Source organism: Coregonus clupeaformis, chromosome 6 (assembly GCF_020615455.1).
Source record: "Coregonus clupeaformis isolate EN_2021a chromosome 6, ASM2061545v1, whole genome shotgun sequence".
NCBI lineage: Eukaryota > Metazoa > Chordata > Actinopteri > Salmoniformes > Salmonidae > Coregonus > Coregonus clupeaformis.
In genome coordinates, this window is record NC_059197.1 from 49648226 (window position 1) to 49720314 (window position 72089).

Consider the following 72089-nt stretch of genomic DNA (forward strand, 5'->3'; position numbering starts at 1 on the left):
CGCAAAGAGGGTATTGCGAATGGCCCAGTACATCACTGGGGCCGAGCTCCCTGCCATCCAGGATCTCTATACCAGGTGGTGTCAGAGGAAGGCCCTAAGAATTGTCTGACCCCAGCCACCCAAGTCATATACTGTTCTCTCTGCTACTGCACAGTAAGCAGTTTGGAACCAACAGGACCCTGAACAGCTTCTACCCCCAAGCCATAAGACTGCTAAATAGTTAATCCGGGTAACTATTTGTTAACTATTTAACTCTTTTGACTCATCACATACGCTGCTGTTACTGTTTATTATCTATCCTGTTGCCTAGTCACTTTATCCCTACCTATACACTGAGTGTACAAAACATTAGGAACACCTTCCTAATATTGAGTTGCACCCCCTTTTGCCCTCAGAATAGCCTCAGTTCGTCGGGCCATGGACTCTACAAGGTGTCACAAGGGGGTGCAACTCAATATTAGGAAGGTGTTCCTAATGTTTTATACACTCATTGTATAGGTAGGGATAAAGTGACTAGGCAGAATTCCATGCTGTCACAGTCACTAGCCCATTCAAGCTTAACATCCTTGTCATTTATCACCCTCCAGGTTCCCTTGGAGAGTTCATCAATGAGCTTGACGCCTTGATAAGTTCCTTTCCTGAGGATGGCTCACCCCTCACAGTTCTGGGTGACTTCAACCTCCCTACGTCTACCTTTGACTAATTTCTCTCTGCCTCCTTCTTTCCACTCCTCTCCTCTTTTGACCTCACCCTCTCACCATCCCCCCCTACTCACAAGGCAGGCAATATGCTTGACCTCATCTTTACTAGATGCTGTTCTTCTACTAATCTCACTGCAACTCCCCTCCATGTCTCCGACCACTACTTTGTATCCTTTTCTCTCTCGCTCTCCTCCAACACTACTCACTCTGCCCCTACTCAGATGGTAATGCGCTGTCGCAACCTTCGCTCTCTCTCTCCCGCTACTCTCTCCTCTTCCATCCTATCATCTCTTCCCTCTGCTCAACCCTTCTCCCTCCAATCTCCTGATTCTGCCTCCTCAACCCTCCTCTCCTCCCTTTCTGCATCCTTTGACTCTCTATGTCCCCTATCCTCCCGGCCGGCTCGGTCCTCCCCTCCTGCTCCGTGGCTTGATGACTCATTGCGAGCTCACAGAACAGGCAGCCGAGCGGAAATGGAGGAAAACTAGACTCCCTGCGGACCTGGCATCTTTTCACTCCCTCCTCTCTACATTTTCTTCATCTGTTTCTGCTGCTAAAGCCACTTTCTACCACTCTAAATTCCAAGCATCTGCCTCTAACCCTAGGAAGCTCTTTGCCACCTTCTCCTCCCTGCTGAATCCTCCTCCCCCTTCCCCCCTCCTCCCTCTCTGTGGATGACTTCATCAACCATTTTGAAAAGAAGGTTGACGACATCCGATCCTCGTTTGTTAAGTCAAATGACACTGCTGGTCCTGCTCACACTGCCCTACCCTATGCTTTGACTTCTTTCTCCCCTCTCTCTCCAGATAAAATCTTGCGACTTGTAACGGCCGGCCGCCCAACAACCTGCCCGCTTGACCCTATCCCCTCCTCTCTTCTCCAGACCATCTCCGGTGACCTTCTCCCTTACCTCACCTCGCTCATCAACTCATCCTTGACCGCTGGCTATGTCCCTTCCGTCTTCAAGAGAGCAAGAGTTGCACCCCTTCTCAAAAAACCAACACTCGATCCCTCTGACGTCAACAACTACAGACCAGTATCCCTTCTTACTTTTCTCTCCAAAACTCTTGAGCGTGCCGTCTTTAGCCAACTCTCTTGCTATCTCTCTCAGAATTACCTTCTTGATCCAAACCAGTCAGGTTTCAAGACTGGTCATTCAACTGAGACTGCTCTTCTCTGTGTCACGGAGGCTCTCCGCACTGCTAAAGCTAACTCTCTCTCCTCTGCTCTTGTCCTTCTAGACCTGTCTGCTGCCTTTGATACTGTGAACCATCAGATCCTCCTCTCCACCCTCTCCGAGCTGGGCATCTCCGGCGCTCCTCACTCTTGGATTGCGTCCTACCTGACCGGTCGCTCCTACCAAGTGGCGTGGCGAGAATCTGTCTCCGCACCACGTGCTCTCACCACTGGTGTCCCCCAGGGCTCAGTTCTAGGCCCTCTCCTATTCTCGCTATACACCAAGTCACTTGGCTCTGTCATATCCTCACATGGCCTCTCCTATCATTGCTACGCAGACGACACACAACTAAACTTCTCCTTTCCCCTTCTGATAACCAGGTGGCGAATCGCATCTCTGCATGTCTGGCAGACATATCAGTGTGGATGACGGATCACCACCTCAAGCTGAACCTCGGCAAGACGGAGCTGCTCTTCCTCCCGGGGAAGGACTGCCCGTTCCATGATCTCGCCATCACGGTTGACAACTCCGTTGTGTCTTCCTCCCAGAGTGCGAAGAGCCTTGGCGTGACCCTGGACAACACCCTGTCGTTCTCCGCTAACATCAAGGCGGTGACCCGATCCTGTAGGTTCATGCTCTACAACATTCGGAAAGTACGACCCTGCCTTACACAGGAAGCGGCACAGGTCCTAATCCAGGCACTTGTCATCTCCCGTCTGGATTACTGCAACTCGCTGTTGGCTGGGCTCCCTGCCTGTGCCATTAAACCCCTACAACTCATCCAGAATGCCGCAGCCCGTCTGGTGCACACTCCACTGGCTTCCAGTTGAAGCTCGCATCTGCTACAAGACCATGGTGCTTGCCTACGGAGCTGTGAGGGGAACGGCACCTCCATACCTTCAGGCTCTGATAAGTCCCTACACCCAAACGAGGGCATTGCGTTCATCCACCTCTGGCCTGCTGCCCCCCCTACCTCTGCGGAAGCACAGTTCCCGCTCAGCCCAGTCAAAACTGTTCGCTGCTCTGGCACCCCAATGGTGGAACAAGCTCCCTCACGACGCCAGGACAGCGGAGTCACTCACCACCTTCCGGAGACACTTGAAACCCCACCTCTTTAAGGAATACCTGGGATAGGATAAAGTAATCATTCTACCCCCCCTTACCCCACCCCACCCCCAAAAAAAAAAAAAAAGGAAAACATATTGTAAAGTGGTTATCCCACTGGCTATAAGGTGAATGCACCATTTTGTAAGTCGCTCTGGATAAGAGCGTCTGCTAAATGACGTAAATGTAAAATGTAATGTAAATGAAAGTGTTCCACAGGGATGCTGGCCCATGTTGACTCCAATGCTTCCCATAGTTGTGTCAAAATGGCTGGATGTCCTTTAGGTGGTGGACAATTCTTGATACACACGGGAAACTGTCGAGCTTGAAAAACCCAGCAGCGTTGCAGTTCTTGACACACTCAAACTGGTGTGCCTGGCACCTACTACCATACCTTGTTCAAAGGCACTTAAATATTTTGTCTTGCCAGTTCGCCCACTGAACGGCACACATACACAATCCATGTCTCAAATGTTTCTCTTTCTTTCTCTCTGCATTGTTGGTAAGGGCCCATAAGTAAGCTTTTCTACACCTGTGACAAATACAATTTGATTTGATTTGAAAAGTGTTTTCCCGCAAATTGCATTTTGGCAAATTATGTTTTATTGGCTGCTTCATTACAGCAGTTGCATGTTCTGTTAAGATGAATTACCATAATCTAAATGTGATTTTTGTCATTCTGAGGACCGTGGCTGGACGCCCTAATGAGTTATGCACCCAATGCATATGTATCCGGTAAATTTCTCAAATGGCCGGTAAATTGTCCAGTGCCACATTTTCCGAACGGAAACCCTGACATGCACACAAGCACACACACAGAAGCGCACACACCCCCTCACAAACATTTGTTCCTGTTTGGACCACAGGAAGAGTAGCGGCTGTCTTGCCAACAGCTAATGGGGATCCTAATAAAACACTAAATACAGAGCAATGTTTTCTGTCCAGTGCGATGACCACGATTCCGTCATTTTGAAAAAATAGACTGGGCATTGTCCTCCTCATCAGCAGTGTCCCGCTCTGGCGGTCCTTACCCAGAGGGAGATCACCTCTGACAGGCACAGTGCACCGGAACAGTGCCCCTCTCTCCAGCACCACCACACCATACCGACACCAGGGACCACTCTACTGATAACTGACTCGTAATGTGTCACACTACATACATGTCCAATGTACCTAAAGTGTGTAGGCCTGGCTTGGGGTCTCAGGGCTAGTCCTGGTATGGACAACACCTACTGTAATACTCCCAGGACTAATGCAGGGCAGCAGTTCTCCCTCACACCATTAACCCACAGTACTCCATACCTTTAATGAGGATTTAGTTTAGCATTATGGGGCAATCAAGTCTGAGTTGAATTGTATTGAGACAGATAGTTAACCTGTCTAACACACATAATAGAAGGCAATTCATCAAACTCAACAGATTCCAAACAACAACAGCATGGGGAGAGACCTTGGGATTGTGCAAAAAGAGCAGGCAGGGAATTTCTGACAGGCTGGTTGGTTGATGCCTCATTTGCTGTGACACCATGTAAACCCTATAGGTGGCTGAATGACTCACCTACTGGTGGCTAAACAGAAGAGCTAGCCCACAGGGACAGCAACACAGGGAGGACTCACCTACTGGTGGCTAAACAGAAGAGCTAGCCCACAGGGACAGCAACACAGGGAGGACTCACCTACTGGTGGCTGAACAGAAGAGCTAGTCCACAGGGACAGCAACACAGGGAGGACTCACCTACTGGTGGCTGAACAGAAGAGCTAGCCCACAGGGACAGCAACACAGGGAGGACTCACCTACTGGTGGCTAAACAGAAGAGCTAGCCCACAGGGACAGCAACACAGGGAGGACTCACCTACTGGTGGCTAAACAGAAGAGCTAGTCCACAGGGACAGCAACACAGGGAGGACTCACCTACTGGTGGCTAAACAGAAGAGCTAGCCCACAGGGACAGCAACACAGGGAGGACTCACCTACTGGTGGCTGAACAGAAGAGCTAGCCCACAGGGACAGCAACACAGGGAGGACTCTTAACTCAGGCAAAAGCCAAATTATTCCCACCATTGATTAGTCAGTTCAGTCTGCTTATAGCAATGGGAAAGTAATAGATTACAACGTACTCTAGGAATTTCAGTACTGGAAAGTGTAAAGTATTCTAAGAGTATACCATTTGAGTCCTGAGAAAAAAACCATAAACACTGCTAAATGTTTAGATGGAGTACATGAGTAGGATAGTTGAATCCAGAGCCATGAAGGTGCTGTGTGCTATTGTGAGGTCCAGACCAGGCTGGTTGAAGTGGGGGGACAATAGACACCAGTGTCCAGCATGCCTGCTATGGTATGGAAGGTTACTATAGGCAACACCTTTTCAGTGCAGGCCTGCAAAAGCCCTAGTGTGGTGGGGTTTTCTCTCAGGAGTGATGTTGTCTTGGCACAAGCTTTCTTTTGATATATCACCAGTGGCTTATGATGGGTTATTCCCAGTGGTACTCTCACCCGGACCCCACTCCCTCCCTATCCCAGTGGCCCTCTCTGCTGGACCCCACTCCCTCCCTATCCCAGTGGCCCTCTCTGCTGGATCCCACTCTCTCCCTATCCCAGTGGCCCTCTCATCCGGACCCGACTCGTTCCGTCACGACCCACCCTCTCTAAACTTGATTCATGGCTCCTTCCATCTCACTGGTGCTTACCAAAATGCCTAGTTAACATTACAGCTCCTTTATGTTGGAGGGTCTTAGAATAGAGATTCACTCCTCTTCTCAACACATGCGCACACTCCTGCACACACACACACACACACAAACAAACAGAAACAGAGAGAGACACACACACACAAATAGACCTACATAATTTATGATTACATATTGGGGATTATTTTTAATTTCTTTATTGATGCATAGTTTGGCTGTATCCCTTAGTCATCATAGCACCAGCTGGGGAACTCCTCCCTCCAAGGCTCTGCCAGATAGGGCCCCTCTTTTTGGAGCTGCCTGACACAGTAACCCCTGGGTGGCCTTTCAGCTGTGAAACGCAGCTCATTTAAACTGTGCTTGAACTTCATGTTGTGTGTTTGGAAATGTCTCGTCAGAGGACAGAGTTCCAGCCATGTCCATGCAGAGCTCTGCTTGTAAATACTGTCACTTCCAGGCCCAGTCAGGCCCTGCCTGAGAAACCTGCATGAATGAAATATTGCTCTAATGCACCACATCTATTAACATACAGTACAGAGCTACTGTAACAGGGACAGAAGGAATGGGGAAAACCAACTCCAGACCTGGGATATTGTTACTGTTGATATTATTAAGGGGTATTATTATAGTCACTTTACCCCTACCTAAATGTACAAAATACCTCAACTAACCTGTACCCCTGCAAATTGACTTAGTACCGGTACCCCCTGTAAATAGCCTCGGTATTGTTACTTTATTGTGTTACATTCTATTTAATTTTTTACTTTAATTTATTTAGTCAATATTTTCTTAACTCTATTTCTTGAACTGCATTGTTGGTTAAGGGCTTGTAAGTAAGCATTTCACGGTAAGGTCTACACCTGTTGTATTCAGCGCATGTGACAAATAAATACAATTTGATTTGATTATTTGGATAGCCTGTCAACATACCTGACTTATTTGATGCTATTATGTCATAATAGTGACAAATTATCTAAGAGATTGGGTTGCAATGAGATGATTACAGTAGCTAATAACCGTATTGATGAACACGCTGGCCCACTGGTCCTGAAGCTATCTGTCCTGTTACCATCCTGTCATCTGTCTCGTGGCTGTCAGACTACTCCAGCAGATCCAATACAAGGTGGATGTCTATTGTGCGGCTGGGCTCCACACTCTTCTTTAAACCTGCTAAATATTAGCTTTTTCTCATTTTACGGCTAATTAAGCCAGTGCTGACGTCTCCAGGCTAGATCTACACGTAGAGGGGATAGCCAATCAGAGGATCTGTTCTGCACAAGGCTGTGCATGTTCTCTACTAACAGGAACAAGAACATTTAAGCACAGAGAAATATTTATCGACAATTTCTGGCAAGAAAAATATAGCTGAGTGGCCTGAGAATATTTTTAGTTTTTAGTGTATCACAAATCCTAACAAATCCTAAAAATTGTAGATGAGATCAGAACATTCCAGTGTTTTGTTTTTGGTTTAAAGAAAATGATTTACAAAAAATATCAATGCTTTTTCTAACCTGATAGAAGGATAAAGCTGCTAATTATACTAAAATAATTAAATAATGAGAGACGTTGTTTGTAGCGTTATTATATGGCGTGAATCTATACTAATAAATGACTAGTAGAGATGAATAAAAGGGAATGGGTAGATGAGCAGGGGAGTGTTCACCTCTCAGAGACAGTAGCTTGTTATAAACGTGGGGCTGCAGGTTTTTCAAGACAGTGTATGTAATGTGAAGGCAGCACTTACATGTATTTTCCCCTTACACGCTGTGCTGTCTTCATTCCTCCCCCCAGCCCCTCGGCGAGTGCTCGCTATTATCAAATATTGAACACTCACTGTCCTGTCGGGCCCAGCTCACCTCGCACACCCTCAGGTCTATACCAGGCCTACATCCCAACCTACAGACAATAGACTGGACTAGGCAGACTACCAGCTAAGTAGAACGTATAGACCTTTAAACAGTATATGGATTTACTTCTTTGGACTTGCATGGAATAAATGTTGTTGTTTTTTTTACATTTTTTACAGGAAAAACATTTATGTGAAAATAAAACACAAAATACTTAAGATTTACCCATTGCTTTTTGGTTAATCAAATCATCATCAAATCTCTCTCTTGTGTGCTATAGTTTTTTTAATTAGAAGGAAAAGTGGAAAAGCCCTTGAATAGCCCCAGAACAACACCTTGTAATTCTATATGTGTGACCGACTGTAGAGTTCCGTTTCATCTCAAGATGATTTAAGAACCAGACGTCTTTGAGTAGACAGTAGGGTAGAATTGCTGTGAAACAAGTTTTGATGGCAATCTTACCCCCGGCTTACAGTGAGGTAGGTGTTAGGGGTTTAGGTTCAGGCTAATGTTAGGGTAGGAGTTGCATCTTTCGACTGGAGCCAAAGAGGTTCGGTTTGCACCTAGGGCTTGGATTAATTAAGTTCCAGTTTAGTTGTCTAAGCCCCCTTAGTACCAGCTTTGCTTTTATATCAAACATTACTTACACGAACAAGTATTTGATACACTGCCGATTTTGCAGGGTTTCCTACTTACAAAGCATGTAGAGGTCTGTAATTTTTATCATAGCTACACTTCAACTGTGAGAGACGGAATCTAAAACAAAAATCCAGAAAATCACATTGTATGAGTTTTAAGTAATTAATTTGCATTTTATTGCATGACATAAGTATTTGATACATCAGAAAAGCAGAACTTAATATTTGGTACAGAAACCTTTGTTTGCAATTACAGAGATCATACGTTTCCTGTAGGTCTTAAACAGGTTTGCACACACTGCAGCAGGGATTTCGGCCCACTCCTCCATACAGACCTTCTCCAGATCCTTCAGGTTTCGGGGCTGTCGCTGGGCAATACGGACTTTCAGCTCCCTCCAAAGATTTTCTATTGGGTTCAGGTCTGGAGACTGGCTAGGCCACTCCAGGACCTTGAGATGCTTCTTACGGAGCCACTTCTTAGTTGCCCTGGCTGTGTGTTTCGGGTCGTTGTCATGCTGGAAGACCCAGCCACGACCCATCTTCAATGCTCTTACTGAGGGAAGGAGGTTGTTGGCCAAGATCTCGAGATACATGTCCCCATCCATCCTCCCCTCAATACGGTGCAGTCGTCCTGTCCCCTTTGCAGAAAAGCATCCCCAAAGAATGATGTTTTCACCTCCATGCTTCATGGTTGGGATGGTGTTCTTGGGGTTGTACTCATCCTTCTTCTTCCTCCAAACACGGCGAGTGGAGTTTAGACTAAAAAGCTCTATTTTTGTCTCATCAGACCACATGACCTTCTCCCATTCCTCCTCTGGATCATCCAGATGGTCATTGGCAAACTTCAGACGGGCCTGGACATGCGCTGGCTTGAGCAGGGGGACCTTGCGTGCGCTGCAGGATTTTAATCCATGACGGCGTAGTGTGTTACTAATGGTTTTCTTTGAGACTGTGGTCCCAGCTCTCTTCAGGTCATTGACCAGGTCCTGCCGTGTAGTTCTGAGCTGATCCCTCACCTTCCTCATGATCATTGACGCCACACGAGGTGAGATCTTGCATGGAGCCCCAGACCGAGGGTGATTGACCGTCATCTTGAACTTCTTCCATTTTCTAACAATTGCGCCAACAGTTGTTGCCTTCTCACCAAGCTGCTTGCCTATTGTCCTGTAGCCCATCCCAGCCTTGTGCAGGTCTACAATTTTATCCCTAATGTCCTTACACAGCTCTCTGGTCTTGGCCATTGTGGAGAGGTTGGAGTCTGTTTGATTGAGTGTGTGGAGGGCTTCTTAAAGAAAACTAACAGGTCTGTGAGAGCCGGAATTCTTACTGGTTGGTAGGTGATCAAATACTTATGTCATGCAATAAAAGGCAAATTAATTACTTAAAAATCATACAATGTGATTTTCTGGATTTTTGTTTTAGATTCCGTCTCTCACAGTTGAAGTGTAGCTATGATAAAAATTACAGACCTCTACATGCTTTGTAAGTAGGAAAACCTGCAAAATTGTCAGCGTATCAAATACTTGTTCTCCCCACTGTATATATATATATATATATATATATATATATATATATATATATATATATATATATATATATAATATTTTTTTGCCTCTTCAAACATTTCTAGTATGTTTTTAGAATTGGAGATAAAACTCCCAGGAAAATATTACGTGTTGAATTAGCACCTAATACTTCAGTTATTAGCCTTAAACCCCCAGCCAATGGAATTCATTTGATGCTATAGTGAGGTCATTTTCCTAATCTCAGTTTATTAGGGAAATTACAGTATTTAGGTCACAAATGATTCACTGGCATAAGTGATATAAACACAGTTAAACCTCACTTGGGGCTTTATTCATTCAGATCCGCTTTAGCCGCCATCCGCATAGCGGTTGTTTTGGCGGTGTCAGAGGTGGAACTGTGTTAGAGCTCCTGGCATTATACCTACAGCGGACATTGCCATTGGCTGCACGAAGTCGTATTAAGAGAAATCCCATGCAGCCTTTTTCCAAAGACTGGAATGTGAGTTGTAATCTACACCTCCATTAGGATGATAGAAATCCTCATTATTTAGTTGAATGATTTTCCAATTTGAGCGCCATTATTTCTATATAGCCTACACTTTCTCGTTCTGAACTTCTAACGAAGGTGGGGCGGGTCTGGCTTAGTGACAATGATCACAAGAGAAACTGCTCACCGATTTGACGGCTCCAATGCAGTTTCACCTCCAACCGCTATGTGGTTGTCTGCTATCGGCGGTTAACGCTTGATCTAATTTAATCTAGGCCAAAATCTTTATATTGGATCCCTCCTGATCCTGGCTTCACTTACACGCAATCCACATCGCTTACACTCACACTTGTATGTGGATGGGGATTTTCTTCTTACATTTTACATTTACATTTTAGTCATTTAGCAGACGCTCTTATCCAGAGCGACTTACATGAGCAATTAGGGTTAAGTGCCTTGCTTAAGGGCACATCGACAGATTTTTCACCTAGTCGGCTCGGGGATTAGATCCAGCGACTCTTACCCACTAAGCTACCTGCCGCCCTGACAGAGAACACATGCTCTAATACTTTACATTAACCACAGGGCATGTTTGTAAACCAGCAGTGGCAGTACAATGTGGTAAAGTCCCCTGTAGCTCAGTTGGTAGAGCATGGCGCTTGCAACACCAGGGTTGTGGGTTCGTTTCCCACGGGGGGCCAGTATGAAAATGTATGCACTCACTAACTGTAAGTTGCTCTGGATAAGAGCGTCTGCTAAAATGGCTAAAATGTTGTTGTTTTTTTATGAAAATGAATGCCACGCAGATGTGAAATGGGTTTATATGGTTGAACAGAAAGCTCCATTTATTTGCCTTAAGTATTTAATTAAGTTTTACTTGGTTAGACTTGTTTTTCATATCAATTTAGAACTGGTTAAGGTGCACATCTGTTTATGAAGTATTGTATCTGTAGCAGGTTTCTGCCTCCTCCTCCTCCTCCTCCTCCATCCACAGGTTGGAAGAACGGAACAAAGGAGGGCAACTGCAATCCCGCCACCTCCCAGAGGCCCTTTGGCTGTGACGGCTGTGACAGTGGGGCTCTTCCCTCACTCCCCCCTGCCCACCGCTGCCAGTATCTGCCAGGCCCGGCCAAGCTCCAGAGAGATGCCCTGCTCTCTGTTTGTCTCTCTGTGCCCCGAGTCAAAAGGCTCATGAATCAGGAGTAGGCGAAGAGTGGAGACCTCAAGACATTCATCCCCCCACGTCCCCTCCCCCTGCTCCATCTGCTACAAATGTGTCTGTCCCCCCTCTCTCTCCATCCATCCATCCCTCCTCTGGTCTGGTCCTGACCTTGCTCCCCAGCCGGCTGCCATCATCTGATGTCACCTCACTGTTACACCACTGTCACTTCCCTAGCTGGACTGATACACAGCATAGACCACTACTCCACTCAAATGAACCCTTGATGTACAGTACACAAATTCCAGTAAGTTAAGCGTTACAGAAGTGGTTTGTCATCCAATTTCACAGATCTCCATTTGTTCTTGTGTGAACAAAACCCTGTGAATCAGACCCACCATTCAACCAGACAGTGTGGTGTGTGGAGTAGTCTCTGAGAAGAAAAGGATACGGGACTGAAGAGTCACTTCAGATCCACTCTAGTGGCTGGGGTTCTATTCGGAGCTCCACTCTTCACTTGTCTCCCTGTAAACACCCACAAAGGAAAGGGTCATCAGGCACTTTCATTAGCCAGGAGATAAGCATGCTTGTGTGGACAGGACAGGAGCTGTCCTTTATCTGCACGGCTGGAGGGCTGAGGTGGTGTTGGGTAAGGGGGCGGATGAAGTGGCTCTTACTGCAAATTACAAGTCCCCTTATGAAAACCCCTCAGTAGGGAGAAAAGCACCCTCCTTGTCCCCTCCTCATCCCTCAGCATTGTTCATCAAGTGCCACTCTTAACCCCTTTTAACACGTTCTACATTACCTTATGTGGATTTACACACAGAGCAGTGCTTAAACGGCCCTTTGTTAGGACTGTTGGCACACTGGCCTGCTCGGGGGAGGATTAGAGCTGCTGGTGTGGAGTTAGCATGGAACACCACCTCTTCACTCCGATGACTCTCAGTCTGAGTGTGGTTCCATTTGGGATTATCAATGTAAGCGTTTGGCTAATGGCTGTATGTCCACACACACATACAGCCCATGCAACCGAATGTGTACCAAGCTTAATCACTTGTGTTGGCATCTTATTCTGATGTGTTTTGTTGAGCTATGCTTAGTACAATACTTTTTCAGACTATTGAAATTAGCTTAAATGTATACTTTGAGAGACTAGTTCCATTGCTGTATTCAACAGAAAGGCCTCTGTCACATTAAAATGTTATTCCAACCTGTATATGTAAACACTGAAAGCTGCAGCATTTATAAGATGGGTAACCTACGTGTGTTTCCCTCCTCTTGCCAATTCCAGGGATTGGGTTGCTTTCCTCTTGGTCTTTTAAGTAGAAACCTGGTTGGAAAATGACCTGCTTAGCATAAACACAGTAGCGTAATGAAACACTGGAACGCTCCTTGCCTGCCTTCACCGGATGTTAGTGGCAGTAAAATCAGGCATTTTGCTCTCTGTATTTGTGCTGAATTCCAAATGATCTTATTTTTGTTTATTATGTTAGACACAGCTGCATAAACATGACGGAACGGGTTGACATTTGTTTCTCTGATGAGTTAGCTCGCACGCCTCACGAGAGCCTCGCTGAAAGGAACAGTGTGGAATTATTTCAGTGAGCACATCTGCAGCGGATGACATCGCCAAGCATAATTGTGTCCTGTCATATTTAAATACTCCTTAAAAGCTAAATCTGTGACAAAGTGTCTCTCTCTATCCTTCGCTCTCTTCCTCTACAGATGTAGGATCTTAATTTGAGCAGAGAACTCAATTTGGCAGAATCCAACAGGCTGCAGTCAGAGCAGAGGCCTATAGGCATCATATACCCACAGGTAGAAGGCACCTGCATTACCTCTGCCTTCTCTCTTTAACCCCTTACTAGACCACCAAACTACCATTCCATGCTCTCACAATCAATATGGCTCTATGCAAGAGTACAGCAATGGATCTACACAAACACCTATAACACATCGTCCAGGTCTTAGGGAAGTTCTATGAGGGTTTGACCTGCACAAAAACAAGCCCATTCAGGGCATTAAGAAAAGGCCTTATTTCAGGTGACTTGCTTCAGGTTTTATCAGAGATGTTCGCCAACAACAGCAAAACACTTCTGTGACGGCACGAGAACGAATCAGATCAAACTCTGGCAGACGTGTACAGCAGTGCAGCATCTCCTGCTTAATTTCAATGTTTTGCGATGGGAGTGCTAGCGGCTCAACATGAATATTATCAGAGAGTTCTTACAGCTCTGTGTTCCATTGAACAGAAACATTGGTCCTGTCCTGACACAGCCATATCTGATTGAATTGCACGCACAGCTAGGTGATACGCGGCACATTGTGTGCTCTACAAATGCAAAAGTCTACCAATGTAAGTCTGGTGGGTGTGAAACTATCATGTTCAACATTGCCCCTTGTTTCACACCTTTGACTCATTCTAACTGGTTGCCACTTGTCCATGGCTTATGATTGGCTGACTGGCTCCACTGTTGATTACATACTGTGATGTCACGAGAGGCTACACAGCTTTCAGCGGGATTGCTCAAGTAGTGCAAGGAGACCAGGTTCAATCAAAACAAGGATTTTATTAAAGGTCTTGGGAAACTAACGAAAGTATAACACAATTCTGTTCTCTTGTGGCTCTTTAAGGGTTAACAGTTCAGGGATGTCTCTTCCACATCCAAAATCATAACTCTCACTCGCTCAAATAACTTTTCCCCAGTCTTACTGTATTCCACGTTGCAGCTAGTGGCCAACCCAGCAAAACGTCCTTCCAAATGTCCCACACGTATTTCCACAGGTGCATATATCCAAAGGTGAGTATTTCCCAAAGGTAAGTATCTCCAAATCCTTATATTCCTCATGGAAGTGGACGTGCAGCACTCTTGTCCTCCAGAGAGCCCAGGTTGGAGACTGTGTCTCTTCACTTCCCCAAACCTTCAGCTCATCAGCTCCTCATTTGTTTCAGCTGCGTGGGAAGATTGGCCATAGAGGGGGTGGAGTTCCCGACCATACCAGCAGATGGAGCCATAGCTGTCTGGGTTTGCAGCCATCTCAGGGGATGTAACGTCCCTCCAGGACACAGCCTCTCGTGACATCACACATCCCCCTCCCTCGGGACCGACGTCCTCGTCGGGGTAAAGGCAGCGAAGAAGGCATCACGCCGGGAGAGGGCGTCCGCATTGCCGTGGTGCTTGCCAGACTGCTCTCTCTTCAACTCCTCCAACTCTAGGACCAGGGACTCAGCCTCCTGTTGTCTCTCCTTGAGTTTCTTACTGAACGCATCAGCCTTGGTTTTAGCAGAGTTTAGCTTCTGTTGAGCAGCTTTCAGTTCCTTCTCTCTCTCTGCCTCCGCATTCTTCATCTTGTTCTCCAACACCTTGTACTTCTCCTCTGCCTTCTTCTGGACCTCCTTACTACTGCGCAGGGTCTCCTCACACTCCTCGATGGTCCTGCGCAGCCTCTCCAGCTCCTCCTGTTGCTTAGGGAAGGAGCTCTGTTGGAGTTTAGCCTGGAGGATATCTAACTCTTCTGTCTTCATGTCTAACTGTTGCTTTAACAAACGATACCTCTCAGCGGTCCCCTTCAGACCAGACAGTTCTTTGTCCAGATTCTGTAGCTCCGTCTCTGTGTCGGTCTGGGCACCTGCCATCCCTATCAGAGCCCGGGCGGGAGTGAGTAACTCGGAGGATTGCACCGGAGCCTTCCCAGGATGAGTCTTGCCTCTCCGTTTCCGAGGTACTCGGGTTATCCTCTCCTGAGACTCTCTCCAGAGTGGGTAAAAGGCTGGGCAGTCTCGTCCAATTAGGACAGGGACGGGGAGGGAATCAACCACCCCCGCCGTCGTGTGTATGGTTCCCCGTGTGCTGGTCATTGTAAGTTCAGTAATGGGGTATTCTCTGGTGTCCCCATGGACACAGGAAACTGGGAGGACTTTCCCCGGGGTCAGACACGTTGGGCCCACCAAATCCTTACGCACCAGGGTGGCCCGGCTACCAGAATCCAGTAAGGCCTCCACATCATGGTGATTCACAGTTACCGGGCAGGTGGGGGTCGATCTGGGCCGCCATCTACGACTCCCAAGAGCGAGGCAAAACGGTGTGTGGGTGCTGAGCTGGAGGACTCCGCAGTGGGCATAGGTTCATCGGCTGGTTTCCCACACTGCCAGGAGATATGTCCCATCTCCCCACACCGGTAACACTGTCGAAGTTTTCCCCCTCCTGGTGTACTCTTCTTGGACCCGCCTGGTTTCTGGCTCCCCCTGGAGCCGGGATAAGTCCTGACGTGGCTGGGTTCGAGACCTTGGGGTCCTTTGGACGGGTTCTTCCCATTTGTGGTGGGGCCGCACTCCTGGGGTCTTTTCGGGAAGCATTCAGCATCTCCGCTGTGGCCTGGTACTTTTCCACAGCTTCCACGGTCAGATCAGCCGTGGTCAAGGCCTGTTGACTGATGAACCGTTTTGCCTCATAAGGCAGGGCGCGTAGGTAACGATCCACCACAACGGCCTCCACCACCGCCGCTGCTGTATTCCTCTGCGGATCCAGCCATTTCCTTGCGATTCGGACAAGTTCATGCATCTGCGCCCGAGGAGGTTGGTCTGGTTGGAAGGTCCAGCTGTGAAAGCGCTGGGCCATACCAAACTTTGTGAGTCCATATCTGCTGAGGATCTCAGACTTCAGGGCATCATAGTCAGTAACCTGGTCAGGGCCCAGGTCCCGGACAGCATTCAGCGATTCCCCGGTTAGAAAGGGGGGCTAACAGACCAACCCACTGTTGCTTGGGCCAGGCTTCCCTAGTGGCCGTGGCCTCAAATGCATGCAGGTATGCCTCAATGTCATCGGTAGCTCCCATCTTAGATATAAAGTCACTTGCCTTTATTGGGCGGGTATTTTGGACCACCCTCTGTCTCTGCAACTGCAATTCCTCTGCCTTCAGAAGGTTGGCTTTCTTTTGCTCCTCCAAGAGAGCCACGTTTGCTTGCATCTGGGCTTGCTGGCCAGCAACAAGGGCTTTCAATATGTCCTCCATTTCAGTCGGCGGGGAGCCTACGGCCAACTTGGAAAACTGGGTGATCAAACCTTCGGTATCCTCCTCTGACATGCACTATTAACGCTTGAGCGTGCCTGTATTCTCCACCATCTGTGACGTCACAGATGCTACACAGCTTTCAGCGGGATTGCTCAAGTAGTGCAAGGAGACCAGGTTCAATCAAAACAAGGATTTTATTAAAGGTCTTGGGAAACTAACGAAAGTATAACACAATTCTGTTCTCTTGTGGCTCTTTAAGGGTTAACAGTTCAGGGATGTCTCTTCCACATCCAAAATCATAACTCTCACTCGCTCAAATAACTTTTCCCCAGTCTTACTGTATTCCACGTTGCAGCTAGTGGCCAACCCAGCAAAACGTCCTTCCAAATGTCCCACACGTATTTCCACAGGTGCATATATCCAAAGGTGAGTATTTCCCAAAGGTAAGTATCTCCAAATCCTTATATTCCTCATGGAAGTGGACGTGCAGCACTCTTGTCCTCCAGAGAGCCCAGGTTGGAGACTGTGTCTCTTCACTTCCCCAAACCTTCAGCTCATCAGCTCCTCATTTGTTTCAGCTGCGTGGGAAGATTGGCCATAGAGGGGTGGAGTTCCCGACCATACCAGCAGATGGAGCCATAGCTGTCTGGGTTTGCAGCCATCTCAGGGGGATGTAACGTCCCTCCAGGACACAGCCTCTCGTGACATCACAATACTAATAAATGGCATTATGATATTTACGCCAGTGCTGTCAATCAGATAATTTAAGCATCGTTGGACAGCTACCACCAACAGTGCCTTAGGAAATGTGATTTCTTCTGTTTATGAAAAAGAGGTAAAGAACATGTTCATTGAACATTAAATGTTCCCAGCATTGTTGTTTTGTAATAATGATTGTCGGTGTGTGTTGATGCCTCAGTGGTTCCAGCCTAGTGTCGTCAATGTCATTTACATCTTGCTATGTAAAGAAATAAACATCAGTTGACATTGTGCTTCCGAGCATTACCTGTGTCTCTTTGGGGTCTCCTCTCCCCTCTACTCTGTCTCATATATCAGACAGCTCAAAGGAACAGTCTCTCTCCTTCCTGACCACAAACTGGCTCACTTTTATAAATGTCACCTATAAAAGTATGAAAGAGATACATTCTCATTTCTGTCGATGCCCAGTAGCACCTAGTTGTCTGCTGAACAGCAGCTACGATTGGTGACACATCAGCCCCTCTCTGTGTCCACAGATCTGCTCTACCTAGAACACTACAGAATATATTCTTAAGCAGAGACTCAACTAACTCAACCATTCAAATGGTTGCATTGTTTCTGATATGTTAGAGAGCCCAATGGCTGACAATCCTTCTGTAGAGCATCAGAACTGAGGTTGAGGCCAGGCACCAATGCTGACATGGCCTGAATCCTTACACAAGAATAATGGTTGCTATGTACCCATGGATAACTGGCAAAAGAGACCACAGAGAAGGAGCCCTAGACAGTCCCTGGTTATTTGGTGCTGATTGCATGCTAATGGTGAAGCCAGTCCCCCTTTCCCCCATTAGGAAAGAAGAAGCCTCTCCCAGTCCACTGTCTGTTTCTGGCCTGCTCCCTGAAGACTGCTCTCCAAACAGCCCTGTCCCCCTGCCAGCCCCCTGTCTGTTTACCCTCCCTCTTTATCATCTTTGTCCTGTTACAAGAGTGGGTCACAGTTCCGGAGCGACCCACTAGGTGTCATCCTCCGACAACCATAGGCACCTCCTCACTCACAGTCGGGAATAATTATCTGCCTATTGGTGTCACCTGTGGCTATCTGATTCACCTGTGTATTTATGCCCTCACTTCCCTGTGTTCCCTTGCTCAGTTTTCTCTGCTAGTTCCTTGATGTCAAGCAGTACGTATCAGTGTCGGATCACGTGACGGAGTTACAGGTACTCGAGAAGTGTTCTCCCTGTGTCATTGTGTTTTTCCAGTCAGCTAGTATTTCGTATTGTTTGTTGTCAGCCTGTTTTTTGGAGACCTATGTGCACATCATTGTTCAGCGAGCTGCCTGAGCAACTGGGCGGCCTTGTTGACCTATCGGTGCGGGTGGACAATTGGCGTTGTGAGAGGGCGTACGAGAGAGGGATGACGCAAGGCTTGCCGCCGCGTCTCCCTATCAGCCCGGAGGCTTTCCGCCATTTCAGGGAGGAGACGCCTCAGGAGGAGGCTATGCATCTGGGTGCGACGCGCTTGTCCCGGATGGAGAGGCAGAGGCGTCTGCCACAGGGACGTTGCCGGTACTGAGGCCACGCAGGTCACCATGGTGACTCATGCCCGGAGAAGCCGGGAAAACAGGAGGGCTTGCTGGTATTGGGAGGGGTGCTAGCGAGCCGGAACCTAAACCCCAACTCCAGAGACGGCCAGACTTTTCTCCCCGTCATGGTTCAGTGGGCCCGCGTTGCACGTTGGGCACATGCACTGGTGGATTCTGGGGCTGCGGGAAACCTGATGGACGAGGGGCTGGCCCAAGGGTGGAGCGTTCCGTTACTCTCTCTCTCCGAGCCGGTTCCAATCACGGGCCTGGACAGCCGGCCGTTGGGGTCGGGCTGCATCACCCGGCGCACTGTCCCCGTGTGAGTCCGGGTGGCGGTGGGGCTATGGGAGTATATATCCAGTTTTTCATTGTGGACTCTCTGGAGTGTCCCCTCATCCTCTGGCACCCCTGGCTGGCCGCCCACAACCCCCGGATAGACTGGTCCACAGGGCGGCTCATCCTGGAGGGAGGCTCCGCCCCCGTCCTGTTCCGGTCACCACTGACCACTCATCAGCCTAAACCACCATACCAGACCACCTACCAGTCCTCACCTCTTCCCCAGGAGTATTGGGATTTGGGGGAGGGGTTTAGTAAGAGGCGTGCCAAGGGCCTACCTCCTCACAGGCCTTATGACTGCGCTATCGATCTCCTGCCGGGCACAATGCCCACACGAGGGCGATGGCTTTCCTTGTCCCGGCCGGAGACGCTGGCCATGAGGGCCGACCCCATTGTCCCCAACGCCCTGATGGCTGCCCCAGTTTCGTGGGGAATTGATATCAGCGTCGGATCACGTGACGGAGTTACAGGTACTCGAGAAGTGTACCCAAGGCTGCACGCTCGCGACTGCTTCAGTGGGCGCACGCGTCCGACCTCACCAGCCATCCGGGGGGCGCCAGGATGTTGGAGTTCCTGCGTAGGAGGTTCTGGTGGCCATCTGCTGAGGGGGATATGCGCGCCTTCATGGCTGCTTGCCCGGTGTGCGCACGCACGAAGAGCTCACGTCAGTCCGCGGCAGGGCTGCTCCGACCCCTGCCTATCCCCAAGCGCCCCTATTCCCAAGCAAGAGAAGGAGGCGGCAGTCCCGTCGGGCCATTCAGAGTGGTCCGGCGAGTCAACCCAGTGACTTACCGCCTGCAACTTCCTCCACCATTCCATGTGTCCCTCCTCTAGCCCGTCGCCACCTGTCCCCTGGCTCCCCCTCCTCGTCCTGTTCCCCCGCTGCGCCTCGTCGGAGGGCAGCCGGCTTTTACGGTGGTCCAGATCCTGGACTGCCGGCAGGTGGGGAGGGGTCTCCTATTTCTGGTGGACTGGGAGGGTTATGGGCCGGTGGAGCGGTCCGGGGTGCCCAGGAGGGACATTCTGGACCCACGGCTGATACAGCATTCCGTCGCCTGCACCCGGAGGCGCCGAGGTGAACGGCTGGGGCCGTTCGTCGGTTAGTATTTCGTATTATTTGTTGTCAGCCTGTTTTTTGGAGACTTATGTGCTCCTCATTTGTTTTCGTGTATAGTCCGTTGTTTTGTATCCTGGCTTTTGGACCACCAGTAAATATCCTTGTTTCACCATCCTTGCCTACTACCTACTGTCTATCCTGCACCGCACCTGGGTCACACCTCACACCAACCCTTACATTGTCCCACTCTAAACCTCACCTCCTCATACATGTGTAGGATCTTAGTTTAATCACCCGGTTGCAACAGAACTTTCCTGCATAAAATGTGTAGTGTATTTGAGATTTTAAAAGGCCTCTGAAGTTTGTCATTTCCACTTTGAAATTTCAGACTTGATTTTCCCTCACAAAAATGTTTTATCAACCCCTACAAAATAATTAATGATTTATAATCGACATTATCGTTCACATTTCCTGTTGCTGCAGGATTCTTTTCCTGTTGTAGCAAACTGGCTCAAATTAAGATCTTACATCTGTAACCTCCTCAACTCCTACACTAGCTAGAGGGGAACACTGCCCAATCGCAAATGTATCGATGCTCTTTCGAACAGACAGAAGGTAAATCCATAGGAAAAGAGGTGTGTTTCAGGGTTAGAGTCAAATGGCGCTGTGTGATGTACTTGAGGAAAGTCCATGGTCCAGGAACTCAGCCTCATTACTGAGAGTTTGGCATCCTTGTATGGATTCTCAATTGCAGCTATCTTAAATAGAGTAATCTAGATAATAAAGCTAGGCCTGAAGGTTATGCTGGAGAGAACCCTGGAGAGAACCCTCATAATTGTTTGAAATTGTGTCTATTCTGAAAGATGATAGCTGTTATAAGTGTCTATTCTGAAAGATGATAGCTGTTATAAGTGTCTATTCTGAAAGATGTTAGCTGTTATAAGTATCTATTCTGAAAGATGATAGCTGTTATAAGTGTCTATTCTGAAAGATGTTAGCTGTTATAAGTATCTATTCTGAAAGATGATATGTGTGCACAAAATCATAGTTTGAGTAAACGTACTAGTTATATCAATACCTACATAATGAGCAGATCATGCCTGGAAACATAGAATTGTAATGATATTGTAATGTACATATGATGGCGTGGGAGCATAATTGTCTTAATAATAGACAGTGTAAACCTCTCTACACAGCATAGCAGGCATTGTGACATGGGCTCTCTCCCTCTAAATGGTTTCTTTCTCTAAAAGTTTTCCAACGTGGATATCTTACTCAAGTTTCTTTATATCAGTTACTACATGTTGCTTGTTTGGACTGAAATACCCACAAATGTGTAGGAAGAGCAGGACAATCATTAGCCTGATCCCAGACCTGTTTGTTTCTGTATTTCATACTCTTGGTTGTTTGGCATAGGAGTGTGATTGTTCAGAATTTGGCATTCATAGGGCCCATTAGTTACCAAGTACTATTGACCTTTGGGTAATATAACATATTTTCCAAACTATAACAGCTACATTTTGAAAAGGTTATTGTTGTATATAAGTAATACTACAGTCATCCCATAGTCTTTATGTAAAAGCAACGTATTTTGCCCTCACATGAGATAAATGATGTCAACTTGCATGAAATCATTATGGGTGTATGATGATCTAATGATACGTTTTGTTTACCAATGTTGTAGGTCCTGAATGTTGCAGCAGCAGACACTCATTACCATCATCAATACCATTGTGTTTTGATATAATTAGTTAGTAACATAAAGCTCCCACTTAGACACTATTATACTGTACAAAATTACTTTTATATTTTGACAAAATACAGGAATGCTTAAATAAATGTATAAGGAAATATTTCAAATACAACTGAATCGACTCCTCATTCATGCAATGCTCTAGACTATAGCACAGAACTGAGTTTGAGAAATGAGCACAGGTCAATCCACTATAAGGACAGATTTTTGCTCATAAGTGAAAGACCAACTGATAAACTAACATTTAAAACTCTGCGCCTGTCTAAAAGTGACCAATATCTTTACAGAATTGGCAACAGAAGATGGAGGTTGTCTAATAAATTATATACAAAGGCTTTGGTCTGTTTGTACAATCAACAATGGTTAATTTGGATATGTTTAGATGCAAACCTCAAAAGCCTTTAAACTCTGGCAGGCCTTGCATTACTGTGCATTGTTGCAGTGAGAGTATTTTACTAGCACAAAGTCAAGTAAAACACTGAAGTACAACTATAACAAATAACTTGTACCCGATTGAATTAAATTAAAATGTGTAAAACATATAGAATATTCTGAGAAATATAAATGAAATTAACTTTATTATAGAAATTGTTCCGGAAAGACTGCTAGGGAAGACAAATACTTACATTTCAACATAACAAACTGAATTATATCGAAGACACAATCTACCGTTTTTAACTACCAAAAGGTTTTTTTCAACTCCATTTCAGCGGTTAATGCTTTCCATTTACAATGTTTCTGCCAGCAAGCTTTGGAAAAGAAAAGAACAGAGAAACGGCTTCTCATACCCAACTGGTACCTGGAATGATACAAACTTGTTTCACCGGAGTCCACATTCTGTACACAGACTGGGAGAGCTTCTTGATATACATTGATAAAAACTATTCATGGCAGAAAATCCTTCACAAATGATCTTCTTTTTAGCAGAAGCAAGGACCAACTCAGTTTCAAAGTCCATCCCACGTTGTTCTTTTTTCATCATGACATACAACTGGCCATATACAAATACACCAAAAATGACATAAGTTGGAAACTGAAAACAGAGATAGTTATTTTTCCCCATTTAGGATGTTACACCGGGCATTCCCCATTTAGGATGTTACACCGGGCATTCCCCATTTACGACGTTACACCGGGCATTCCCCATTTAGGATGTTACACCGGGCATTCCCCATTTAGGATGTTACACCGGGCATTCCCCATTTAGGATGTTACACCGGGCACTTTACAGAAGTCCTTTCTCTTATTTTTCTTCTTCAAGTCTTCGTGGCCAAAGAATGATAGAGAATGGCACAATCCCAGTACAAAATAGTCTCTTTTAGAGTACTTTCTCAGGTCTGTAGTAAAATACTGCTGGACAGCTTCTTCTTTCAAGACAATATCCAAGGAGTCACACGTTGACAGTCTCTACTGTAGCCTGGGCCAGTACTGCGACATGTCTGCTTCACTGCCTGGGACTTGGACAGGAACAGATACTCCAGGAGAGATGAGACCTGACACAACAAACACAGAGCGATGGATCAGTTCTGGCACCATACAGTCAGTACCTTCTAGTGTCTGCTCAGTAACATTCATTGAAGTCTTAGAACACATAACAATATTCTCATAACATAATTAATGTAAACAAGCATCTCCATATAATTTATATTTTCAACATTCATTAAGAAAAATTTTAGTTTTTATCTATCTATCAAAATACAGTGCCTTCAGAAAGTATTCACACCCCTTGACTTTTTCCACATTTTGTTGTGTTAGAAAGTGGAATTAAAATTGATTTAATTGTATTTTTTTGTCAATGATCTACACAAAATACTATAATGTCAAAGTGGAAGAAAAATTGTAACATTTGTAAAACATTTATGAAAAATAAATCACTAATCTATCTCGATTATATAAGCATTCAACCCCCTGAGTCAATACATGTTAGAATAATCTTTTGCAGCGATTACAGCTGTGAGTCTTTCTGGGTAAGTCTCTAAGAGCTTTCCACACCTGGATTGTGCAACATTTGCCATTATTCTTTTCAAAATTCTTCAAACTCTGTCAAATTGGTTGTTGATCATTGCTAGACAATCATTTTCAGGTCTTGCCATATATTTTCAAGCAGATTTAAGTCAAAACTGTAACTGCCACTCAGGAACATTCACTGTCTTCTTTGTAATCAACTCCAGTGTAGATTTGGCTTTGTGTTTTAGGTTATTGTCCTGCTGAAATGTGAATTAATCTCCCATCGTCTGGTGGAAAGCAGACTGAACCAGGTTTTCCTCTAGGAATCTGCCCGTGCTTAGCTCCATTCCTTTTTTTTCTTATCCTGGAAATCTCCCTAGACATTGCCAATGACAAGCATACCCATAACATGATGCAGCCACCACTATGCTTGGAATATGGAGATTGGTACTCAGTAATGTGTTGTATTGGATTTGCCCCAAACATAACACTTTGTATTCAGGACAAAAAGTGAATTGCTTTGCCACATTTATTGCAATATTACTTTAGTGCCTTGCTGCAAACAGGATGCATGTTTTGGAATATTTGTTATTCTGTACAGGCTTCCTTCTTTTCACTCTGTCAATTAGGTTAGTATTGTGGAGTAACTACAATGTTGTTGAGCCATCCTTAGTTTTCTCCTATCACAGCCGTTAAACTCTGTAACTGTTTTAATGTCACCATTAGCCTCATGGTGAAATCACTGAGTGGTTTCCTTCCTCTACAGCAATTGAGTTAGGAAAGACTCCTGTATCTTTTTTTTTTTTTTTTTTTTTTTTTTGTCATTTAGCAGACGCTCTTATCCAGAGCGACTTACAGGAGCAATTAGGGTTAAGTGCCTTGCTCAAGGGCACATCGACAGACTTTTCACCTAGTTGGCTCGGGGATTAGAACCAGCGACCTTTCGGTTACTGGCACAACGCTCTTACCCACTAAGCTACCTGCCGCCGTATCGTTGTAGTGACACCATAGACTCCTGTATCGTTGTAGTGACTGGGTGTATTGGTACACCATCCAAAGTGTTTTAATAACTTCACCATGCTCAAAATCATTTTCAATGTCTTCTTTTTTATTTTATTTTTTGTATACCAATAGGTGCCCTTTTTTGCGAGGCATTGGAAAACCTCACTGGTCTTTGTGGTTGAATCTGTGTTTGAAATTCACTGCTCGACTTAGGGACCTTACAGATAATTGTATGTGTGGGGTACAGAGATGAGGTAGTCATTCAAAAATTATGTTAAACACTATTATTGCACACAGATTGAGTCCATGCAACTTATTATGTGACTTGTTAAGCAAATGTTTACTCCTGAACTTATTTAGGCTTGCCATAACAAAGGGATTGAATACTTATTGACTTCAGACATATCAGCTTTTCATTTTGTATTAATTTGTAAACATTTCTAGAAACATAATTCCACTTTGACATTATGGGGTATTATGTGTAGGCCAGTGACAAAAAATCGACATTTAATCCATTTTAAATTCAGGCTGTAACACAATAAAATTTGGAAAAAGTCAAGGGGTCTGAATACTTTCTGATGGCACTGTACCTACTAATGTTTGCAAATGGTGATTCATAATGTCTTGGATTTTCTTTATTTTGTCATGAGCCTTTTTCTCTGCTTACCTGTTGAGTTGCCTCCTGAGCCGGCCATTGATTGGCTGTTCATATGTGCCTGCATATGAGGAGGGGTGTACGTGTCATAGCTCCGCCCGTTGACTGAGGGACTGGTGGGCAGCATGCAGGAGTAGGAGGTCTGGCTGGACACAGGGGCCTGAGGGGACAACACACAGGACAGTCAGATTCACCAGCTTCTCTGTCGCCTAGCAACATCTCCTACTGTATCTACTAAGGGGTGGGCTACACCAAGCATGGGAACGCAAATATTGTACTATCAAATTTCAACTAGAAATTCAGCATAGTATTTAATACAGCATTGCAAGTTACAGCATTAACTTGTGTGACAAGTATGTATACTTTATATAGGTTTACAACATATATTTATCATGGTCATTAATTTGGATGCTATACTAAGTAATTAGAAAAAAAATCTGACAGTGATGTACATACTTGCATAGGCAGGTTGTTGGCCATGGTGAAGCTTGGCATAGGTGGCAGGGCACTGTATGTGTTTGTGAGGGCTGTGTCTGGTCTTCCCAACATGGATCCTGACGAGAACGATACTGCAGGGGCAGGATATAGAAAGGTATTTTAGATACCAGTCAGCACCTGATTGCCATTTGTATCCTTGGTATGCAGGAACATAGAATGGATTGTGTGGCACTCCTGACTCTCACACATATTTGTACAATAGATTTTTATTCTCCATGCTGATTAGGCTACAGTACTAAAATAACATAAATAGACCCTACAGGCAATACATGACGGTGGAATGTATATGATGTAACAGGACGTTTTGATAAAGATCACTGACTCCAACCTGGTGCTGTGGTCTGTGGGATGGGCTGGTAGACACTGGTGCTGAAACTGCTGCTGATAGGGATGTGACTGGAAGAGTTACTGGCTTGTCGTCTTTGATTCCGGAGTTTCTCCTCCCTCCTCCACTTTGCCCTTCTATTTGAAAACCATACCTGAAACCACAGTCATGTTTCAAAGGTTAGCGTTGGATGTTGTGCTGCTGCCATGTTGTGTTGCTACCATGTTGTTTTCATGTTGTGTTGCTACCATGCTGTGTTGTCATGTGTTGCCGCCATGCTATGTTGTTGTCTTAGGTCTTTATGTAGTGTTGTGTTGTCTCTCTTGTTGTGATGTGTGTTTGGTCCTATATTTATATATATATATATTTATTTTTTTATCCCAGCCCCTGTCCCCGCAGGAGGCCTTTTGGTAGGCTGTCATTGTAAATAAGAATTTGTTCTTAACTGACTTGCCTAGTTAAATAAAGGTTAAATAAATAAATAAATAAAATATAATATCCCTAAATTCAAGGTGATATTAATGGGCACAAGGAGAGGTTGCTGTACCTGTATTCTGGCCTCTGGGAGGTCGATTTTTGCAGCAAGTCTTTCCCTTGCGAAAACATCTGGATAGTGAGTTCTTTCAAACTCTGAAACAAAAACAACATTAGTAAGAACTAAAAAGGAAGTCATTAAATGTGCTATACATCAAATATGCCTAAAAAAGCATGCAGACTAATGTAGTTGTGGGAAAATGTATCATTTGCAGTGAATAAGTTGTTCACAGTATCCCAATGAAAACAGTAATCTGTGGTGATATTCAAAATGAATAGAATGAGTCAGCCTTGATGCTTTACTTCTGTGTAAAATAGACTAATTTAGTATCACCAGCTCATTAATGAGATTACTTTGGCCGACAGTTGGACAAGAACATGTGACGTGGCGGTATAATTTACCTTTCTCAAGCGCTTCTATCTGTTCTTGTGTGAACGAAGTGCGGTTCCTTTGCAATTTTCTTTTGAGCTGAAGTCTCATTTGGGTCTCATCCGAGTCTTCTCCATTCGAACTTATTGAATTAGTGTTCTCACCTCCACCGTCTGACTGTGGACAACCATCTGAAACATACATAATAAATAAATCAATACAAGCTATCACTCTTTCTTCAGCTTCCCCGCATAGCATGAGGTGCACCTGTTGGGAAGTAGATGTGATCATGTTAGCATTTTGCGTTCCTTGGATTTTAATGAGGCCTATGAGGATATGTCCAAAGCCCATCTGTGCGTAAAATATTATCTTAAAATATGTGAAATGTTGAGACTTGTTGAGTTCTCTGCTTCTTCCAGCTGATATTGACTTGGTTTGACAATTCATTGTATTATTTCGACCAGATATTATTAGTCACGTCAGGCTATAGAAAAATGCTATAAAATGTTGTGGGAAAATATTCCTTTTGGCTTCGATCTTTTATGACCATGTAACAATGCCTGTCGTGCTGAAATATAACAAAATGTGATAGAACCTATTCGGATCCCCTGAAATGCTTTAAAATCCAAACGTTCCCTTTTTAAATGTTAGCTTTTTCCACATGGGTGTTTGTACACCCATTGAAATAACCCCCAACACTTGAATAAAAGCTGTTTTTCATGACCACACAATACCAGGAGCATAAGGGAAACTATTACATTCATGGTCTGTGGAGGGGTTGGCAAACTTTCCTGGGCAGAATTTTGAGGAAACAATTGGAGAAGGCAACAAAGGGATTCTCTGAGGCACTCAGTACCCTTCATTGTAGCTGGAGGATTCCAGTCAACAGACTTTTCAGCTTAGTATGTTAACCTTTATGCACTGCTATCATTAATCACTGTCTCCTAGGATGCCCTGTTCAATGCCAGTTAGGATTTATACCTTCTTTAGGCCATGGAAGAAAAACACCCAGCACATACTGAATGAGACATATCTTGCTCAGCCCCTGTTTGTTAGGCCTACTTAAAGGGGACAGGGAAACCTACAGTGAGTTAGGGAGCCTCAGTGAGTGGCGTTGATAAACACTTTATTCAGCATCCCTTTGCTCCATTACATTATGCCTATGTAGCAAGATGATATAGAAAGACTAGTTATGTAGGCCTAGTAAATCTGCTTTGACAGTTTATTGTGAGGGTGATTACCATTTTACATTTCATGTTTTTTTCTACATGCCCGGGCAGGTTGCTCAGTATAGTCATAAACTGTATTGGTAAGTAATATAAGTAATATAATCTTGCTATATTAGAAAAACATATCAGCAGTGACCCATCATCATATGTGGGTATCTTATTCACTCTGCTTTGACGTTATGCATATGTCTTTTTGACAGAATTGTAGTTCCAAAACCAAATGCATTATTCAGAACTATGTGTAAACATACACGACGATTAAGTTATCCCCTTTAAATGTCTCTCCAAAAAGAAAGCTTATCAGTGGCCAGTGTGCTATAGTTTTGCAGCTAATCTGTCAAAAGGAGTGAATGTGCGTCCTATTATCTCTCAGCCAGACCAACTGTCGCTAGATTTGGGATTTGTTTTCATTAATGAAAGACGCTGGGAAATATACGGTTCCATAGTATCACGTGTCGCAATCAGTGAGGCATAAAACAAGCCAGAAGATAGAGAACCAACTGCGGCATCTTTCAGCAATAGAAACTCAAAACATTCTGGGACCCCCTGAAAGAGAAAGTGTCTAAACCCTATAGACAGCTTTAGTCCTCTATAAAGAAAAAAAGATAAGAAAAACTGTCACGTTGATCCCTAAAAGCACAAAATCGCTAGCGCGAGCTTTTACCCTCTCCTTATGAAAGAGTTGTCTCTTTTTAGGCCCTGTCACTCTAATGAATTCGTTATTTTATTCACTGTTGCGTGGCGTTTATCAGATTGAGACCATATTTGTCCCCCTCTGAGACCTCACCCAACCATATGCTTCCGGAATAATGGATTCTTAATGCGCTTGAAATCGCACTCCACGCAAGTATAGACACTTATGGCAGAACATAAGTGAACATACAATGTTGGTATAGCTGGTTGTGTTGTTTACACACACATTGTGAATAGACAGGATAACAGAGATACATTTGAAGTACAAACAACAACAGCCTTCTTATTCATATATAATAATATTAGCCTATATAATTTTGATAAGATTATATAGGTTTAGATTATATAATGAATACAATTATGATACTATTATAATAACAGTAGTGCCTAGTTAATAATCATAATGACAATAATACAAAATAATACAATAAAAAAAATGTATATGCTAATAAAAAATAGGCTACAATTTGCTACTCATGACACTCGGTCACCTTTCATCCACCTTCATGTAATTGTTGAGGTAACTTCATTCTGCCAGAGCTCCAAAGCCAATAGGACTTTAAGAGTTGGAAAAGAAATAGATAGTGGAGAAAAGAAAAATGTAGGCGATTCGCGAGACAGATGTAGTTGCCAACAACACCAAAAAACTGCAGATATTATGAGGGGGAAAACACGACTATTTGTATCTCTATAGTGTCCATCTTTTATTGTTTAGTTCTCTTAAAACTGACGTGTCTAATTGGCAAGTGATGCCATATCGTGTCCAGAGGTCTCCCGTGGAACATTTCTACAGCTGTCTCCTCAAACTAGATGCTTATTCATGTCGCCCTTAATGAGAAACAAAACGTTCTCTAATGAGCAATTACATAGCGACAGAACTGTTCCCATAACAAATTCTTGCGTGTGACAGAAACATCCTTTGTACAGATATTCCGCACACTGCTTCAGATTTTTTTCATCCTCGGGTGGGAGACCGAATGCAAAATATTGTAGGCCTATAGGCCTAGGAATGGATCAATCGTGCAGACTAAATCGTGCAGACTAAATCGTGCAGACTAAATTGTGAAATTACAACCATATTGTAAAAAAATTGTTTATAGAAAAACATGCCAAGATTTTGCAAATTAATAACTAGTCGAATCAAACCAAGTAATCTTTTAATCTCAACAAGCTCTCACAGTCTCACGTCAGAATTATACATGCATCTATGTTTCCCAAAAGTCAAATGTCGAAGTGTTCGGTTACTTCTCTGCATATAGACCAGCAAATGAATTACAGTTCCATGCGTAAGTCTAATAAGTTTAATGAAGCAGATGCATTAGTGATAAACAATATCAACTGAACTCAAAGATTTTCTAAAAAGAAATGTTTATTCCCATGTTACTTTAAACAATGTAACAATAATGTAGCCTAATAATGTTTTAACACGATAAAATAAAAATGAGATATTATTGTTTATTTTAGTAATAACACTATTGTAATAATATAGGCATACTATAATGATACTATAATTGTACTACTACTAAAACTACTACTACTAATAATAATAATAATGATAATAATAATAATAATAATAATAATAATAATAATAATAATAATAATTAATCGTTATAAATACAACATAATATTTTATTAGGCAAGTGAGTTATGAACAAATTCTTATTTACAATGACGGCCTACCCCGGCCAAACCCGGCCGACGCTGGCCCAATTGTGCGCCGCCCTATGGGACTCCCAATCACAGCCAGCCAGTTGTGATACAGCCTGGAAGCGAACCAGGGTCTGTAGTGACGCCTCTAGCACTGAGATACAGTGCCTTAGACCACTGCGCCACTCATCCGCACTCCACTCGTCAAATCCAGTGATTCTCCTACCTGGGTTGGGCTGTCCTGGCACTGAGGTTCCGGGGTACCAGCTCGGCCGGGTCCCCCACGTCCCAGTCTGACCGTTCAGCATTCTCAACTTCTCATACATGCCATCTGCGCCCATCTGTTGCTTCTCGCTAGCCAGGTTGCGCAGTACTCTGTTTATCGACGACACCTGAAAGACAAACCCAAAATGCTTCACATTAATTAAACGCGCTTGGCGCTTGCTTCCCTTGTGACGGCACACTGGCTTGCAAGTGATCTGTCACATAAGTGCATGCATACCCTCACATTCACAATATGTATTTGGATAAGAAACTCGCTATCGAAATGGGAGATTAAGAAAATATCAATTAAATTGTCAATTTATGTAATTGTTCTGATACAGGTGCATAATCATAACCAATATGGAGGTCAGTTGTTCATGGTAATTGTTTTAAGCGTATAGGCCTATAAAATTGTATGACTAATAACTTACACTCAATGAACTTACACTGGGTATATTATCGTTTGTGCAGACCCCCTCGGATAGCAGTCTGTCACGAATTTCCCACGCGAAGATTGAAGGGCACTCCCTCTTGTATACTGCAATTTTTCCGACCACCTCGGGAGTTGCTACTCTTGGTTTGCTACCCCCGATCGCCCTTGGTCTGATGGAGCCGGTTTCATAGTATCTGCCCAGAATCTTACTCACACAGCCGTTTGACACCTAAATAGAAAACAATAGACACAAATCACATACATTATTTAAGACTAATGTGAAATATATGTTTATACTACAAACATTGTTACGCTTACGTTTTCATTGTCCAGCACTTGAACTTTTGCATCACCATGGGTCTATAACACAAGAAATATACCTTGAATGGTACGGTAATTTAATTTGCACTGGATCAGGGCATCTACTTTGGATGGTTGTGTTTGCAGGTTGTATCCTAACATATCCTGGCATCACCACAAACCATAATTCATTGCTACAATGAAGTAGCCTATTTATTCGTGCGTAATATTCTAATTTTCAAAACGGCAACTTGAAATGGCTTAAACTGTTGGATGTGCATTGAGTTGGTATATATTCTAAATAAAAATCACGCATTAGGAATCTTATTCTAAGGCGTTTTACTGACGCAGACAGGGAGAAGAATGCAGTGTTATCACCTGCAGAATCCTGGATATATCGCACGGCCGCGCGCCACTGTGAGCAAGCTCGACTATTTTCTGTCTGGTGGTGTCGGGCAGGGGTCTTCCGTTGACGAACACTCCGCCGAGCTGATTCACTCCGCTGTGACCTGGGCAGAGACAGGGGTTGCACTATCTTTAGTTAAGCCACTAATCAAGAGCTGTGATTAAAAAATAAATAAATAAATAAACAGCAACCTCTTCACTACAGATGTCTCCGATGCAAGCGTTTAGTGGTTAACTATGCAAAATAAAAGTTATCAAACAGAACTAAACTGAACGTTCAGCACCAAACATAGGGAAAATCACGCTGGAATTTGCGTAGTCTGTAATTATTGCCATTGTTCATCTGTCATATGTTCGAAATGCTTTCCGGATATGCTCGCAATGTTATTATTTTCTACAATCTTGTTCTAATCACACGAGCAGAACATTGATTAAGCGTCAGCGGTGTGGTATGATCTCGACCAAAACATCTCCAGCCCACTGAGCCGAGATTTGCGCATCTTTACAAAGCTTTAATAAGATCAAATAGCGTAATGCTATTTGCGGCACAGCATTATAAAGTAGTAATTACAGTATAATTTCAAGACTAAAAACAAATCGTCACCTAATCCAACTGTATATCAACTTGATATTACACCAGCCAAAACACCATAAACGCTCATTTAAAGAAGTTTCGTGCGAGTTAATTAACAATATCCAGTTTAGGATAGCCCAGAAAACCAGACCAAACCTGAAGTCCAATGGAAAAGCAGCCTCCTTGTAGCCGCCTACGTTTGCTCTAGTTCTCCGCTCCCTTCCCTTCGAAGCCTCCCGTTAAATTGACTCCAAGAGCACAAGCTCCTTAGCAATAAATAAGCTCCAAATATAGAAGAGGGAAAAATATGATGAGCCTGGCTGACATTTGTCTTTAAAGTAAAGCTAGCTGCACGTCAAGTTTGATGTTAATTTCTGGAAATAGGCGGAAGTCGCCCTGGATCATGCATGGAAGGCTAATTGAAAAGATCAGTTGGAGCACTTGTGGCAGGCATGTCACTTTATGACACTGCTCTGCTTTTGAAAATGGCATCGTCACGACAAATAGTAGCATGATAAAACGACCCTTTCTGTCTGCATTTGGATATCACTCAGACTAAATTGGACTCTACTCATTTACCCTTCAAGGGAAGCTTCATTTTATGGTAGCCAGGGGGCTGTGCGCGGGCCCGAGGATGGGAGCGCGCGTCGCTCTTAATATATCAAAAGTTACATCTTTTTTTCAAGCGACAAACCAACACAGACTATATTTGTTATCACGAGTCTGCTGTAGATGTTTGCACTCGCCCTTCTTTTATATATGTTTTGTTACTGTGTTTTCAAATGATAAATAATAGGTAGGCCCTACATCAATTATAATATTACATTAGGCCTTAAAATAGAAAATTACACGTGCTTGTGAATTTGTTGTCTACTGACATTGTGCTAAATTCACAAATTCGAACCAAAATCAGGGTGTAAATAAAGGCTATCCGCTCAGGAAAAGACTGCTATAAGAGCAAATCCATCGCTATGTCATTTTTTGAGGTTGATTCCAGGATTAGATTAAATCAATTGTGTTTGTGCATTTGATAGGTCAGCAGGGAAAAGCATATTGAAGATTTATTTACTTTGAACGCGCCTCCCGTATAGGCCTAGTGCTCATATAAATGCACTTGATCACTGCCACATAGAGATAAGAAAATACAATCTAACTTTCACTCGAAAGGTTAAGTCTCAATCATTAAATAATTCCCCACGGTGAGTGGTGTCAATCTCGCCCGGTGGCAATGATTATGCGCCTTGTATTCTATTGCAAGTCAATTAATAGGAAAACATATGGCGTCAATTTGGACGCTCAGTTCCATATACAGCCAGGAGTTATTAGCACAAAGCCTGCAGAGTCAGCCGTGACCTTTAGACAAACTGAAGGCCTCATCCGAATCATATCTGCTCAGTATTTCGCTCAAGAGATCACCCCACTATAACATTGCAACAGTCCATTGTCATGACAATGTAAAAATGTAACAAGAGATAAATTAAGGCATAGTTCTATACAATCTTGATTACAGGCTGATATATAGCCCTAATATTTTGGTAGCCAGTAGGCTGATATAAAAAGTGAGGAACAGACACAATGTACATTTTGATATGTTTTTTTTTCTTCGTGCAATTATTTGAAGACTTCAGTTTTCTTTTCAAATGTGAGAGGGAATATGGGACTTCACATCACCATACAATTATTAAATATGGCCTACTTAAGCTGACCTAGATACAAATGCTTTGTTTGGTTGGAGGTCTTTCAAGTGTATGCGTCACATCTTCCCTCTGATCCTACGTCTATAACTTGTTAAATTTAGGCCTTATATGAAAATATACATGAAGTGCAAGGCTAAGCCAAGACAATATAATGTATTGGCATAAATATGAAAGCACACTGCAGCACAAACGTGTCGTTGAGTTTAAGAGAATGAGAGTAAGCCATTCCACACACCTTCGTTATAGTCATACACCTCTTGTCCAGCATTAAGAAAGAAAATATATGTATTTTATTGTCATTCTGCCAACGATACAAAATTATGAATTATGAATTAGTGAATAGCATCTCAAATATGTAAATACTGCTCTAACGTGTATAGTCCCAATGCATTCATTTAAAAAAATACTCAGTCTCATCAAAGCATAAACTTTTACCCTCACACTGTGGTTATACAGAAGGAATAACATCTTCATAAACATTACATATTCTCCATGAGATCCATGCAATGTCCATTAGTGCATATATAATGGACAATGTGAATTGGCATACCCCAACAGGCGTTTCTGAAATGTTATTTTATCATATCAAGAATAAACTTTAAACTTATCCTCTTCTTTCTTTCTTTCTTTCTTTCTTTCTTTCTTTCTTTCTTTCTTTCTTTCTTTCTTTCTTTCTTTCTTTCTTTCTTTCTTTCTTTCTATTGGTGTTTTATTATTATTGTGTAGGCCTTATTTGGAAGTTGTATGTAATTAGCCAATAAATAAAACCATCGAGGCCTTCTCCTTCCTGCTAGCCTCTTCTCTGATAGTTGGTGATAGTGCAGGTGCAGATATTAGGCTATATTTCAGTTGTTACACGTACAGGTTAATAGAAGCATACTAGTCAAAGTCCACTAATACAAATACAACTGTGTGGATCAAAATATGAGGGTGAGCATATAAAAAACATGTCGGAAAATCTTGGCCTTATTCTACACAAACATGCAAACCAACATATTCAGCATAAATGTCATGTGCCACATGTCTCTTTACAGCTCAGTGTATATAGTTACTCAGAAAAAAACATGAACTTACTGTTTTGCATCATGGACACGACGCCAGATTCCCACGTGGCCCGGTTATAGTATTCTATTAGTCATGGGGAAAGAATAGCAATGATCAGTATTGGCAGGCTGCTAATAATAGTACAATACTCAGGGTATATACACATCACAGACATTGATTTGGTGCAATTAGACAATTACGGTGGGCACTATATTACTCATGAATAACTCAGGATGCATTAGGCTATTATTAATTGATATTTCATAATATGAGAGCATAATATCGTTTGTTGTTCTAAAGATTTTTGAATATATATATATATTCAGTGTTTAAACTTGCCTGGAAACAGTGTGGACTGTCCGCTTAAAACAATTTAAAGATTCTCTCATCTGCTTCTCACTAGTTAATATATTCTCCCTATGGACAAAGCAAAACATTTTATTAGTAGGCACCTTAGCTTTCGTTTTTATTAAGTCAGACTTACTGCAATATTTTCAAACTCATTTCTTGAGATAAATAGCATTGCAGTAATTCTAGAAAAGGTTCAATAGCTTATTATCAGCGTTTGATTGTATTTTAGGTGTATTGAGAGTAGGCTGGCTACCTTAAAGAAATAAAGTTAAGGATTTTTGAATACATTAAGATGTAAAACGTTACTGTTATTATTATATTGGCCGTGAAAACTTTAGTCAGTAATATACGTTTAAGATGTCTTTATATGTAGTCGTCTAGTGACACACGCTGTCTCCCTCGCTTGGCTGCTTTGGAAAGTGACATCGGGAGGGGGTGAAGGCTCTCCAACAAAGCCTGCGGAATTACAACAATGGCGTCCTTTCTGCTTCTACACCAGCACCCAGAGAGCATAACTCAGGCTCACTAACTAGCTACACAGCCTCGAACTAAACGTACCAACAACTCTCAGGAACACAAAGAGCTGTAGGGAGCAACCCCCTCCCACTGCACCGATGCCCAGCACAACACCCTCTCACACCGCCACAGTTACACTGCTGCTTGCCGTGACCCGGTGCCCGTATCCCTCTGCTTTTTTGTTTGTCTCGATTTGGAAAATAGAAACGCAATTTCTTGTTTTAAATATCTGGATGTAATTGTGTTGCTAGTGTGTGTCGTTAGAGTTGTAAAAAAGATACAACAGCTCAGTGGGGTGCTCAATTGGAAAAATACAATTGCCATAAAGAGCCTATTCAAAACATTTGCCGAAAAGGAGGCCACTAAGGAAATAGTCCAAGCTTTGATTTTCTCCCTTTTCATCTTCTCCTTTTTGAACAGGCGAGGGACTGACTGTGTGTGTATTTACAGTGTGCATGCACAAATAAATAGCCTATAGCCTACATCCAATAATAGAGCCAAGCTGCTATTCATATGTATGAAGATATTCTAAAGAAACTGTAAATTCAACTAACTCATCATCATAACTCATAATTTATAATAATTTTCTAAAATAAAGTTAGAAAAATTCATTGCACTATTTGTTCACTGATTATATACGTTTATAAGTAGATGGGTGAAGCTACAAAACATTTATTTTCATTTTTCCTCATTCTCTCTTCTAATTATTTTCAATTGCAATAATGCAATGGGAAAATGGGAAAGAGCAAAGTAAAGGGTTCCGAGTTTATATTGATTGCTTGTGTAAAATAATCCATTAACTAATTTGATATAACAATTAATTAAGCATAAAGTTAACCCGGAAGCAGTCTACTTGTATATATATATATATAAAATCCACCAAATTTTTAATGTCATGAGAAGCCAATAATTAGCTTATTGTGCAAGTCTAACTAGAATTGTATCATGTATTTGATGCAGTCTGCAAAAGAAGAAGGTCTCATCTGTATTTTGCCCGTTTTAATCAACAACTACAACTATTTTAATTGAACATGCATCTTCAGACTTGTAAGGCCTATATTATTCCTGATTATTCCCTTCATTTCTATGCAGAAAAACTCCATAAAGGAACAATGTCCTGGCAGGAAGTTGAACACAGTAACATTTGACATAACTATATAGCTACCATATATTTAGCTAATAGAATAAAGCAATATCGTACTGGAAGAGCCAAAAGCATAATGCATTGCCCAATGCTATAAATCATCTTAGCTAATTAACCACTAATATAAACACTTTTAAAGTTGTGATTTTTCTGTATTTTCCTACATTTGTAGTACGTAAAACGTAACTATGCACTTATTCTAATCATTATTACTTTGTGTGGCGAAATAGCTATAATAGACTAAACTGTTTTCACATATATATACTGCATGTTAAAAACATTACTATTTGAGTTCAGTAAGTAGGCTACTTAAATTGTAATTGAATAGAGGAAAATGTATCCTGAAAATGATTAAACATTTGCCAAACTTAGGAAAAAGTTAAAAGAGCATTTTGTTGTGATGGCGCCCGGGTAAGGCTGACTGTATGATTCAACTTGACACCCTTGCTCGTCGCATCATCACGTCCCCATTCTCTGGACTTATCACTGTCTTGGCCTGACTTTTACTATTTCCTGTCATAAATAAGCATTAAGATAACTGCAAGCACCGACGGAATACAAGCAAATGCACAGTATAAATACATAAGGATGCGAACCTAAATGTTCAAATTAGGCTGCCACTAGTTTGCGTACCGAAGTTCCTTTGTTAAAGCCGAAATGACCAGCACTAAAAACTTTCGAGCCGTTCGGACTCTTCCTAAATTACAAACATTTAAACATCATTAACTTGGAGTTTTAATTTGCATTTCCAACACTTAGCCTACTTTTATTTGATGTTTCACTCTAAAATGGTGTAATGTGTATGCTATAGGCTATACGAATGGTTAGGTGAATAATGCATGCTGTCTGAAATGTAGGCTAGGTACAAAGTGCCAAGAAATTGGAGCTTACCTTTTTGAGGCATCCTGTGTACACTGCAGCCAAAGCCCTAGTTGATAAGTCTGAGCACAAATTAGACGGAGCCACAGTGCTGTATAGCCCCTGCGAAGAGTTTGTCTTGTTTATATGTTCCAAGTGATCTTGAATAGAGATGGAAATCCCTGCGAAAGAAGCAGAGATTGACAATAAAATGGGACGTCAGGGCTGCGCGAGACTGAAAATGTGCGCTCGTGAGTGGGTGAGAGAGAGATAGAGAGAGAGGGAGGGCGAGGGAGGGAGAGGGAGAGGGCGAGATAGAGGGAGAGAGGGAGAGAGTAGCGCAGAGCAGCGCACCTATGCTGATTGGTGATGGTACAAGTGCATTAATGTATGTGTTCCTGGTCTGTGCCTCGCCTCCACTCCTCTTCAGTGGCCGATTAGCAGTGCCTGACCTCTGTCATCATATTCCAGCGAAACACTTCCTCCTACTCCGCAGTGCAGAGCGGGAAACCGGGCAGAGCCAGAGCTAGCTTTTCAAACCTACTAACCACTCTGCACATGCAAATTCACTTCTCCCTCTCTAACAAACACACACATGCGCGCGCGCACACACGCACATACACGTACACGCACTGAATATTTCCTTTAGAAATGCTATTGGATGCTATTGAAGGCTAACCATTGGACGAGGAATGGCAAGTGCAACTCACAGGGCTCCACCATCGTGGAACGCAGACAAGCTTTCTTACGCTAACCATGAACCTGAAGAAATAAATGAACACATTGTGCGCGCCGACCTTAAAGTGATCAACATTAACCATTTGCAGTCCATCTTTATTTTTGATCGTTTACACTGATAACCCATTAATAAAGACTAACAAAGCACCACTTTACTCATTTAGCCTACATAAGGTGATAGCCTATCTATTTGTAATATTAACGTTTATATAAATATTTGTATCTAAAGGCTGGATTTAAAGATTTAGTTTAGGAATTATTAGGCTATAACTATTGAAAGCGATCTTTACGCAGCAGCCTAAAGTGCAGAGTGCAGTCACTGAAGCAATTGCAAACTTTCTGCACTTGTCGCTGTTAACTCTGAAATCACATGGTAGATTTGGTTGTTTAGACCTAAATGACAAACAATATCTATGGACTAAATGAATATAATAGCGAGGCCGATTATCTTACTTCGTTTTCAATGGATCAAATGATAGCCAAAACGCTGCGTCCAGGCTTCTAAATGATAGATTACACAGGACGTAAATATAAGCAAATGTCTTTGCAGTCATGACCACACACCCGAACTACATTTGTTGAATGCCTGGCCATTAACGCACACCATACACTCCAAATCAACCCCATCCGTGCCTGCATTTGAGTTTACACTTGGAGCACCAGTCTCGGCTATGGGTGTTCCCATCATTTGTTCAAATGGAATAGATTCCGGGTCGTGGGATAATAAACGAGGGGGGCTGTGGCATGGTGGGGTAACCTACAAGAGGGGAGAAAAGTGTCGGAAGGCGCAGAGCATAAAATGAAGTCGTGGATGCATACACTTGACTTCCTTTGACATGTGAAAAGTGCTAAAAGTCAGAGCTCATCAATAAACTGAATAAGTCCTGACAACCATTGCATTCCCAACTAAAGTACAATGAGAAGACAAACGACACTGCCAAAGAGTTTGCATCGCAATGAAAGGGCGACTGGGATAATGAGCTGCCGCGACCGTCATGCACTGTCATCTCGAGTCCCGTGGTGAAACTCTGTCACTTCCTAATATTTGCACATAACTTTCATACCACTCCTCTACAACCCTCGCTGCAAATTCTTATGACGCGGACGGTTTATTGTTGCCTACACATTTTGGCACACTGTTTTTGCAGTGCCCAAAAGTGCTGACGAAGTTAGGCTACCAATGTGGCTATTTTTTTATTGCAAGGAACTCTGCTGTCATGCGTGGCATATATAGTTAGATGCAGTGAAGTAGGCTATATGTGTCTTAGAATAAGGAATACAATAGTACATTCTTCTAATGAAATGTTTTGTATAAGAGCAAGATTCTACTTTTCTGTAGGTGCATAAACTATAGTCCACTCTGTCAACGTGGTTGTATTGCTTTGAAGGTTTCTGTGTAGTAAAATCTTGGTTAATAGTTTGTCAAAATCTAAGATTTTTAAGATGAGCTCTACTAACGTTTGAATATAATATTTTATTGTAATATTTGATGGAACTTTCTGAGCATGCACGGGCACGGCATAGGCCAAACATTTTATGCATGCAAATAAACAAAACATGACTATGTCAACTAATGTTGGAAATGCAGTTATAATTGCTTTGATGCACATCTATGGGCGAAATAAATCATTACAAGTTTACCCTAAAACTAGGCTACCAAAAAGTCGTCTTTCATGTCCATAAACCCAATGAAGAACCATGCAGTGCACTGCTAACAACGTTTGTTATCTTGTAATGTACAAACCCCAATTCCTTCTGCTTCACTCCATTCAATGAAAAGATCCCAGATCAAGCTGTTGTAACAATGCTAAACAATAGCATCTATGGATCATTTAATTCTTTGGAAAGATGTAATCCGCCTTGTTGTTGTCTTGTGGTTGAGTTATCTTGTTACTTGACTCCAGATTACATTTCTCGAAATCAACAAGTAAAAACAACAACATTTGGAATGTAAATCCATTCATTGGAACAACTCAGGCAACATCCACGAGTTGCAATTGCTACATTGAAAACTATCAATTAGCGCTGTTTTGGATTAGCACCAAGTACTCTCTCAGGCCATGGGCAAATATTGTAATCTTGTCGCTCTTTTTCCCTCGGGCAAAGTGGTTTTTTGAGCACCCCCTAAAGGTTTTGACCCACAAAAAAATCATAAGGGGAGGTGGCACTGAATATGGCTGATGTCATTATTGGAAACACAGGACAGAGATAGAGAGTTAGAGTTAGAGAGCGAGAGAGAGAGAGAGAGAGAGAGAGAGAGAGAGAGAGAGAGAGAGAGAGAGAGAGAGAGAGAGAGAGAGAGAGAGAGAGAGAGAGAGAGAGAGAGAGAGAGAGAGAGAGAGAGAGAGAGAGAGAGAGAAACATAAAGTGTGTTGATACACCCATTGATTTATCAGAAGTTAAGGAGAGGATCGGTTGTGGGGAACGTAAGGTTATATGAGCTTTGTTATTATATTCTACAGCTAACTAGTAGACTAGCACTTGATCTTGGAGTATCACCGGTAACAAATTATAAATTGCAGCTAGGCTGTACTTTACAGAAATTATCTACTGCTGAATTAATACATGTTTTGTAATATAGGTCTAACCATCAACTCCTTTATGGAGGGGGGTAATACCATGTTTTGTTATGGCAATACCTGCAGGCCTATGTGTTTATTAATTGTGATGCAGGCCCATATTCCGAATGTAAAGTGTAACTACAGATCTTGTCATATTTCATGAAATGGTTCACTGCCAGATTATTTACTTCCTGACAGCAGCATAAACATATTCCTCTATAAATGCCCCTAAATAGGAAGGTGTGGAAAGTGTTCAATTTAGTAATGAGGTAAACTGCAGTGTACACTCACTGAGGTGTTGTCATACTCACATGTTTTGAACAACTTAAAAGGGCCTACAACTAGACAAATAGCCTACGGTTATATCAACTCTATAACCTAATAACACACGAAACACAACAATAATTGTTATTATTTATATTATTAGCCTAATCATTAAACATGCTTGCGTAAAACTGTAGTTGCATTAAATCCATCAAAGGCTAAATGTACGTTCCTTAAGTCCATTGTCTAGCTTGTTTAACTGTTTAAGCAATCTGGACAACATTTCCCTACTTACTATCACGTGAAGACTTACCTCGGGTTCAATAAACATGTTTCCTCGAAGCTCAGTGGGAACAATTATGCACAGGGAAATATGTTTGCAAACGGCTTTGCTGAATGGTAAGGATTCATATATCCAAGCCACCAAGCCAGGAAAGCAATATAAAGCGTAATGGTTGACAGATAAATATTTTTAAAGTCCTACCTGGGAGAAAGTAAAGATCCACTTCACTTGTGTTTCCAGTCAGTGTTGATCATCATAAAACCGAAGCAAGAATGTATAGAATGTAACACTTAGTCTCCATGGTTTTCATGTATTGAATTGCAGGTCTGTTTCCAAGTCGATGATAATATAAAATGACCCTGTCGCTTCTACCACCAACTTTCCCCTAATATCATCCACAACTTGGCAGTGATTGGCCGCAGTGACGCTACACGTCACTTTGGACACCACTTATCACCCTGCTAACCAGGAAGTCGCGGGAGATGTCCAAACCCACTTATGCATTGCGCTTATGCTCATGCAATATATGCCAGCCAATACACTTTCTCATCAGAAGAACCACTCGTCTGCCAATCAAACAGAATGCACCTATGGATCATGAGCGAATGTCCTATTTATCGCGAACTTCATCTATTAAGTCACTTTCTAACTTTTTCGCTTGATGTAGCCTAAGGCGTGTGTATTGTGTTCCGTGCCAAGTTCGAATAGTCATAATTTCTGATGCATTGTGTTTAGAGTGTCAAGTTAGAATAGTCATAATTTCGGATGTAAATTACATCCCTTTACAGCCTAAACAAGAGCAGTGCAGAAAATAGCCTAAAACAAAGTAGGATATATGACACCAATAAAGCCCAAACGTTTGACTGACTGGTTCATTATTTGGTAAAGTAGGTCTTAGCCTACACTAATGATGTGCTCTTTGAAATATTATGTCTCATTCAACTAACAGAGGCCATGTTAACAAAACAGGAACATATTCAACAGAAGTGGGCTATTGCTTTTTAACATCTAGCCTACAGGACATTTTGCTACCTCTAATAATATAATTGAGCTCAGTTTGTCTTGTCTCGACAAACCTAACGAAATGAACATAGGAAAAATAATTGTCTTTCTGACCTCTTGAAGATATGGGAACCACAAGTCATCAACGTTATTAAACCAAAATAATAATGTCAGCGTGCACAAGGCATAAATAGCCTAAAGCACGCAAAAGATATACACAATTATATATTTCTTTAAAATCATGGGATAGCAGTGAGGTTTATGGTAGAGATTGGTTGATTGTTTAGTGGCGACACCATTAAGGAACTGTGTGAAATCCTGCAACTGCAGGGTTCTCCAGATCACCGCTGGAAACCACACGGCTTCGGCCCGCTTATCAGGAGATGGGACGCTAAAGCCGGTCCAGGTGCTGTCCTTCCCTCTCTCTGTTAGCCCCCTTTCCAGAACCCGATCAGGCGGAAGCTTAAATCTGGCCAGCCAGCCAGCCAGCCAGCCTTCCTTACTCGTCTTGGCCCTCTGTTGTGTGTGTGTGTGTGTGTGTGTGTGTGTGTGTGTGTGTGTGTGTGTGTGTGTGTGTGTGTGTGTGTGTGTGTGTGTGTGTGTGTGTGTGTGTGTGCGTGCGTGCGTGCGTGTGTGTGTGTGTGCGTGCGTGTGTGTGCGTGCGTGCGTGTGTGTGTGATGTAGGCCACAGTTTAAAGGTGAAAATGTTTTTTTTTTTAGTATTTTCTACGAAACATAAAATAATAATATTGGTAATAATAATAATATGTTGTAATAATATGCTATAATAATGTTAATATGATAAACATATATTCTAATAGGCTAATACAAATATTTACATGAACAAATCTAATAAAAAAGGTTAGGAAAACATTTGCTCATGCAATATCACCATTCATTTGCAGGGGATCCAATCTTGTGCTCACTCAAACTGAGAAAATGAAAAAGAAATACATTAATGATCAGCCTTGATTCCGTAGCCAGAGCGGTGGTAGCAAGAACAAGTGTCCTACATCCCGAAGCATTTGTTTGCGGCGAGTCTGATTGTAAAAGTCTAGGGACTGACCATGTTACCACAGTACAGCTGTGAGTTGATTACCCCCTGGCTCGACTGGAATAACTGTTGGATATTGTGTTCAATTTTGTTTTATTTTTCTTCTGGTAGGCCTAGACGTTTTTGTGCATCAAGAAGTCTGTCCATATGGTTTGGGAGGCCTAATATACTTGTAATAATATTTTTTTGATATCAGATTGTTGGAAGTAGCATTCAAAATAACAGGGGAGTCAATCTTTGAGGATATAAATGGTAATTTTTTTATTTGGCAATCAACTCTCTTTTACAGTCTACACTGGAAAGCACATGTCACCATTCAGTTATGACATTTACCTTAACCTTTAACCAAAAATATAAAGCAAATTACTTGTGGAAATACTGGTCCAGAAAATAACATAATCTAAAAAAAGTTATTAGTACTTATTTTAAGGCCAATTGTATTTTTATATTTGTTATTTTTCTCGGTTTCTCTTCTCTATTAAATATTCTAATAAGCCTATAGCTGAGTGTTTCATTTGTTGTCCTGCCCCTAGTCCTTAACTGGGACATTAGCTGCATTCCCTCGGGGTGATTGGATGCAATTTGTTCAAAGTCGACAGCCACGTCATGTATGCTAGAAATACACTTTTTCCCGACGTGAAAAGGCTGAGTTCGATCTACAATGTATTTGAAAGTGCATCGGGCAGAAAGACCCTCCATCAGTAAACCTATTCTAATCTCTGACAGGACAACAAGATTATTCCTTCATTCGCACAAAAACATTCTCAGAACATGCATTTGAGTATTCCTACAACAAAACCCTTCATAATATTCATATAAATGTTTTTGTTGCTGATCCCGCCAGCGTCCATCCTCGATGCTTTTTAAACTTGAGAATATGACAGAAGGATTGGCTCTTACTCAATGACCCTGGTAATAAGATTAAATATGGACGGGGAAGAAGCTAAATACTGAGATCGACACACTGAGAACTACTCTCCACTCACAATTATTTTGATGCAACGTGCTGGCTACAATAATGAACCAAATTGTATTGGGGAAAAATTTAACATATTTGTCATTTCCACGCCACGAAAGTGGGGAGTTAGTGAAGACATATATGGCACGTGAGATGACAAGGGGAACATGCACGCTAACGAGGAAATCAGCCATGTTGACAAGCCAAATGAGGACACATCTCCTATAATAAACGAATCACTCTCAACGCGGACGCCCAACACCGTTCCAAGTGTCAGAGTGTTTAAACACACGCGATACACCCCTCTCTCCATGGTCCGACATTCATGGCCATAACGCGCATAATTAATCAAATACAAGTGTATTTTTAAACACCTTTTAACAATAATGATTTGTATTGTTCGATCAGATTTGACAAATGGTATCTCATACGTGTCAGATAATACTTTGACTTGCTTAAATACACCCATGGTGTATAATGAGGCATGAGGGCTATGCTCATGCAGAGGCAAGAACTGTGTCGGTGGAATGTTCTCTTCCAGCACGCTGAATTAGAGAGATGGAATGATTTGCTTCATTAAGGCCATGAGGACAGCAGTTTACCTCGGTTGGTTCCCTTCTGCCACTATAGTGAAAATGTGATTGCGATTTTGAATAGGGTCCGGATACGTTATAATAGGCTATATTTCCTACAAAAACTTGTAACCAAAAAAAAGCAAGGAAAACGATTTATTTGATCACCAAATCTCCAAAACTTGTTTGCACCCCACACCATAGTTCTAAAGTATCAGGTCCAAATTCCAGGTCCAAATTGTTATTTCCTTTCTCATTTGATCAGTAACATCAGGCAGGCTGATCTCATAGTTCTGATAATTAATCCATAAAAAGTGTAGCATTCCACTATGCCCCCACCTATGAGACAAACCAAGCTAGAGGCCAAGACATTCTCTCTCTCTCTCTCTCTCTCTCTCTCTCTCTCTCTCTCTCTCTCTCTCTCTCTCTCTCTCTCTCTCTCTCTCTCTCTCTCTCTCTCTCTCTCTCTCTCTCTCTCTCTCTCCCTCCCTCTCTCTCTCTCTCTCTCTCTCTCCCTCTCTCTCTCTCTCTCTCTCTCTCTCTCTCTCTCTCTCTCTCTCTCTCTCTCTCTCACTCTCTCTCTCTCTCTCTCTCGCTCTCGCTCTCTCTCTCTCTCGCTCTCTCCACCTCCACATAGGCCTACATTATCTACATGGTATGTTTTGTATTTGCCTTAACTTGACTTACCACCTGTGGCATTATGCTAATATCCCTTCTGAGCGTGGAGCATAGGTGTGGAATTTAGTTTAGTCAGGAAAAAGATGGGGTTTGGAACATACAGGATGGGGCCTGGACAGAACAGGACACGATGATCATGAACATATGAGCATCTATAAGTTAAGTTTCAAGCTGATATTAGATAAGCCTACTACAATGTTGCTCAGAAAAACTGTATATAACTGCATATAAAGTGAATGTAATATGTTTTCTAGCTGACTAGGAACAAATCACCTGTTCTCATGTATAATGGGCACGAAGCAAATCCTCAAGCCGAGTATCTCATCCTCTCATTTGCAGTGATCACATGAGTCCATTCCCCTAAATTAGACACAGTGATAATATAAAGCAGACCAAATTCAGCCTAGATGCTTTGAGCGTTGAATTAGTTTTTGCCTGATACACCCACACCACTCCACATTCCCCAGCGACTCCTTCCATTAACACTGCAATCTCAGCCGGTGCTTTGATCCATGTACACTCTATTGTGAGGGAATCAGCATGTTGGGTCCACGGCGACAGTGACCCCTGGCAATTTGCTGAAAGTGTAATTATTTTCCTGCCTCTCGCAAAGATTTAAAAGATTGCATTTCAACTAAATCCATATCAATGCTAATTTCACCGTGGAGGCAGCTCCAGGTGCTGCAGTCCAGTAGAATGCAGTGAAAGCACAGTGTGCGTGCTGTGTGCCACAGAAAGGGGGTACAGCATGGCTCAAATGAAATTACACCAATATCTCTCCCAAGAAAACAGTTTATTCTCCACTAGTATACAGTAAACAAAGGAGTCATGCTACATTAGAGTTAAACAACCATTTATTTTTCTCCTTTCTCTTTCATTTTAGTTACCAAATAATATTATGTTTATATGAGATACTGATCTAGAAAGACATATATAAGAGCGTAATTAGAATAAACAGAGGTAAACATAGTATGTACATCAACCCACTATACAAGACAATAAGAACGACAAACCGTCTGGAAAATCGACTTACAGGATCGAGAATGACCTTCTGTAGAATAGACATTTTTATAAAAAGTAGATATTTTGAAGATAATTGAAGAATATAAAAACTATATCCTATATAGAATGTAATTCCTGTTAATGCATGGGAAAGGCAGAATCACGTTTTTTGGTTATGATCGAGCCCAAGTAGTGTTAACTGTAGTTCTCAGGCAGGTAAACACACACACACATTCACACACACACACACACACACACACACACACACACACACACACACACACACACACACACACACACACACACACACACACACACACATACCTGCCCTTGTTTGAGGGAGATTTTTGCATAATTTTATGACATTTATTAATGAAATCCAATAAATGCTTTTTTTTTCTTGTTTCATTTTAAGTTCAGAGGCTTTTTTCTCACTTTGAATGAACATGATTGGCAGCCTAGTGACAAGTCAACATAAGTCCTCACATCGTCTAGGCTATTGTTGACAGAAAACCATGTAGTTATGGTATTGCTTAAGATAGACCCTTAATTATGCTTTTCATTAAAGATGGTTCAAAGCTGTAGACCACATGAAGGACATTACAAATTACACTACAAACCGAACATATGTGACTGACTGCTATTATCTGCGGGATGAAAATTCGACCAAAGTTTGAGTTGAATTAATCTGTTGTCTTGAGAATAGGGGCACGTTTTTCGTTAGCCATGCAGGCTCGTCGTCATGATTGTTTTCATATTTCTTTGACATCTATTGATTTCGAAGCAGCTGTAAGACTTTGTCACAAGAGAGAGGAGCAGTCACAACGCATTAGTTTGATGGCACAACTCGAACGTTGGGAGATTGCGAGACCAAGTGATGAGCAGTGGCATATTTTCTTCTTTATAATAACGCGCAGTAATTATTTAATTTATTATAAAACTGTAACAAGCAAATATAACCAATCTTTTTATAATACATTAAAAAATTTGTCATACATTTTCCAAGTTGTTTAGAAATGCTGTAATTCCTCGAATTCTGAATTTTCTTAATCACTTTGCCGTTTATTCTCCTTGTAAATGTGTGCAAATATATACATTTTTTTAAAAGGGAACCAAGATTGTATAGTAGGCTATTACTATTCTATGCACCCCTCAGCGGCCTATACACTGCCAATACACATTAATGTTTTACGAAACAAACTTGTATAGGCTTTCTGTAGCTCCATATTCAACAATCTCAAAATACTATCTAATGCATTGGGGTCAGGAGACTACATATGTCATTCTCTATTTTGGATCATATCATCCAGCATCGGATCCTGGCCTCACCTCTGGCTGCAGCACCTGATAACATGGTCATTGACCCATGTTAATGTTATCAACACATCTTCTCAGCTGCATGACCATACTCAATGCAAATACTGACATTTATTGTCTGATACAAATAGAATCCAAAATGGTGACCACTGTGCCATGACTGTGTCCGCCTTTTTACAGCTATACTGAATCAGCTTGTTGCTCATGTAGGGTAGAGGCCAAACGATTAAACAGGAATGATGTTAAACTGGTTTTAATACATGTTAACCACTTTACTCCATGACAGTGGTTGTCCATAGACACAAAAAGTCAAACGCGCGCGTGTAATTGCGCATAACTCATGTGTCAACGAGAGATTTTCGCGTCAGTTTGGGTTGCCCGCATGTTTCCCGAACTAGGATCAGCCATTAGTTTGCTAAAATGTAAATTGTCTGTCATGAATTATGGCTACTTTGGTGTAACTTTCGGGGAAAACCATTTTATTTTCCGTGGGGGCGGGGGGGGATATGATCTGGACATACATACCTTTATTAATGATCTATGCGTGATTGAAAACACAAATTATTCCACAGAACTCTAAAATAAGAAACCCTTTACGGATGGATGCTCCATTGCCACATACAATCAACACAGTGTTTACAGATGTTTAGAGACTGCTCTCTCGCTCTGTCCCAGAATTAATGCACATATTCCCTGCTCTCACATGCACAAATAAGACAGGAGAACCATGCCACTGCTTATCATGTAAAGTACTTGCAAATAAAAGTTTTTGTTATTTTTGTATTGTCTGCAGGCATAGCGGACTTGTCTACTTGTGCCAGGCGTAAGGACTTTGATTAGCTCTAATATAGACAACAGCTTGAAAGTTAGGACACTCACCAGGCCTTAACGATTACACAACACTTCAGAAAATTCTCCACAAATCAAGGGCTAAAATCAAGTGCTAAAAACACACTATAGAGTTCTGCATGGAACAAAATCCGCATGTTTTAAAAAATAGACTCAGTTGATTGTCCTATAGGCCCACCAAAGCAGTTTACCGAAGTAGAGAGATCAATAGGTCTAACTCTTTCAGAAAACAAACAGCTTTGTGGATAAAAACGTATTCTTCACTTAAGCTCTCTGCTTAGCCTACATGGCATGGCAGTAGCCTCAGTTTCTGTGCATTTCCTGTGCATTTCCTGTGCATTTTTCTGGGCCTCACCAAAGTATTAGTATACATTCTTAGTAAGGTAATTAGTAAGGTTAACGTTTGCGGTCGAATGATTTTGAAAATTCACTTCAGAGTCCGTGGCAGTATGGTCAACTGATCAGTTGCCTCCATCCTACCCAGGGTTGCTCCAGCACGGGTACTTTCTCACTCTCACGCTGCAGCGGTTGCCTGGTGCATAATGTTGGAATGCCCTCTAGCGGTAGAAAATAGCATAAATCCATGGGTTGACTTCAATAGCCTACGATTAAAATAGTCTGACATCACTTTCTTTGTATTTTTTTCCTAACGTTTTTGGCCCAGGTTCAAAATTGTGAGTAGGCTATTGGCACAATGTCATATTTCTTTAGAACCAAACTACCACTTGCATTTACCAAAAACTTTTGAATTACTTGAGTTGTGGACTGAAAGACACGATGTGGTGCTGAAAGGACAGCTCACTTTAGGTCGCAACTTCAGAGGCATCCCTGTTTAGTAGCCTAGTAGTCTACTGCAATGCACTAGGCTATTATTATATATTATATTATGTAATATAATATTATTTGTCCCTTTGTATGTTTGGAACTGTTACGTAATGAGTAATGGACTGAGGAGTCAAATCCATGGTTCTATTTGGTCAAACACTTTCTTCATCAGCAAACAGCGGATGTTGAGTTGATCAGCCATCGCTCCAGAAATATGTACCGTACACATCGTGTGCTGGGAGGCCATTTGAATGGTAATGCACAGTCAATTACATTTCTTTCGAGATCATTAAGCGCTTGTATTTTAACAAGACTGGCCGTGTATTTAATGAGGGTCAGGGAAGGGTGGGAGATGTTTTAATGGACCCGTGTTTTTCCTCATCACATTACTGTCCAGAGTAGTAAGTAACAGGGTCTGCAGCACGCTCTCTGTTTGTGTGTCACACGCTGGCGTCCGAGTATAGAAACACTTTAAAAACATGTCAAATACTTTTAACTCCAATAGTTTATTGGATTGTGAATATGGATATGAACAAATAAAGGCCTACCTGAATAGCCTATGGTGGACATGCCCCATAGGGCCACAGACATATTTAGAACAGTTACACATGGTAGAGATAGCCTACATTTCTGGACTTCGACTTCCCTTTCATTATGAGCTTTGATTGTAATTGTGCTTGAGAGAGATGGCATTAGGAAGACCTCCTCTGAGAACACATGCAGGCAGTTGTGCAGCCAGCCTGAAGTGACTTACTCTATGGTTGTTATTCACTGCAACTTGTAGATGAAATTAAGCTATTTTCATGCAGAGAGATTGTTAGGCAGTAGGTTAATAACAAGGAAACAGAACCTATTATCACCCTATCACTTTGGAGAAGTTAAAAGCTGGCTCATTGTTTTGCTCTGTCTGAACCATGCCCACTCAATTGAATCCTCTACCTCTCTCCCCAACATGCCAATCCTGGGTTATCTGATAGCTACTAATTGCTGCAAGTACATTTCTAAATTGCAGATTTTCTGCACTGATAAAAACTTTGATTGCCTGTCAGGCACACATAAGGAAAGAATCCTCTGCTAAATGAGGTGCTGCACGCTTGGCTAATAATGCTTAATGAATTATTCAAAAAAAGTATTCTTGAAGGAGGCAAACAATCTGAAGGGTTGTAACATCCATAACAGTTCAACAGACAAAAGAACCAAAGTATCATTCTGGAAATTCAACTAATGATTTTAAAATGTACATTAATTCTGCATTTGGAGGAAAAAGGGAAATGTCAGTCCCATTTGAAAGGTTAATCTTTATTCACCCATAATAAACACATTTGGTTTAAAGAAAATGCAATTAAACTATGTATCTTTCACCGGACACACATACACAATATTTTTCCAATTAGGTTTGTCATATTCCTACTTATGGACTCTGTTAATGACATTTGTGAAATCATTGCAGCAGAAAGATTGCATTTAGACTCCGTAGAAGTCAGTAGTCGATAATAAAACTGCAGATGCATGTTACCAGTGAACCCAAGGTCATACATTAGCAAGGTTAAAACTCCTGACGACACAACGGTATAACACATTGAATACTAACTTCACTGGTAGGATTTACTGCGACAACAAATAACATAATCATGATTATGTTTACCTTGGTGAAATCTGTGTGAAGAGACATAAAGTGCATTTATCTGTGTCAAATGAAAGTCAAATATGAGTCAGAAGACATTGTTTTTCTCAGCAGTAAAACTCTAGCTACGTGTGCTGTCTGTGAGTGGGCTGGCAGTGGCATCAATTGACATCCCTTTCCTCCTTCCTGTCTGTTTTTTACTGCAGCTAGAACCAACTGACACATGGGACACTTTAACAGGCAATTTCAATCTCTTCATGTCACCCATCCAAGTTGCTCTTAAAGTCCTTTCCCAAAACTCTGGTGAAACGTCACACCATGATTGTTGCCGATCTTGATAGTCAGTGTAATTTGCTCCAATTCTCTAGGATGCCACATGGAAATGGAAAATGAAGGAGCTTTTGTCTGGGCTTTGTTACAGACAGGGCAATTTTAACGGGTGAATCAATGTGTGAGGTCATCTTTATTCTCACCTGCTATACCTATTATCTTGACATTACGAATATAAACACACACCATTGTAGATGTTATTTCTGCTTAATACTGAATGGTTTCAATGTAAGAGAATGCATCATTTGTAGGCAAATGGGTGTATAAGTATTTGTATTTACATAAAATCAGAACAAACGTGTCAGTCTAAAGAACAAATGTGTCAGTCTAACTGACTCATCTTGTGGCACAGGGTTGTGCTAGATGGGACTGACATCTCACAGCAGCCAGTGCTGACCAGAAGACTTACCCCCCCCTCTTGCCATCCCGCGCCCCTCCCACCACCAGTGCCCCAGGGGACTGCACCCTCCTCCCCCCTTTCTGTCTCCTACCCTGTCTCTCTGATGTCACAAATGAGGTTGATGAACACATGCTAATTTTCACAACCAAACACTGCTGGCAGCGAGACGTTTTGCAGCAGATTTTACCATAACAGCCCAGTCCAAATTGTTCCCCCCACCACACACATGGTTTTGACCTGCAAGCCACATCATCAGAGTTGTATCCCTCTCTGTCTCTGACAGTACTCTCACTACCGCTCTTGATCAGCTTGCCCTAATGTGGCCATCCTGCATTGATTGCATTGCCCTTAAGTGCTTGGAAATGCAGAATCGTCCCCACTGATGAATTGAATGCAGCATCCAAAGAGAAGGCTTAGCAGCCCAACGATCCTCGGGTTCAGGATCAGGAATAATCTGGTTCAGAAATAAAAGAGAGAACAAAGTGAGACACATTCTGATTAAGTTAGATTGTAGTGTTTAATTCCATTAACTTGGACCTAATTATCCACTCATTAGGCTGACAAGGTGATATCACTACTCTACCGTCCCTCCACTCAGTGTTCAATTCTTGAAAGGAAGATACGTTTTCTCATGTCTAATCAGTCCTGTGTGATCTATTGGTGCTGAAGTTCCTCCAGTTTCTTCCAGGTTACGGGCCAAGGTCACGGGAATGTTATTGCACCCTGTGCCAGAGATGTATGCAGCCAGGGAGTGAGAGAAGGACTTGGAACAAAAGCGGATTCCCCTGCTAGGCAGCATATGCCTCACCACCGACAACCCCAACAGTCCTGGTGCAGGAGAGAAGGCACACAGGCACATGGATGTGCAGCCAGCCTAGAGCCATTTCTCCCTCCAGAACCACTCTCCTCTCCTCCACTTCTTAACCTACCTGTGAACTCTGGAGAAAAAAGCTACTTTCCCTTGCACCATGTCATGCTGTTCCAGTTTTTGTTTCATATTTTACAGGGATGTCCGAGTGCAATTGCAGGTGCCTGTGCAAACAAGGTATTTCTAAGTGTACATGTTGTCTATGTTATTTTGTGTGTGTGTGTGACAGATGGGAGAGGTTGCAGGCATGAGGGCAGAGCTGACTGGCACGGACCCTGCCTGGCATGGTGTGGAGGCCTGGTGCAGCTGTGGTTGGGAAGAGCTGTAACTCTGCCCTTTGCCTCTAGCAGCCTATACCCACAGTTTACCTCACATACTCTTGTTACTGATGTTAATGCAGCATGTTCTTTAATATCACATTTTACCAGGTTTTATGGATGAAATAAAGGTGTAAAATTATTTGATCATCTTTTTGTGGATTAATAGGAGGAGTGCTCAATACATTTATGTACATGTTTGTTCTATGCAATGACTGTGGGTTCTGTGGCAGAAATGTACACCATGGTCTTGTGGCCTCATGAGTCATTTACAGTTAGCACCGCCTGGTGCTATTTAACACCACCTGGTGCTATTTAGTACTTTTTAGTTGAGGGGCATTGTTCTGGGCCCATGCAGTGTGGAGAGGTTTGTTTTAGGCACTCTGTTGTGACAGGTCTTGGTTACAGTGCTACAGCTCCTGGGGAAGAGGAGGAGAGGAAAGGAGCGAAAGCTGCTGAGTGGGTTTTCATTTCAGGCAAGATGGGAAATGTCACAAAGAGCACCCAGCTCAGCGTAGCCACAGGGACTAATGAAGCAGTCACTGACCGAGCCCACCATACAAACCTGCCTCTCAGCACTAAAACAAGCCATGCTTCAACGCTGCTGCTGCGGAGGCACGGGAATACACTGGGGACTGTGGGCTCTGTATTCATCTGCTTTGTTCTGTCAAACAGGTATGATTCAGATACTGCAAGACTGATAAAAGTAACACTACATAGGCCTTCATAAAAACAATGTTCTGGAACCAAGTCGATATGTTACTTTAACAGTATGGGATGGATGTGAGAGCTGATCACAGAAAGTAGTATTGACTGGCTCAGGGACTCATTCAGCTACATTCCCTTCTACCGTCCTCATGATGACACTAACCTGAATACCTGACTGGTAGAAACTAAGTGGGATTTGGCCGCTGATGCTAGTCTCTGTGAGAGTGTGCACTCTCCCCAATGAGAGGTGACCTCTGGAGAGGAGGAGAACCACAGGCGCCGTGGAATCTCATTAATAATGACCATTTGTAATTAATCTCGGAGGGTGTTGTGTTGTGGCTCTGGTATAGCTAGCTTGTGTTGTGGCTCTAGTGTTGTGGCTCTGGTATAGCTAGCTTGTGTTGTGGCTCTAGTGTTGTGGCTCTGGTATAGCTAGCTGGGGAGTGACGATGATGGAAATTCCTGTCGGGAAAACAGAGAGAACAACTCTGTTCAGGGGAAGAATCACATGCTTCCATCGATCTGACAGGAAGGTTGACCTCATTAGTCCAATAGCAGTTTCTCTCTGCCTTCATGCTGTCACACGTCCATACGGTTCAGTCTGGACTGAACTGGATGCTCCTTTACGCTACGCAAATTACCCCAGTTCACCATCTGGTAGTGCATACCAAACAGCAGTGACTAACTGTATTTATTATTACGTTTCCTTTGGACATTTGTATACATCTACAGATGTTTAACCCCCCCCACACACCTATTTTGAATATCATTTCATTTTGAGTCATGACTTAAAGGAGAGAGTTTTGGGATTGAGACCCAAGGAAGAGATTCACAACAAGGACACTAAAACCAATGTGTTCAAGGAATTACATTAAAACCATCAACCACCGATGTACCCTTATATACGGTACGTTATCCTGGGCAGAGCTGTTCTCCATATGCATCCAAACAACAAAAGGCGAGGACGAACACAGGGGTGTGTCTTAGAGCCTGGGCACAGCGTGTTTGATGTAGCCATGCTGAAAGGCGTGCGGCTGCTGAGGGTTGCTGAGGGCCTTCTGGTGCGCCCGGCTACCATGTGCTACCGTGTGCTCGTCAGCATACGGGCCTTCTGATCCTATCACTCACGTTTACCTTCAACACCAACAGCACAGCTGCTCCCGGCATGCTGGATCCCAGTTCTGGAGCGCTGCTCACCAACACCCAGATGTGTATGCTAGTCACACGCACACAGCAGCCTGTGAGTATCAAAGAGCTTTACCCTGGCTGGCTCTCAGGGTAGAACAGCCCCACATAGGGACGAGACTTTACCCTGGCTGGCTCTCAGGGTAGAACAGCCCCACATAGGGACGAGACTTTACCCTGGCTGGCTCTCAGGGTAGAACAGCCCCACATAGGGACGATACTTTACCCTGGCTGGCTCTCAGGGTAGAACAGCCCCACATAGGGACGAGACTTTACCCTGGCTGGCTCTCAGGGTAGAACAGCCCCACATAGGGACGAGACTTTACCCTGGCTGGCTCTCAGGGTAGAACAGCCCCACATAGGGACGAGACTTTACCCTGGCTGGCTCTCAGGGTAGAACAGCCCCACATAGGGGACGAGACTTTACCCTGGCTGGCTCTCAGGGTAGAACAGCCCCCACATAGGGACGAGACTTTACCCTGGCTGGCTCTCAGGGTAGAACAGCCCCACATAGGGACCGAGACTTTACCCTGGCTGGCTCTCAGGGTAGAACAGCCCCACATAGGGACGAGACTTTACCCTGGCTGGCTCTCAGGGTAGAACAGCCCCACATAGGGACGAGACTTTACCCTGGCTGGCTCTCAGGGTAGAACAGCCCCACATAGGGACGAGACTTTACCCTGGCTGGCTCTCAGGGTAGAACAGCCCCACATAGGGAAGTGACTTTACCCTGGCTGGCTCTCAGGGTAGAACAGCCCCACATAGGGAAGAGACTTTGGCTCTCAGAGTAAAACAGGGAAGAGACGTGTGATTGTGTAGTTGGAGATTATCCCAGATCATGATCTCATGTGGGATGAAGCTTTGCTCGTAGGAAATTAATGTTGCTCTTGGTACCTGCTTTTCAGTACTTTTACGTTTGATCTGAGAGTTTTGACAATGAGGAAGTTCAAGATTGTAGACTTATGGACATAATTGGACTATTTCATTAGGGGGTTCACTGCTCAATCCTTTAAGAATATTTGAATGATCAGTGTTCACTCTCACCCCACAAACACACACACGTAAGCACATGCATGCAGGCAAGCACGCACACACACACAAACACACACACACACACACACACATATGCGCTCATAGCGTAACGCTCCATTGATCAGTGATCATGGAAGTTGAGCATCTGAAGACAGACATGATGGTTTTGGGAGGCACATATGCTGCCCGCTCCCGCCCGCACGCCGTGCCAGCTGCAGCCCCCTGTCTCGCTGCAAGCAGACAAGCATTTGCAGGTTCTTCTGTCAAGTTTCAACTGTCATGCTAAAACCTCTGTAACAGACCGGCTGTGCCGCAAGATGGATTGCCCTTTCACTTAAGCTACATGGAAATGAGCTGTTTGTGTTACTGAGAGTGTTCACAGGAGGCACAACAGAGCGTTGGTTTCCACTTGAAGCTGACTGGATGTCTTCTTCTCCTGGTTGACTGTCTTTATAGTAGGGCCAGGTTTAAATTAGGAGCTGTAGAGCTGAGTGCCCATCGGGCATGTCAGTCAAGAGATGGAGACGGGACTGTTCAGCATTCACAACAACCAGCTGTTACATGAGTCACGCATGCACCCTCTCCAACATCACTCTGTATCTACGGCCCACCCCACCTCACCTCCATCTCCACCCCACCTCCACCTTTCATCGTTTACCATGGTAGACCAGAGGGTGTTTGGGTGAGTGAGGTTGCCTTGTAGGTTAGAGGTTAAATGTTGTTGGTAGATATTGCGAAAGGCACATTTTCAGCATGAACACATTTGTGGTTCTATGAATAAATAAGATGTACTTTTATGTATGAGTCAGGTTGTACCTTTAGCACATGGAGCAGTGCCTACAGCCCAGGTTATTTCTGATATTCCAAACCTAAATTGTTAGAAACATTTGAGTATTTGCCCATTTTTATATGTGCAAGAAATAAGAGGTAATACATTCAACTTGACGACAAGAGTTAAGAATAATTTCCTTGATCCGATCAAGTATTCCATGTTACATAAGAGATGGTTTGAGTATGACGTCACCATGGATGAGGACTTGAACAGCAGAGTTAAGTACTGTACTATAGCTTCATCACATTTCCTCAGTATAAACCCCACAATTACCCCGGCCCATCAAAACACTCTTCTTATTCCTCAAATGTAGTGTCTGCCAGCTTTTATTACACACATTTGCACTGGATACATATTTATGTGGCCTAATGAATGTCACGTTCCCAGAGGCCACCAAAATGTTGAATTAACACCCTTCCTTCCAAACGGACAATTATGCAGCCTTTTAAATGATGCAACATTTAGGGGTTCATAATGCCTGGGGAACACTTTCAAAATGATCATTTCCAAAGCAACCCCACAATTGTACAATCAATGTTCTCTGGGAATCACAGAGCGGTATTAATAAACCCAAACTCCTGTCCGAAACTGTATTTAATCTTCTTTTTAGAGCTTCATAACTCAACGAGCGGGAATGAATGACAGATAAATAAATACACTAACATTAGCATTTTACTTCTCCATAAGTCTGCAGCCAACAACAGTTAGGGCTCGATTCAATTCATAGTGCTGAAGACCTGCGCTACAGAGTGATTGAAATTTAAAGGCGTCGTTCTAGTTCGTGGAGACTGCATTCACAGTAAACACTGCATATGTCGGCTCAATCGGAAAGTACCTTTACATTTCAATCGCTCTACAGCGCTGATCTTCAGCGCTATGGATTGAATCAAGCACTTAAGCGCCAGAAATATAGCCCCCTGTAGAAAAATGATATATTCCCCTGCTGTCCCAGGGGCCATTCATCCCACACACAGACACACATACACGCATGCAAGCACACACACACACATGCACACACACACACACACAAAGATGAGCATGCACACACACACATCTAGCCACGCATACTTCCTCAAACATTATTCCCTCCATTGATGCCCCTCATTTTGAAATCCATTTTAATTTAAAGATGCTTGACAATCATAGAGCGTGAGGAGCAAGCGCATGTGTGTGTGCGAGTGTGCATGTGTGTTAACTTGTATGTGTGTGTATGCATGTCTTTGTGTGTATATGTTGCGTGGGTGAATATGTGTGTGTGTGTGGTGGGGGGCTGTAATGTGGAGGCTCAGGTTCAGTGTGGTCACTGTGGAACAGCAGAGTAATTACCAGATCAACTCCACTAAAAAAGCAGTCGGGGTGTTCTGTGACCTATCAGCCACTAATCTGCATAGTGAAGTATGGCTTCATAACTATAAATGGCTGACTTAATTAAAAGCAGGGACCTTTCTGTCATGTAATTACAGGGAGAAAAGGTTATTGCTTAAATGCAATTTTCCAAATGCGATTTCTTAACAGTTATTAACTGCTTCACCATCATTTATTGTTTCCGATTTTTCAATTTGGAAATGGCTGCCGGTGACAGAAGTAATGACTTGGTGAAAAAACTCAATCTCGCCCATCCTCGTCATTTGTTTCTCACAAGTGGAGCAGACAGAGGGAAGCTTGAAAATGTCACAAGGAGGATCTTGTGATTGCCTCCATTTTACTGTAGTGATTAAAAAAGAAGCTGAGTTTTGATGAGAAGTTCATTAACATTTCTGAAATGGCTGGTCTGAAGCAGTGCTCCGTTCATTAGAGGCAACATTACAGAGGGGGAGGCGGTGATGGAGGGAGGCGGAGAGGGGGGTGGAGGGAACGAGGAGAGGAGGTGAGAGAGAGGTGGCTGAGCAGGGAGGTGGCAGCAATGGAAAGAAGAGAAAAGAGAGTGCAAACAGTGTGGCGAAGAAAGAAGATGAAGAAAGAAGATGAAGAAAGAGAATGTGAAGATAGTGTGAGCAGAAAACAAACAGTCAATACAGGGCAGCCCTGCCTGCTTCCTCTGCTCTGGTCTGAAGGGAATGCCTGACCTGCATTACTCTCCTGGGTGACCTTTACTTCCTGAGAGGCCTTGTGAACCACTGAGTAGAAGACATGGCCATGTTACTGTGCCGTTCCTTACTAAAAGGTCAGCGATATAGCATCCGGTGGGCCAGGGAAACCTTGCACTTCATGTTTGTCCTCAGAGAGGTGATCTGTCTGGAAAATAGGTACATTTATACCTCGCTATAAACATGCCAGCTCACCCTCACCTCTTAACCCTACTGAATTCCTTTAGCAAGCATTTATAACACTTTTATGGCTCAAGTTATATTAAATTCAGTCCATTTAATCACCACTTGCCACTCTGAAAATATTGCGGCCCTAACTCAAATTGGATTACGGTAATCTGGTTAGAGGAATAATTATTTCAAGACATTAAGGCAGGTTTGTTATCCTATATGTAGAGCCAGATACTCCTTAGGAAACTAAGAGTTGATGAAAGTCAATAATCTATATATTGACAACTGAGACCTTAAGTCTTATTGTGTCTGTTTATTATTTTAGATTTCATGGTCTCTCATTTCCATATTGTGGAAACGAGAGACACACTCTGCCATTTCAAATCACGCATCACATTGCATCTATACATTGAGGCTGTGCGTTTTGCACAATAGCGTTTACCTAGCTGTGCGTTACAACGTGGCCCCTGGGGACCCAGCCATGTTATCGTTACTTCACTGTGGGTTAATGAGTGAATGAATATGATCACTGTTCAGACAAGGAGTGGTCTCTGGACCACCATAGACACCAAGGAGATGCAGTACAATACTGTATGGTAGAGGATGGGTTCAGATGGGGAACTGGGGTCCGCTCAACTAAACGCTGATCTGACTTTCTCTGAAGAACACATCGGTTGTCCCAACATATGTCCGAGGAGAATACGGTCTCACTGTCATGCATCATTTGTGTTAAATGCAAACACACATACATGCCCATCGATACGCATATGCATGATTATTTTAGTTTTTACATTGAACCAGACAAACAGCACCTGAACCCAATACAATGACAACCCCTCATTTCTATACTGTACTCTTTGTTTGTGCATCAAAGTACATGTTCATGGTGTCAACGATAACGGTTGTTTCGATTACTCTTAGTCATATTTCTAGCATTTTTCCTAAGACAACACAGAAACATTTCAGCCTGGGCACAATAAAGATCCTATGAACCGTCATAAGTGGCCTTGTGCCATTTCATTTGGCTTAGATGGCAATCTAACTACTTTCGCACATGTAGTAAAATGCCTCCTATGCATATCTGTATGTTGTCTCAACACAAATCAGAATGGATAGGGTTTGTTTGGCTCCAGGGTAGAGCTAGTGAAGGGCACAGCCAGATCCTGCTCCAAAATGAACTGTGCATGGCTTGGAACATACGTTTTCCTTAATTAAATTACACTCTTGCATTTCAGTCTCCACCACTCTCACAGCCCACCTCCTCTACCCCCCCAACCTCCTCTACCCCTGCAACACAAGCACACGCACACGCACACGCACACGCACACGCACACACACACACACACACACACACACACACACACACACACACACACACACACACACACACACACACACACACACACACACACAGACACTCCAGCTCGGTCTGAAATATTCATGTTGATAGGGAACACATTTATCCAGGCTGCTAACATCATGTCAGTGGCACTATTGTCTCATGTCAACCTCTTAATTATGGGTTCTGATAGTAATATTTCCTTCATCTCTGCTCATTGCTCACCCTATTTTTTAACCGCTCTCCTCCACTGAAGTGATTAGCGACGCTTTATGTCATATCATTTGTCTGTTTGACAGCCAGTGTCAGTGAGCTGAATTAGATAGAAGGGAAAAATTGGACAGGTATGAGTCATATTAAAACAGTTGAGATTATGCAGTGTTTTAATTACCAGAGCATCCGATGGCAAGGGAGATTTTTTCTCTCTCTTATTTTAGCTGATTATGGCACTCTATACATGCAAAACTCTGTTTTACTGGACATTATGTAAATAAAAACGCCTCAATATGAGATTAAAAACATTTCACATGTGTATGTTGACTAAATACCTTTACCAGTTCATGAGCAGGTTTCTATCCTTTTAGGCCCATCCCAGTGGACCCATTGAATGTCACCTTTTCCCCCGGCAAGAAAGTGGCACTTCCCAACAGTGAGAGGAGATGTGATGGACGTTTACAGTGGTGTGACCTTTGATGTGACCTTGGAGACAGGCCGGCAGCCAGCCGTGAAGAGCCCTACCTACACCCAGAGGGATTCAGACAGGGAGGGTATTTAGGTACATGTAAGTGGAGTTGGAGCATTTAGCCTGGCCAGGTAATGGCTCTGCCCCAAACAGAGAGTCCCTCTCCAGCAGGGGTGAGAGCAGGTAGGTTCAGTAAATATTTATAGAGCTAGATAAAAGCCTCTGAGTTTCAACCATAATGGTCAGAAGGGGAGGCACACCCTCTCTCAAGACAGTTCTGCACACCAAGGTCAAAGCTGGAGAACCTCTGTACTTTATGGGATATTTGGTCAGTTTTAAAGGTTGTAGAGGTACTCAGAGAGACATTTTCAGGCATTATTAAGGTCATTGAACTCTATGGGGCAGTTTCCCAGACAAATATTAAGCCTAATCCTGAACTAAAAAGCATTTTCAGTGGAGATTTAATTATATTCAATTCAAATGGGCTTTATTTACATGGGAAACATTTGTTTACATTGCCAAATATTCTTCATTGAGCTTGTTTGTTAGTCCAGCCTAGACTTAATCTGTGTCCAGGAAACCACCCCTATATAGTCAAATTGGTACTATATATTGAATATATCCACATTGATAAAGTACATAGTAAAGACAGTAGCCCTTTCCTGCAGTCAATGACCAAAAGCGCCCTCTTTGGCCTCATGGGTGGAATATTATTCATATTTGTCATAATTTCATAATTAATACATATATATTTTAAAATTACGAAAATCCGGTATTTCTATGTCAAACAGTTTTGTTATGTTTCAGTCTTCTGTGATGTATATAAAGTGTAATATTGGGATGCAAACTAAAAATTTAATAAATTTCTACTCTATATCTGACATGGTACAGGTGTGTCTCCCGAGTGGCGCAGTGGTCTAAGGCACTGCATTGCAGTGCTTGCTGTGCCACTAGAGATCCTGGTTTGAATCCAGGCTCTGTCGTAGCCGGCAGCGACCGGGAGACCCATGCGACAGCGCACAATTGGCCCAGGGTAGGGGAAGGACTGGCTGGCAGGGATGTAGCTCAGTTGGTAGAGCATGGCGTTTGCAACACCAGGGTTGTGGGTTTGATTCCCACGGGGGGCCAGTACGAAAAAAAAATCATGAATTCACTAACTGTAAGTCGCTCTGGATAAGAGCGTCTGCTAAATGACAAAAATGTAATGTAAATGTGTATTCTTTCTTTTAAGCCCATAACCATGTGTGTGAGGTGTATACTTTTGTTTCAAAGTAGATTTTTTAAAGACTTCCAAGAATCACTCTGTGTGACCCTGATTTAGCCCACTGCAGTAAAAGGTTAACATTTACTGAAGATTAAGCATAGATTCCAGATTGTAATGCAAAAAAGATGTAATACCATGTTCATAATTAATGTTTACAAGATATGCCAGAGTTACGGTAAAACCATGCACAGACAATTTGCTTTTCAGGATTAAAACCTAATCATTCTAAATGTGAAAATATCTTCAAGTGAATTCAAGCCTACTAGAAAGTGTGTTCCGTCAGCCCTGGAAGGAAGCAAAAGTAATTCCGCTACCCAAGAATAGTAAAGCTCCCTTTACTGGCTCAAATAGCTGACCAATCAGCCTGTTACCAACCCTTAATAAACTTTAGGAAAAAATTGTGTTTGACCAGATTCAATGCTATTTTACAGTAAACAAATTGACTTTCAGCACGCTTATAGGGAAATACATTCAACAAGCACAGCACTTACACAAATGACGGATGATTGGCTGAGAGAAATTGATGTAAAAAAGATTGTGGGGCTGTTTTGTTAGACTTCAGTGCATCTTTTCACATTATCAATCATAGTCTGCTGCTTGAAAAATGTATGTGTTATGGCTTTACACCCCATGCTATTTTGTGGATAAAGAGTTACCTGTCTAACAGAACACAGAGGGTGTTCTTTAATGGAAGCCTCTCCAACATAATCCAGGTAGAATCAGGAATTTCCCAGGGCAGTTGTCTAGGCCCCTTACTTTTTTAAATCTTTGCTAACAACATGCCACTGGCTTTGAGTAAAGCCAGTGTGTCTATGTATGCGGATGACTCAACACTATACACATCAGCTACTACAGCGAGTGAAATCACTGCAACACTTAACAAAGAGCTGCAGTTAGCTTCAAAATGGGTGGCAAGGAATAAGTTAGTCCTAAATATAAAAACTAAAAAACTAAAAGCATTGTATTTGGGACAAATCATTCACTAAACCCTAAACCGCAACTAAATCTTGTAATGAATAATGTGGAAATTGAGCAAGTTGAGATGACTAAACTGCTTGGAGTAACCCTGGATTGTAAACTGTCATGGTCAAAACATGTTGATACAACAGTAGCTAAGATGGGGAGAAGTCTGTCCATAATAAAGCGCTGCTCTGTTTTCTTAACAACACTATCAACAAGGCAGGTCCTACAGGCCCTAGTTTTGTCGCACCTGAACTACTGTTCAGTCGTGTGGTCAGGTGGCACATAGAGGGACTTAGGAAAATTACAATCTCTCATGGCTCAAAGTGGAGGAGAGATTGACTTCATCACTACTTGTTTTTGTAAGAAGTGTTGACATACTGAATGCACAGAGGTGTCTGTTTAAACTACTAGCACACAGCTTGGACACCCATGCATACGCCACAAGACATGCCACCAGAGGTCTCTTCACAATCCCCAAGTCCAGAACAGACTATGGGAGGCGCACAGTACTACATAGAGCCATGACTACATGGAACTCTATTCCACATCAGGTGACTGATACAAGCAGTAGAATCCGATTTAAAAAACAGATAAAAATACACCTTATGGAACAGCGAGTACTGTGAAGAGACACACACACAGGTAAAGACACTCATATTCACACAAACGCTAGCACATGCATTATTAACACACGTACATTGTAAAATTGTTGTACGGTGGTATTATACATTTTGTAGTGCATATACATTTTGTAGTGGTGTAATAATGTTATATGATGTACTGCTTCATATTTTGTTTAATGTGTGATATAAGTGCCTTAATGTGTTTGGACCCCAGGAAGAGTAGCTGCTGCCTTGGCAGGAACTAATGGGGATCCCTAATAAATACAAATAAATACAAATACAAAAGCATGGAAGAAAGAACAGAATATGAATGTGAGTAAAAGAGAGGATAATGATAATAATGGTAATATAATGAAATTCGGTCAGTGTAGGCCCAAGCACTTACCAAGCCCTCATTTGTTTCCATCCGAGGGCGTCTAGAATCCCAGAGTCTGACTATGGACAGGACACGTCCCTCTCATCTTCCATGTCTCCCAAACCTGCAAAAACACATGAGTTATATCCCCAGCCCCAGCTAATTAGAATTATCTTTAATTTGCAGGATTACAATTAATAGCTTATTGCAGGTCAGTGATTAAGAATCACCTGATAATGCCCCTGGACTGCTAACTACACGAGGAGGAGAAATGATGACAGCTTCTCACATCTCCTCACCTCTCGTCACATTTCTCTGTAGGCTGGCCCATTGGGATGCACCCCATGCTCCACCAACACAATGGAGGACTACCATTTCCCCTGTAATTAAAGTCCATTCAGGGAAATTACCGCCATCTAATTACTGGGTAGTTGTCAGCATTTGTTATAGGCTGAACAGGCGTCGTCTTCTTCTCCTTGCTTGAAGCCTGAACACAGGGGAGCTGCTGCTGGTGTTGAGGAGCTGCTGCTGGTGTTGAGGAGCTGCTGCTGGTGTTGAGGAGCTGCTGCTGGTGTTGAGGAGCTTCTGCTGGTGTTGAGGAGCTGCTGCTGGTGTTGACACATGTTCTGAAAGGAGTGGCCCTCACCAGGTCAATCGCTGCTATTTTCTCCTGTTCCAAGATGCACGTCATCCTTCAGTTGGTATGGGAGAAAATAACACGGCAACGTGTTTGATTGAATTACATTCCCGTTTCGGTGAATAGGTGAACTATGATCTCTCAGACAGGCTGTAAAATTGCAGCAGCTTTGTTAAAGTAATTGGATCGTGTTGTCAAAGATATGAACAAGGGCTTTCACAGGAAATGCTACTAATACATGTTCAGGAATGGCACATACTAATTGAAACATATCACATTCTGACACAGTGATTTCATTACTTATAAAAAAAAAAAAAAATGTGACAGCCATTCAAAGCAAGTTTAATTTTGTTTAAATCTATAACACAGCATAGACGTTTTGTTTCACTTTAGCACAGAGGAGAAAGCAGAGGAGGTTTCAGGCTCTAAGTGCTTTCATGTCCCACTGAGAGAGGAGCAGCCCTCTCAGGCCATGACCATTTTTACATTTACATTTACGACATTTAGCAGACGCTCTTATCCAAAGCGACTTACAAATTGGTGCATTCACCTTATAGCCAGTGGGATAACCACTTTACAATGTTTTTTTCTTTTTTTTCTTTTCTTTCTTTTTTTAAATTATTTAATTTTTTGGTGTGGGGGGGTAAGGGAGGGGTAGAAGGATTACTTTATCCTATCCCAGGTATTCCTTAAAGAGGTGGGGTTTCAAATGTCTCCGGAAGGTGGTGAGTGACTCCGCTGTCCTGGCGTCGTGAGGGAGCTTGTTCCACCATTGGGGTGCCAGAGCAGCGAACAGTTTTGACTGGGCTGAGCGGGAACTATGCTTCCGCAGAGGAAGGGGAGCCAGCAGGCCAGAGGTGGATGAACGCAATGCCCTCGTTTGGGTGTAGGGACTGATCAGAGCCTGAAGGTACGGAGGTGCCGTTCCCCTCACAGCTCCACAGGCAAGCACCATGGTCTTGTAACAGATGCGAGCTTCAACTGGAAGCCAGTGGAGTGTGCGGAGGAGGGGGGTGACGTGAGAGAACTTGGGAAGGTTGAACACCAGACGGGCTGAGGCATTCTGGATGAGTTGTAGGGGTTTAATGGCACAGGCAGGGAGCCCAGCCAACAGCGAGTTGCAGTAATCCAGACGGGAGATGACAAGTGCCTGGATTAGGACCTGTGCCGCTTCCTGTGTAAGGCAGGGTCGTACTCTCCGAATGTTGTAGAGCATGAACCTACAGGATCGGGTCACCGCCTTGATGTTAGCGGAGAACGACAGGGTGTTGTCCAGGGTCACGCCAAGGCTCTTCGCACTCTGGGAGGAGGACACAACGGAGTTGTCAACCGTGATGGCGAGATCATGGAACAGGCAGTCCTTCCCCGGGAGGAAGAGCAGCTCCGTCTTGCCAAGGTTCAGCTTGAGGTGGTGGTCCGTCATCCATACTGATATGTCTGCCAGACACGCAGAGATGCGATTCGCCACCTGGTTATCAGAAGGGGGAAAGGAGAAGATTAGTTGTGTGTCGTCAGCGTAGCAATGATAGGAGAGGCCATGTGAGGATATGACAGAGCCAAGTGACTTGGTGTATAGCGAGAATAGGAGAGGGCCTAGAACTGAGCCCTGGGGGACACCAGTGGTGAGAGCACGTGGTGAGGAGACAGCTTCTCGCCACGCCACTTGGTAGGAGCGACCGGTCAGGTAGGACGCAATCCAAGAGTGAGCCGCGCCGGAGATGCCCAGCTCGGAGAGGGTGGAGAGGAGGATCTGATGGTTCACAGTATCAAAGGCAGCAGACAGGTCTAGAAGGACAAGAGCAGAGGAGAGAGAGTTAGCTTTAGCAGTGCGGAGAGCCTCCGTGACACAGAGAAGAGCAGTCTCAGTTGAATGACCAGTCTTGAAACCTGACTGGTTTGGATCAAGAAGGTCATTCTGAGAGAGATAGCAAGAGAGTTGGCTAAAGACGGCACGCTCAATAGTTTTTGAGAGAAAAGAAAGAATGGATACTGGTCTGTAGTTGTTGACATCAGAGGGATCGAGTGTTGGTTTTTTGAGAAGGGGTGCAACTCTCGCTCTCTTGAAGACGGAAGGGACATAGCCAGCGGTCAAGGATGAGTTGATCAGCGAGGTGAGGTAGGGGAGAGGGTGGACCTTTCGCCCAATCTAACACAGCCGGAGCTCCTCTAAATTTGAAAAGGAGAGAGAGAGAGAGAGGGAGAGAGAGAGAGAAAAGAGAAAAGAGAGAGAGCATATGCACACAGCAGCCAGGACAGCTTCTCACAAAACCTCGACCAAACCTACAGTATTCCTCATGTCCTCAAAACCAGGAACTCTCAGATGGACCAACCACAATGCAATGGCATTGTCTAATTACATGGATGAAATTGGCTGTCAATAAAAGGTCAGTGTTCATAGGCCTCTTAAACAGTTACATTGTAAAATGTCATATTTTCTCTGAAAAAGTCTGTCTGGACAATATAGTGTGGGTCCTGAACAGCTGAGCATACGGTTATCTTTTCCTCAAGCTCCTCAATTGAAAATGACTATCTAATTATTCAGCCAGGTCTAATTTAATGACCGTGGACAGGTCTTCCTCCAATGTATATGTAAATCACACCGCTCACATAAAAATTACAGAGTCTGTCTGAGGAGCGAGATAATGTAGTAAATTATATTTGAATTTGAATATTAATATTTGAATGCTGCAGCCTCGTCCGCATAGGGCAGTTTCTCTTGTAATCAGGATACTGGGGTAATTTTGTTGATGGGACTTTAAACCTTGGAGCATGGGAGAGAAGGGAGAGAGGGAGGGAGAGGGGGAGAGAGGGAGGGAGAGGGGGAGAGAGGGAGGGAGAGAAGGGAGAGAGGGAGGGAGAGGGGGAGAGAGGGAGTGGGGGAGGGAGAGGGGGGAGAGAGTGAGGGACAGGGGGAGAGAGAGAGAGGGAGGGAGAGTGGGAGAGAGGGAGGGAGAGAAGGGAGAGAGGGAGGGAGAGGGGGAGAAAGGGAGGGAGAGGGGGAGGGGGAGGGGAGAGAGTGAGGGAGAGGGGGAGAGAGTGAGGGAGAGGGGGAGAGAGGGAGTGAGAGGGGGAGAGAGGGAGCAAGAGGGGGAGAGAGGGAGCGAGAGGGAGCGAGAGGGGGGAGAGGGAGGGAGAGGGGGAGAGAGGGAGCGAGAGGGGGAGAGAGGGAGGGAGAGGGGGAGAGAGGGAGCGAGAGGGGGAGAGAGGGAGCGAGAGGGGGAGAGAGGGAGCGAGAGGGGGAGAGAGGGAGCGAGAGGGGGAGAGAGGGAGCGAGAGGGGGATAATGTTGCCAGGACTGTAATGGCACAGTCAAGGTCAATTTACTAAATGAGAAAAAGGGGGAAACAGCTTACAAAGCAGTTTTAGGGGACTGGAATGAAGCTGTTTACACACATTGATAACCAAGGTTTTGTAATTACAGCCAGTTCACCATGTGGTCACATTATACCCACATTTGCTGAGGATCTTAGATATGTAAGAAGAAGGAAATGATGCTAAGTGTATTAAGGCGGCATAGTGCAGCAGCCACTGTCAATCAACAAAAGGTGTAAAAACATACAGAAATGTGTATCATGATGGTTTGAGACATTATGAAACTAAACAGCATTTATCAAAAGTCTCAAATGCAATATCTAAAATTCTTCCAATATTTACAGTATCTCAGAATCTTTTCACACACACACACACACACACACACACACACACACACACACACACACACACACACACACACACGGACACACATACACGGACACACACACGGACACACTTGTGACACACACAGTCACACAATCATACACACACGCACATAAGACCTAACTTCCATAGCCATACCCTTCAGCCCACATCATAATCAAAGCCAGGTCTGCAGGTCTATGTGTGTTATTTCTTTGTGTCTTTTTTACTTCTCCATGCCCCTGACACAATTCCACTCCTCTCCAGCTGAGCTTGCCTCTACCACGTTACCCACTTAAGGCAAATAGGGGAGGAGGAGGAGGTGGAGGAGGTGGAGGAGGAGGCGGTGGAGGAGGAGGAGGAGGTGGGGGAGGAGGAGGAGGAGGAGAAGTGGGGGAGGAGGAGGAGGTGGAGGAGGAGGAGGAGGAGGTGGAGGGGAGGTGGAGGAGGAGGAGGAGGAGGAGGAGGAGGAGGGGAGGAGGAGGAGGAGGGAGGAGGTGGAGGTGGAGGAGGTGGAGGAGGAGGAGGAGGTGGAGGAGGTGGGAGGAGGAGGAGGAGGAGGAGGTGGTGGAGGAGGAGGAGGGAGGGGAGGAGGAGGAGGAGGAGGGAGGAGGAGGAGGTGGAGGTGGAGGAGGAGGAGGAGGAGGAGGAGGTGGAGGAGGAGGAGGAGGAGGAGGAGGAGGGAGGTGGAGGAGGAGGAGGAGGAGGAGGTGGAGGAGGAGGAGGAGGTGGAAGAGGTGGAGGAGGAGGAGTGGTCCTTCACTAGTGTTAAACCACAGACCTCCATTCACCTTACACTTACAGTGGGGAAAAAAGTATTTAGTCAGCCACCAATTGTGCATGTTCTCCCACTTAAAAAGATGAGAGAGGCCTGTAATTTTTCATCATAGGTACACGTCAACTATGACAGATAAATTGAGAAGAAAAAAATCCAGGAAATCATATTGTAGGATTTTTAATGAATTTATTTGCAAATTATGGAAGAAAATAAGTATTTGGTCACCTACAAACAAGCAAGATTTCTGGCTCTCACAGACCTGTAACTTCTTCTTTAAGAGGCTCCTCTGTCCTCGTTACCTGTATTAATGGCACCTGTTTGAACTTGTTATCAGTATAAAAGACACCTGTCCACAACCTCAAACAGTCACACTCCGAACTCCACTATGGCCAAGACCAAAGAGCTGTCAAAGGACACCAGAAACAAAATTGTAGACCTGCACCAGGCTGGGAAGACTGAATCTGCAATAGGTAAGCAGCTTGGTTTGAAGAAATCAACTGTGGGAGCAATTATTAGGAAATGGAAGACATACAAGACCACTGATAATCTCCCTCGATCTGGGGCTTCACGCAAGATCTCACCCCGTGGGGTCAAAATGATCACAAGAACGGTGAGCAAAAATCCCAGAACCACACGGGGGGACCTAGTGAATGACCTGCAGAGAGCTGGGACCAAAGTAACAAAGCCTACCATCAGTAGCACACTACGCCGCCAGGGACTCAAATCCTGCAGTGCCAGACGTGTCCCCCTGCTTAAGCCAGTACATGTCCAGGCCCATCTGAAGTTTGCTAGAGTGCATTTGGATGATCCAGAAGAGGATTGGGAGAATGTCATATGGTCAGATGAAACCAAAATAGAACTTTTTGGTAAAAACTCAACTCGTCGTGTTTGGAGGACAAAGAATGCTGAGTTGCATCCAAAGAACACCATACCTACTGTGAAGCATGGGGGTGGAAACATCATGCTTTGGGGCTGTTTTTCTGCAAAGGGACAAGGACGACTGATCCGTGTAAAGGAAAGAATGAATGGGGCCATGTATCGTGAGATTTTGAGTGAAAACCTCCTTCCATCAGCAAGGACATTGAAGATGAAATGTGGCTGGGTCTTTCAGCATGACAATGATCCCAAACACACCGCCCGGGCAACGAAGGAGTGGCTTCGTAAGAAGCATTTCAAGGTCCTGGAGCCAGTCTCCAGATCTCAAACCCATAGAAAATCTTTGGAGGGAGTTGAAAGTCCGTGTTGCCCAGCGACAGCCCCAAAACATCACTGCTCTAGAGGAGATCTGCATGGAGGAATGGGCAAAAATACCAGCAACAGTGTGTGAAAACCTTGTGAAGACTTACAGAAAACGTTTGACCTGTGTCATTGCCAACAAAGGGTATATAACAAAGTATTGAGAAACTTTTGTTATTGACCAAATACTTATTTTCCACCATCATTTGCAAATAAATTCATTAAAAATCCTACAATGTGATTTTCTGGATTTTTATTTCTCATTTTGTCTGTCATAGTTGACGTGTACCTATGATGAAAATTACAGGCCTCTCTCATCTTTTTAAGTGGGAGAACTTGCACAATTGGTGGCTGACTAAATACTTTTTCCCCCCACTGTATACTACGGCTTACACACAGATATCTAATTTGCCACTTAAATCTTTCATCCAAAAAAAACAGTGTAAAATAAATTATGACTGAGTTATCACACTATTACAGAATATATGTAAAGACAATAATGTTAATGGGAATTTTGAGTTTATTAAGACATTTCATACAGGGGACTTGATAATACATTAAACTTAATCTTGGTGATTTGCATTTCCTCAAGCCCCCGTGAAGGATGGCCAGCAATGAAGTGGCATT

The 72089-nt window shown here is 43.2% G+C and overlaps 1 protein-coding gene across 16 annotated transcripts; it reads right to left on the reverse strand.

Moving 5' to 3' along the window:
• Nucleotides 1–22326: 22326 nt before the first annotated feature.
• On the reverse strand, nucleotides 22327–42447 carry pax6a (paired box 6a). 16 transcript variants are annotated; one of them, XM_041837869.2, is made up of 14 exons: nucleotides 42301–42447; nucleotides 38287–38435; nucleotides 35415–35468; nucleotides 34576–34596; nucleotides 32043–32173; nucleotides 31683–31724; nucleotides 31363–31593; nucleotides 30894–31059; nucleotides 27131–27289; nucleotides 26742–26824; nucleotides 26192–26348; nucleotides 25828–25940; nucleotides 25384–25531; nucleotides 22327–23260 (listed from the first exon to the last, which is right to left on the reverse strand). In XM_041837869.2, exons 2-14 carry the CDS (start codon nucleotides 38297–38299, stop codon nucleotides 23175–23177), a joined length of 1404 nt encoding a protein of 467 aa, XP_041693803.1. In that variant the 5' UTR covers nucleotides 38300–38435; nucleotides 42301–42447; the 3' UTR covers nucleotides 22327–23174. The 16 variants fall into 16 exon arrangements, with proteins under 16 accessions (XP_041693803.1, XP_041693804.1, XP_041693802.1 ...); XM_041837870.2 differs by lacking the exon at nucleotides 42301–42447 and adding an exon at nucleotides 40736–41100; XM_041837868.2 differs by lacking the exon at nucleotides 42301–42447 and adding an exon at nucleotides 38608–38808.
• Between the last annotated feature and the right edge of the window lie 29642 nt (nucleotides 42448–72089).

What these genes read in the sequence shown, in the direction of transcription:
- pax6a (XM_041837869.2), bottom strand. An exon ending in GATAGAAGCGCTTGAGAAAG is followed by an intron (nt 26,825 to 27,130) that starts GTAAATTATACC and finishes TTTTTGTTTCAG; the next exon opens with AGTTTGAAAGAACTCACTAT. An exon ending in TCCCAGAGGCCAGAATACAG is followed by an intron (nt 26,349 to 26,741) that starts GTACAGCAACCT and finishes CTGTGGTTTCAG; the next exon opens with GTATGGTTTTCAAATAGAAG.